The 72,089-nt window shown below is 40.1% G+C and overlaps 2 protein-coding genes across 4 annotated transcripts in view; both read right to left on the bottom strand.

The window, feature by feature from the left end:
* Window positions 1-2,820, bottom strand: part of ZNF875 (zinc finger protein 875) — a 24,565-nt gene extending 21,745 nt beyond the window's left edge. The window contains exons 1-2 of the mRNA XM_039217742.1: window positions 2,738-2,820; window positions 2,236-2,324 (exon numbers count right to left, since the gene is read on the bottom strand). Of these exons, the coding sequence (XP_039073673.1) occupies window positions 2,236-2,268 (33 nt within the window). The 5' untranslated portion in view covers window positions 2,269-2,324; window positions 2,738-2,820. The remainder of the gene's footprint in view (window positions 1-2,235; window positions 2,325-2,737) is intronic.
* A 41,308-nt stretch (window positions 2,821-44,128) lies between these two features.
* Window positions 44,129-67,849, bottom strand: LOC120220620 (zinc finger protein 383). Of its 3 annotated transcripts, none has more exons than XM_039217746.1 (5): window positions 67,783-67,849; window positions 54,916-54,976; window positions 50,966-51,092; window positions 50,562-50,657; window positions 44,129-46,129 (listed from the first exon to the last, which is right to left on the bottom strand). In XM_039217746.1, exons 2-5 carry the CDS (start codon window positions 54,922-54,924, stop codon window positions 44,934-44,936), a joined length of 1,428 nt encoding a protein of 475 aa, XP_039073677.1. In that variant the 5' UTR covers window positions 54,925-54,976; window positions 67,783-67,849; the 3' UTR covers window positions 44,129-44,933. The 3 variants fall into 3 exon arrangements, with proteins under 3 accessions (XP_039073677.1, XP_039073678.1, XP_039073679.1); XM_039217747.1 differs by having other exon boundaries at window positions 67,741-67,843; XM_039217748.1 differs by lacking the exons at window positions 50,966-51,092; window positions 54,916-54,976 and having other exon boundaries at window positions 50,562-50,907; window positions 67,783-67,843.
* Between the last annotated feature and the right edge of the window lie 4,240 nt (window positions 67,850-72,089).

Below are 72,089 nucleotides of genomic sequence, written 5' to 3'. Positions count from 1 at the left end.
CGCCGGCTTTGGCTCAGGTCATGATCTCATGGTTCGTGGGTTTGAGCCCCACGTCGGGCTCTGTGCTGACAGCTAGCTCAGAGCCTGGAGCCTGTTTCAGATTCTGTATCTCCCTCTCTCTCTGACCCTCCCCTGCTCACGCTGTCTCTCTCTCTCTCTCTCTCTCTCTCAGAAATAAAAACATTTAAACAAAATCCCAATGGTAACAGAATCCCAAAACAAAATGGAAGACTCATAAGTGTGCAGGTTGTGTCTTTCCACATTACTGAATGTTGTCCACCCAGTATTCTGCACACAGCAGACATTCAGGTAATTTGTTTAACGAAATCAAAAAATGCTGAGTATTAGTAACACTCTGTGCCTGCCAGCCCATCTCATTTGTTACATATTCTCATTTGTTCTCTCAGGCAAAGGTCCTTGGCAGTCATAGCTAATATCCTACTGTACATTTGTTTAACTTGGTTTTCATAATTCAGTTGTCATGCATATCAGAGTACCTGATGATCTACCCAAACCCCCTGAAACACGTGGTTAATTCTGCACCCCAAATAACATACTAACACAAACAACAGAAACTCCTTTGTTACTTGGTTCTTTCAAATAAATTTATTTAAAGTTGTGGTTCCTCTATGCACCAAACATTTCATATGCGTCAGGTACTCCTCTAAGCCCAGAGGTTTCATCTTATACAACTTAGCCATTCAAATGCTTGTACCCTTTAATCGATTTTTCCTAATACTTTTTTTTTTTAAGTGTTAGGGGCAGGAAAAATCAGCTCACACAAAGTCCAGCTTTTCCCAGAAATTAGAACGCTTTCCTATTAACATTACGAGAGGTGAAGAAAATACACACAAAAGATTCAATGTTACATTAGGCAACGTCCTCAGATTTATTATGCATTCTTAGTACTAACACTTTCAAGTGAATGAAATATTTTACAAATGAGAAACACAGAACTCTCAAAGTTGTTCTGGTAACATACAGGAAATCATAAATCTCTACCACAGAAGACCAGGATTAAGAATAAATCAAAGTCTCATTTTCTGTTTAAATTTTCCTGATGTTTTTTTATAAGGATAGTCAAGGCAGATCTGAAATAACCATGTTAATGCATATCAAAAATCATAGAAAACCAGCCTGGTAACTGTGTTGGTGCTCGATAAATGCTAATCACATTCAATTAAGGGAAGGTCATCGTGGCTACCACGGACAGGAGTTAGAAAGTTTCCCCTTAAGTCCCTATACATCATGCCATGGATTTCCTTATGTCAAATTCCTTCTCAACATCCTTCAAAACGTAGCTTACTCAAAGGCAGAGTCTACATTCCTCCGTCTAGCACTCAACCTAGCCACCCAGACTCAGAGGTGCAAAATGAAAATCCTCCAGGGGCTAGGTAGGTTATATACATGAGAGAAGCAGGTAAAATGTTAGCTGGTCAATGGTTTCAACCCCAGTTTGGGAGATACTGTAGAAAGTGCAGCAAATAAACTCACCAGGAAAAACAAACAAACAAACAAACAAAAAAAACTCAGCAGGACCTGTCCAAACTATGAAGACCACTGTTCCGTGTGAATTCCCTGACACAAGAGTAAGTGCAGTTTATTTTAAGAGAAGCAGACAATCTAGAATTTTGGGTGAAATCTCCCCTTTGCCAGATTGCTGAAAATGCTCACAATGTAAAATTCAGGTCAGACCATCAAACTCCTCTCTGTGTTCCATGCGTTTGTATCGTCACGACCACATAAAAATCAACCTTAAATCATTCCATTAGCCACTACAACCTTCCCACACTGTGGCCGGGGCAGTGTGCCCAGCCTCAGACTAATCATGCTTGCCGCTCTCCTCCCTGCTCTGCCAACTCTCCAACTTGCCAAACCCTCAGGGGCGCTTCTGACAGCCCTCCTTCTTCCGGAAGCCCTCCCTGACCGCCTCAGGTCACAAGCATCTCTGCAGTACCTGCCCTTCATCCTCATCACTGGACAATTATGCGTGGACGTTTCTGTATTTTTATTTAAACTGTTCTACGTGTGTTGCTCAAAACTGACCACTTCGAGGATGACTGAGGTATGGAAGGAACAGAAAGGAATGCTGAAGGGGGACTCCATGTAAGATGAGCCACCCTGCCTCCAGGAACAGGAGTGAACTTTGCCCAATATAAGGCGGCCTGCAGTGCAAGAGAAAGGGCCAGAGCCATGCTGTTGGCAGCCAACACAGAATTTGATGAAAATTCTCACCTCTTTTTTGGCTTTCAGGAGCCCCGTGGCCATTTTCCTGATCTCCTGAATGCTCTCCCTGGAGAAGGGCAAAGTCACAGAAGACAGATCTGGGGAGGTGAAGAGAAATGACCCTATGGAGAAGCTCCTCCCCAGGAGTCAATGGGGGGTTGGGGAGTCGACTCCGTTGACCACATTGACCACAACTGCGGGTTAAGAGGGTCACAGAAATCACCAGCACAACCCAATTCCCATCCAGAGCCCTGGGAAAAGGCTCTAGGGTGACCGAGCACCCCCTCAAGTTCAGCCCCAAGCTCTGGCCAGGGAGTGGAGCCCATGTCCCCCTGCAGCAGAGGGGGGGGGGGTCCGTCTCTAACCTTACGGGCTGGAATGAAAATATAATGGCCTGGAGGTGCCTACAGAAGAGCGCCCGAATACGAGGCAACCTGTGACCCCAAGAGTAAAAGAGGGACAAGCAGAGGGATGTGCTGACTGGACGAGGCAGTGATTATAGGGCACTCACAGAACGCGGGGTGCACGTTGCCGATCCTGAGGCTGAGGCTCGGGAACGAAGTGCAGAAGTGTGGGAAAATCTCGAAAGGGGTGGCCGACGCCACCTCCAACCAGCAAGCGGCGGATCCCACAGACCGGAAATGCTCCTGCTACGTCAACTCAACAACAGGAGGAGCGGAAGGGACGGCGGAAGTGGCCGCACGGGCTTCTGGGCGGTGTAGTCTTTGAGACAGACAGGTGGTGGGTGAGTCGGCAGGCTAACAGCAGGGTGACTGACTTTCGCACGTCTCTTGCAACGAAGTTTAGGAGCCCACTGTTAAGATGTCCAGACCGCAAGGTGCACACGTTTCTTCTCCGAAGGGCAGTGAGATATTGCAGACCACAAGAGAGTCGCAGAAGTGCCCGAGGATGTTGGGAAATGTGGTCCTGGCTTCCCGCAAGTTGTTACGGAGGCGGGTGACCAGACTGCGCGCTGACAGCGGCGCGGGTGAACTGGGGTCACCCTTCCAAGGCTCTGCCCCGTGGGCCCTTCCCGTAGCGGAAACCAGGGTCCGGATTGGCGCAGGTGGGCGCCGGTCACGGCAGAGCACTTGAAGCAGTGGAGTGATACTTTGTTGGGACTCGGGGATAAGAGCGACAACTGGCGTTGGTCCCCGGAGGTAGGAGTGTGCGCCAGTACGGACAGGAAACGCCAAGGCTATTTTTTAGGAGAGCAGGATTGGCTGGGCTAACTCCGAGCTCTGGTCTTGTGTCCCCTGGATTTTAGTGGGTAGGGAGGCTGGGACTTGAGGCCAAGAGCAAAATACCCCCTGGTGGTAGAAGTAGTAGTGTGGTAAGGAACTGCAGCTTGATCCAGAAATCCCTGGGGTTTTTTTGTTTTGTGGGTTGTTTTTTTTAAATTGGAAGCTAGGTGACAGGTGCCACTTAGAATAAATTTACCGGGGTTGTGGTTGGGAGGTGGGGTATGAGGGGTGAAGAGGAAGCATAATTTGACAGTTTTGTTCATCATGTTTTTTTGCATTAATTTTGATTTTCAAAGATACCACCTTAAAATATTTATCTTGATGACTGAGCTTTTCTGGTGCCCCTTATATTTTGTCCCCAAAGTCTTAGCTGTAGGGATAGGCATGAATAGGTCTGACACTATATGAATCTCGTTGGCATCTGCCTTGTAGCCTGATAGGAGGTGAAGGCCTGGCTTCAGGGTATTAAGTAGCCAGAAAGAGCCCTCTGGGAGCTTACCCTGAATTGTTGAATTGTATTATCTTTCTTTCCTGATTTCCTTAATATCCACAATTTCCTGATAACTGAACCTTCCAAAGCCCCACCCATAGGACACCTCCAAGACCTATCACAGTGCACATATTCCAAAACTACTCTTGAATCTTCACACCCCTACTCCAGAATATCTTCCAATATCTCTTTACCTGGAGGAGTGAAAAAACAAAGTTTGCATGTTAGTATTCACCTTCCCCACTGGATGGTGTTCAGGAAGGAGGATTGGCCCAGTGCTCTATTCCAGTCCTGGTGGCATACCTCACCAAGAGTATCATATCCATGAATGTGGAATGCTTGTTAACAACTCATTACGAACCAAAGTCAGGCATCGGGCTGGGAAGAGCACACATGAAATGGAGGGAATGAAAGCTTGAGAGAAAGGATTGGGGTGTTGGTGGGGGGAGGTGGTTGGAGGTAAGATCCTGATTCCTATGTGTAGACATATGTGTACACAGTCAGTGAAAAGAGACCCAGGCTGATAGGTTACCTATAATAATTCAAACATAATATAACAGCAGGTCAGGTGAGGGGCACCTGGGTGACTCAGTAGGTTAAACATCCAACTCTTGATTTCACTCAGGTCATGATCTCACTGTGCATGAGTTAAAAATCCCCTGCTTGGGATTATCTCTTCCTCTCTCTGCCCCTCCCCTGCTCACACGAGCGCTTTCCTTCTCTCCCTCCCTCTCTCTCTCTCTCTCTCTCTCTCTCTCTCTCTCTCTCTCTCTCTCTCCTCTTTCTGTCAAAATAAATAAACAGTAAAAAAAAAAAAAAAAACAAAAAACCAGCAGGTCAGATGATGATGTGACTCTGTGAACTTACTTATATCCTCGTACCCAAAGGGGTTGGAGGTTGAAACAATCGACAGTGGCCAATGACTTAATCAATCATGCCTGTGTAAATAGCCTCCATAAAACCCTAAAAAGACGGAGTCCAGAGAGCTTCCAGGTTGGTAGAGATTCGGGAAGAGTGGTGCACTCAGAGAATGAAAGCTCTGTGACCTTCCCCATACCTTGCCCTATGCATCTCTTCCATCTGGCTGTTCTTGAGCTATATCCTTCTATAATGAACTGGTAATCCAGTAAGTAAAATATTTATTTGAATTCTGTGAGCCTTTCTATCAAATTAAATGAACCTGAGGGGAGGATTGTTGGAGCCTCCAATCTATAGCCAGTTGGTCAAAGCCCAGGTGACAACCTGGACTTATAATTGGCATCTTAAATGAGGGGATGGGAGGGAGTCTTGTAGGACTGATCCCTTAACCTGTGATGCTGTCTCCAGGAAGGCATTGTTAGAATGGAGCTGAAATGTAGGACACCCAGCTGATGTCTGAGAATTGCTTGGATGTGTGGGGGAGGAAAACCCACAATTGGAATTAGGTTGCAGAACCCCTTTACCCTGAACCTGAGTTTGCTTAATAAATCTTAGAGCTTTGAGATTTAATCTCTGTGCTTTGAGGAGTCCTCTCTATCATACTCCTATTTGCACTCTGAGGCCCAGAGCTGTGAAACTCCATTTAAATTATAAACACAGTGGGTAAAACAACTAGTCATGTCCCTCTAGGAAAATCAATTAAGAAGAAAAAAATTGAAGAAACATTTTTTGAAATTAAAACCCAGACAAAATACTATGTTACTGATGACAAAGAAGAAATTGGCCTGCAATCTATTAAATCGTTAGAAGAAACAATGAGGGAAATACTATAGAATAAGTCTACTTTGGTATCCAGAGATCTTAAAAATAGTGCCTCCCTGAAAAGCACTATAGAAGGAATTTCTAGTGTGAATAAACCCAAAATGTTTAAGTACAACTGATCACAAAAAGGGAAGGACAAAACTCCATAACTGGACGGTGGCGGGGGGTGGGGGTGGTGGTGAGTCTAAATACCAGTGAGTCAAATCCTTAAAAATTAATTTCCAGTGAATGATGATGAGTAGAAATGGATAGAGGGAGGCTTTCAGCCTGAAAGTAATCTATGACTTAGAAATTAAGGCAGAGGCAGAAAACTAAGGAGCTAGCAATCACCTCTTAGGTCAGAAAATGAACAGAAAAAGTGAATACGAGAAAGGGAAGAAGTAATCAGATGAGGGTGGGTGGGGGCGCTTATGGGAATGCAGGAGGCAGAAGTGCAGTTGTGCATTAAGTCATTACAGAGACAGCCCTTAGAGAGGGGGATACACAAAAGATCATACTAGACGTGGAAGATGACAGATACCCCTGGAAGGTACATTCAAGGGTTGGCATCAGATTATTAAAATCAAAACAAAAAACCCACAAGAGAGTCAAGTGTAGAGCCTTTCCCATCCTATGCACAGATGGGAGGGTGGCATGCGTGGCATCAGCACATGATGGGCAAATGGGGTAAATAATAAGCACAGGTAACAGCCCTTCAAAAGTGCCTGGCCTGGGTGGCTCAGTCAGTTAAACATCTGATGCTCGGTTTCAGCTCAGATCATGATCTCACGGCTTCTTCGTGGGTTCAAGCCATGTCAGGCTCTGCACTGACAGTGCGGAGTCTGCTTGGGATTCTCTCTGTCTGTCCCTCCCCCATTTTCACTGTCTCTATCTCTCTCAAATAAATAAATAAATAAACTCAAAAAAAGGAGACGAGGAAAATGAGCACAATCCTGTCCTTAGAAAGACACAGCAGTAAAATACTCACATGGGAACTCTGGAGTTCGAGGGTAAGAGATGGTCGTCCACCCCTCTGCTTTGTCCCTGCAGCCACAGGCTAGCGGGCAACACCTTCTGTTCCAACAGAGTTGGCCAGAGAAGGCAGTTAGAGCAGAGGTCAGAGAGAAGCCCGGGCCTTCCAAAGGGCCCGGAGACCTGCTGGTCCCACACTGAAACCCCAGAGGGGAGAAGGCTCCCCAGTGAGAGGAAAAAACACAAAGTAAACACAGTATTTGTATATTTTTATAATAAAATATTTAATATACATTCAAGTAGAGATGGGTACAGCGGCAGAAAATAAGACATAGGAATCAGCTAGACACCACAGGTGTGTAATGATGGATAAATAAATTATATGTAAGGAGAGTTTATCCACATATGCAGACATTATATGTTCACGTAAATACTTATATTTATGCATCCGTAGAGATGCATAAAATAGTAGAGAGGTTCACACAAATTGACCCACATTGTGAAGTCAACAGGAGATGAGATAAAAACAAAGCAGTTAGAGAGCATCAGTCTATTTTGTGAGATGCACACAGACACAGCTTCTCGCCTCCCTTCTGAACAACACTACTGCCTGCATCAGTAGAGGGCAATTCCGGCCCAGGCTGTTTCTAGAATGTCCTAAACATGGACATACATACCACAGAACTCACTAGAAACTAAAGCCAGGAAATGCAGAGGCTGTGGAAGACAGACTTCAAGTAAGAGGGACTACAAAGTCCAGGAGAGGGCACTGGGGAATAGTGATTCCCAGAGATTCCTGTGCAAGGGCGTGGCAGTGAGCAGACACATGTGACTGTTACTAAGTTAGCACGAACTCAAATATCATCTAATTATAGTGCTTCTCTAATGTTGGCGCAACAGATCTACCTGGAGGGCTTGTTAAACACAGACTGCTGGGCCTCACCTGGAGTTTCTAATTCAGTGGTCTGCGTGGGGCCTAAAAATCTGCTTTGCTAATAGGTTTCCAAGTGACACTGATGCTGCTGGTCCAAGGACCCCGTTCAGATCTAGTCTAACACTAGGGGCACCTGGATGCCTCAGTTGGTCGGTTAAGCGTCCGACTTCGGCTCAAGTCATGATCTCAGGGTTTGTGTTTGAGCCCCACATCGAGCTCTGTGCTGACAGCTCAGAACCTGGAGCCTGCTTCAGAGTCTGTGTCTCCCCCACTCTGTGCCCCGTCCCCACTCATGCTCTGTCTCTCTCTTTCAAAAATAAATGAACATTAAAAAAAAAAAAAGATCTAGTCTAACACCAGGTCAGGGGGAGGTACTAAAGAGCAAAGCAGGAGCAGAAGGGACTTGAAACCTGTGTGTGGGGGCTTCTCTGTAAACTCCTCAAACATAAAAACCTTCAAGATGCTGAAAGAGCATTTATAGCATCATGTCTAGATAAAAGGTACCACTGAAGGAGTGCTCTGTCAGGTAGAGTGACAGGCCCAAGCAGTGTATCCATGTAAACCTTCCTGAAAACCTGTGACCCTGGCGCTCTGAGAACTCCTGCTTTCCTCCCTCCCTCATTGGGATTGACACCCTGTACCTGATAACATTCCATCACAGCACAGGAATGAACATCATTGATATGCCCATTCTATGGTATTTATGGACTTTCCTAGGTAAAAATAACTACCACTCATGTAGAATTTTTTAAAATAAATTTTTCTTTTTTATATAAAAGAACACAAAATTTTATATCAGTTTAGTGGAAATCCTAAAATGGATAGAAAAGATATAAAAATGATTATCAAAAATATTCAACAAGGCAAAGCAGTACTTAACAGTGAGGTCTTGGGGCACTTGGGTGGCTCAGCAGGTTGGGCATCTGACTTCGGCTCAGGTTATGATCTCACAGTTTGTGGGTTTGAGCCCCACGTCGGGCTCTGTGCTGACGGCTCAGAGCCTGGAACCTGCTTCTGATTCTGTGTCTCCTTCTCTCTCTGCCCCTCCTCTGCTCGTGTTCTCTCTGTCTCTCAAAAATACATAAATGTTTAAAAAAATTATAAAAGGAGTGAGGTCTTATACATCCTAAATTATATACAGCTACATATGCTATAGCTTTGTGGCCCTCAAAGGAAAGCAAGACAGAAGAAATCAGGCCAAAATGTTCAGGAACTGGAAATGAGTCTCCAGATCAGAAAAGGAACATGAGAAATGAAAAGAGAGGAAAGAGGGAGCAACAGTCACAGACTCCAGGGGTGTGGAGGTCCATGAGAATAAAGGACACTGCAAGAAAGTACATACATTCTCCAGAGCTGTGCTGTCCAATAATGTAGCCACTCATCACATGTGGCCACTGAGAACTTGAACAATGCGAGGCCATTGAGAAATGGTATAGGTACAAAGTACACTCCAGATGTTGAAGACACAAAAGAATGCCAATTAAGGGGCACATGGCTGGCTCAGTCCGTGGAGTATGCAACTCTTGATCTTGGGGTTGTAAGTTTGAGCCCCATGTTGTGTGTTACTTAAAAATAAAATCTTAAAAAAAGAATGTCAGTTAACTCATTAATAAGTTTTATATCGATTAAATGTTGAGACTGGACTATTTTGGAAATATTGGGTTATTCAAATGTTAAAGATTATTTCACCTGTTTCTTATTAACCTCTCAAAAGCAGCTATTAGAAAATTTAAAAATACATATGCAGCTTACATTATATTTCTATTTAAAAGCACTGTTCTGGAGAGAAATGGTCTCCAGCAGGGTAGGGGCATGGGGCATAGGAGAGGTGGGTGGAGGGAAGTGACAGAGACACCCCTGGTAAATACCTTCACTTGCTGGCACTGGAGGGCACTGGTGATCCAGGTGTGGACATGCCTCATTTATGGACAGCAGCAGAGTTAGCATGGGTGACACCTATGGGTGCTAGGCTGACATACAAAACTACCTAGTTTTACAAAACTTTTTAAAAAATACTGTTGTATCAATGAGAGCTCACAGAACAAATTATAATTGAAACAAGAACTACTTAGGACAAATGATATACACATACACAGCATCGAAACTGGCTGGCTTAAAAGAGAGTCCCACTTCTCTACACACACACACACACACACACACACACACACGCACACACACACGCCCCATTCCATTAAAGTACAGATTATAAGAGAATTGAAGCTCCAGACCAATAAGCTGAGATTGTGAGAATGTTTCTGTCTGGAGCAGGAATCTCACTTCCCCAATAGAGCTGAAGTTGCCTTCCACTATCATCTCTGTGCTGTTCCCTTTTGACTAACTTACTGCTAATGTTGAGTTAGAAGTCAGTAACAGAAAAACTAAGAGAAAATCTAATTTGGATGTATAAGAAAACAAAGTTCAAAGTTCACTGCCAAGGAGAATGTATCTTCATGGGAAATATGAAATACTTTTTCATGAAAATTTGAGAAAATTCTAACAACCAAAACTCTTGGAATTAGGGTAATCCAAATGAGATTTTAATCCCCCTGAAGGACTTTTAATTTCTCATCCACCAAGAGGACTTTACAGCTAGGTGTAGAAAATTACCTTTATAACTGCTCACAGAAGACTGAAACTAAATATCCAAGATCAGGTTTTCCTACTCTGATAGAACTACTCCTGAGAACAGAAGAGGCCTACAGATCTGGAAACTACTCAAGGAATCTGGATTGTTCCTTCATGGAATACCCACAATTGGAACCTAGCAATAGCAATAAAACAAAACAAAACAACTCTTGTGATATGGTCAGAATCTGAGGTCTTCAGAGGCTCCTGGATGGCTCAGTCATTTTGAGCACTTGACTCTTGATTTTGGCTCAGGTCATGAATCTCAGTTCATGAGTTAGAGCCCCCTAATGGATCTGCACTATCAATGCTTGGGATTTTCCCTCTCCCTATCTCTCTGGCCCTCCCCTGTTCTCCTTCTTTCAAAACAAATAAACTTAAAAAAAAATTTAGGTCTTAGCTGGGACATTTTCTATCCAGGAGTCTAAGCAAGCCAAATATAATCCCCTAAAATGATGTGAATAAAATTAAAGAAGACATTGGGAGAGAAGACAAATGAGAGGTTTACAGGAATACTTGCTTTTTTTTACTCCAGCCTTTAGGGCTCCTCACTGATGGGAGGTCCAGTCCCAGCTCTGGACCAAAAAATGGGAGGATTTTAGCATGATTAGTAGTTTCTCTATTATCTATAGTTATAAAAACATTCTCAACAGTTTGTGTAAAAAAATAAAACCATCACAGGTGACTAAAACATAAAAACTATCTCCCAATCACCCACCTGCAAGCTGAAGAATTTTAAACTGTTAAGGTCATTGTCTCAACTATCACTATGACATCATGCGTGTGCATCTGGGTGTGCATTTGAACAGAGGGATCAAACTCTCACCCCACAGTGAACTATCACTATGACATCATACGTGTGCATCTGGGTGTGTTTGAACAGAGGGATCAAACTCTCACCCCACAGCTCCACCGTCCCTCACTGGCACTGCAAGGGTGGAGCTGGGAGGGGAACCCACATCCCAGTGATACTATTGGGATTTTGCCCTGATTTCTGAAAGGTATTTTCTCTTCTCCCTCTGGGTTATATTTGGATTTTCCTGCTGTCTACCTGTCTACTATTTTGCCACCCCAAACTACAACTCAAGTCATCTCCTGGGCCTTCCTCAGTTTAACTATTAAAAGCTTACCCTTACCTCTTCAATCTCTACAAGATTTGCCCAAAATTCAGATCTGAAAGAATAAAAACAAGATTTGTCTAAGAAGGTTCACTCTCTTATTTAAAAAAAAAATAGAAGAAGTTTCACTTTCTTCCTTCTTAGGGGAGCCCTTTAAAACTATCAGCCCAAGGAGTTAAGATGGTGGAGAAGTAGAGACACCCTGGGCTTTCCTTGTCCCTCAGACACAGCTCTACTGAGGTCAGATCACTTGGAACACCCAGGAAATTTAACTGAGAGTGGCAGAACGATCTCCACAGTTGGAGGGAGACTGCTTGGCAGAAGTGAGGTGCATGGATGTGAATTGGAGAGAAAAACAGCAGTGCTGCAGATGGAGAGGGAACCCTTTCTGTGGAGAGATAAAAGGGAGAAGAGAGGTGAGACAGTGCGGCATCAAGTTAGCATAAAAGGAAAGCCTTTCTGGACCACAGACTCGTGAGAGAGAAGTACTGAGTGTCCCAGATCTTTTTTGCAAACAGCTTTTGGAGCTCAAACTCTGAAGTTTTGAAAGTACATGACTTTCTCCACAGCAGAACTGTGGTGGGTGCTCCTGAGGAGGAGGGAGCTGGTCCTGGAGTGTATATCATGGTGTAGAGATCTCGGGGGTGCACTGGGAGAGAACAGTCCCCTTCCTGGAGTCCTTTTGGAAAAGGATACATTGCCTTCCCAAGGAAAACAGACCCTGCAGGTAACAGCCAAAGGCCTTTCATCAGCAGGGTGGAGAGGCTCTGCTTCAGAGGAGAGGAGCGGATCCGTGCCATGCCAGGTCCTTTTAGATTTTGGGTTTTGGCAGTGCCTGGGTGGCTCGATCAGTTAAGCATCCAACTCTTGGTCTCGGCTCAGGTCATGATTGCATGGTTCATGGGATCAAACCCCGTGTTGGGTTCTGCACAATAGCAGAAAGCTTGCTTGTGATTCTCTCTTTCTCTCTCTCTCTCAAAATAAATAAATAAACATTACAAATTTTTTAAAAAACACCTTAGGTCTTGAATCCCAGTCACACACCAAAGGAAAAAATGCAGCAGAACTGTGGTGCAGGGCAAGCTAAATGCCCTGTGAGGGCTGTCTGGACAGCAGGGGTTGAGATCCCTGGGTGGGGACAAGAGATTGTGATGGTGCTTTCCTCCCCCCAAATCAATATGGTGGGACTTCAGAGAGCAACACAGCAGCCCCCAGTGGAGGTGGGATCCGCTTAACCAAACCCTGCCACTCCATTTCTGACAACTGTTTATTTACTGGGACAAGACTGACCCTGGGCCAATGCAGCCGGCCTCTTCTCCAGACCAGCACAGCCAGCAACAACCCCCATGCACTAACAGACAACTATTTTTTTCTTTTGGTTTCAGGCTCATAGTTTCTTATCTGTCTTTTTTTCTTTTGTTCATTTCCTTTTCTCTTTTTGGGGGAGAATCAGCCTTCTTTATTCTTTCCTTTTTCCTTCTTTTTCTTTTTCTTTCTTTCTTTCTTTTTTTTCTTTCTTTTTTTTTTTTTTTTTTTTTTTTTTTTTTTTTTTTTTTTTTTTTTTTTTTTTTTTTTTTTTTTTTTTTTTGCAATCTCCTTTATGTATTCTTTTATTCTCTCTTTGGTCTTCTTTTCTTCCCTTACACTTTTCTCTTTTTATGGGATCAGGCTTCCCACCCCACTTTTTCCTTTGTTTCCAGGGTTACCTCAACAAACAAGTCAAAGCACACCTGGTTGGAGGTCTAAACACTCCACCACTGCAAGCAAGGAGAAGCTCTGCAGAAGACTAACCAGTGGGAAAGAGAAGCCAAAACGCAACAGCAGAGTACAGGCAACATACACCAGAAACCCTTCCTGAAGTGTATGACCCCTGGACAGTGTATGACCCCTTTATAATATGATAGTACTCTCAAGTGCAAGACACATAACAAGCTTTTAAAATATGCAAAAGACAGAAATGTAGCCAAAATGACAAGATGGAGGAATTCTCCCCAAAAGAAAAGTCAAGAAGAAATCACAGCCAGGGACTTGCTCAAAACAGATATAAGCAATATATCTGAACAAGAATTTACAACAACAGTCATAACACTACTAGCTGGGCTTGGAAAAAGCATAGAAGACATCAGAGAAACCCCTGCTGCAGAGACCAAAGGCCTAAAAACTAGTCAGAACAAATTTAAAAATGCTATAACTGAGATGCAAAATAAACTGGATACAGTGACAATGAAGACTGTAGAAGCAGATGAAAGACTATGTGAAATAAGATAAAATTAGGTTAAATAATAAATCTGAAAAAAGAGGGAAAGTAGAATACTAGATCACAAGGGGAGACTTAGAGAACTAAGTGATTCTATGAAACAAAAAAATTTCCATATCATAGGAATTCCAGAAGAAGAGCAGGAAAAAGAGGTAGAGGTTTATTGGAACAAATTATAGCTGACTAGTTCCCTAATCTGGGGATGGAAACCAGCATTCAGTTCCAACAGGCACAGAGAACTCCCTTCAAAATCAACAAAAACAAGTCAACACCATGATAGATCATACTGAAACTTGGAAAATACAAGATAAAGAGAGAATTCTGAAAGCAGGTAGGCACAAAAGGTCCTTAAACTACAAAGGTAGACACATAAGGGTAGCAGCAGACTTGTCCAGTGAAACTTCACAGACCGGAAGAGATTGGCAGGAAATATTTAATGTGCTGAATAGGAAAAATATGCAGCCAAGACCACTTTATCCAGCAAGGTTGTCATTCAGAATAAGAGAGATAAAGACTTTCCCAGACAAAAACTAAAGGAGTTTGTGACCACTAAACTAGCCCTGTAAGAAATTTTAAGGAGGACTCTCTGAGTGGAGGAATAAAAAGAAGATCGAGGCAACAAAAACTACAAAGGATCAGGGAACATCACCAGAAACATCAACTCTACAGGTAACACCATGGCACTAATTCTTATCTATCAATAATCACTCTGAATGTAAATGGACTCAATGCTCCAATTGAAAGACATGTGGTATCAGAATGGATAAAAAAAAAATCAGATCCATTTACATACTGCCTACAAGAGACTCATTTTAGACCTAAGGTCACCTGCAGATTGAAAGTGAGGAGATGGAGAACCATCTATCGTGTTAATGGAGCTCAAAAGACGGCTGGAGTAGCTATATTTATATCAGACAAACTAGATTTTAAAACAAAGGCTGTGACAAAAGATGAAGAAGGGCATTTTATTATAATTAAGGGGTATATCCATCAAGAAGAGCTAACAATTGTAAATATTTATGCTCCCCACTTGGAAGAACCCAATATATAAGTCAATTAATCACAAAGAAACTCATTGATAATAAATCCATAATAGTAGAAGACTTTAATACCCCACTTACAGCAACGGACAGATCATCTAAGCAGAAAATAAATGAGGAAACAATGGCTTTGAATGACACACTGGACCAGATGGACTTAACAGATATATTCAGAATATTTCATCCTAAAGCAGCAGCATACACATTCTTCTCAAGTGTACCTGGAACACTCTTCAAAGCATAACACATATCGGGTCACAAATCAGCTCTCAACAGGCACAAAAAGATTGAGATCATATCATGCACATATTCAGATCACAATGCTATGAAACTTGAAATCCATCACACACAAAAAATTGGAAAGCCCTCAAATACACTGAGGTTAAAGAACATTCTATGTAATAATGAATGGGTTAACCAGGAAATTGAAGAAGAAATTTAAAAATACATGGAATCAAATGAAGATGAAAACATGACAGTCCAAACCCTTTGGGATGCAGGAAAGACAGTCCTAAGAGGAAAGTACATTGAAACTCGGGCCCATCTCAAGAAGCAAGAAAGATCCCAAATACACAACCTAACCTTACACCTAAAGGAGCTTGACAAGGAGCAGCAAATAAAGCCCAAGGCCAGCAAAATAAGGGAAATAATAAAGATTAGATCAAAAATAAACAATACAGAAACAAACAAAAATGCAGCAGAACAGATCAATGAAACTAAAAGGTGGTTTTTTGAAAGAATAAATAAAATTAATAAACCCCTAGCCAGACTTCTCAAAAAGACAAGAGAGGACCCAAATTGATAAAATCACAATGAGAGAGAAGAGATCACTACCAACACCACAAAAATACAAACAAGTGTATGAAAAATTATATGCCAACAAACTGGACAATCTAGAAGAAATGGACAATTCCTAGAAATTCACACACTACCAAACACAAACAGGAAGAAATAGAAAATTTGAACAGGCCCATAACGAACATAGAAATTGAATCAGTTATCAAAAATCTCCCAGCAAACAGGAGTCCTGGGCCAGATGGCTTCCCAGGGGGATTCTACCAGATATTTCTCTCTTCTTTAGAAGAAGAAACTGTTACAAAAAATAAAAATGGATAGAAAGCTTCCAAACTCATTCATGAAGCTAGAATTACCTTGATTCCAAAATCAAAGACCCCACCAAAAAAGGGAATTACAGGTCAATATCCCTGATGAACCTGGATGCAAAATTCTCAACAAGATACTAGCCAATTGAATTCAACAGCACATTCAAAGAATTATTCACCATGATTAAGTGGGATCTTTATCATGCCCTGGGGTGCAGGGCTAGTTCAATATTCACAAATCAATCAAAGTGATAAACCACATTAATCAAAGAAAGGATAAGAACCATACTACCCTTTCAATATATGCAGAAAAAGCATTTGACAAAATACAGCATCTTTCTTGATAAAAAGCCTCAAGAAAGTAGGGATAGAAGAAACATACTAAAAGCCATACATGAAAGGCCCACAACTAATATCATTCTCAATTGGGAAAACCGAGAGCTTTCACCCTAAGGCCAGGAATGGACAGGGCTGATTTGTGTCCCAGTAAGTGATCTATTCTCAAGAATGTTCCATGTGCGGGGCGCCTGGGTGGCTTAGTTGGTTAAGCGTCCGACTTTCGCTTAGGTCATGATCTCGCGATTCGTGGGTTCGAGCCCCGCGTCGGGCTCTGTGCTGACTGCCAGCTCAGAGCCTGGAGCCTATTTCAGAGTCTGTGACTCCCTCTCTCTCTGACCCTCCCCTGCTCATGCTGTCTCTCTCTCTCTCTCCTAAAAATAAATAAAAATATTAAAAAAAAAAAAAAGAATGTTCCATGTGCATTGGAGAAGATTGTATATTCCACTCCTTTAGGATGAAGTGTTCTGAATATATCTGTTAAGTCCATCTGGTCCAGTGTGTCATTCAAAGCCATTGTTTCCTCATTTATTTTCTACTTAGATGATCTGTCCGTTGCTGTAAGTGGGGTATTAAAGTCTTCTACTATTATGGTATGATTATCAATGAGTTTCTTCGTGATTAATTGATTTATATATTGGGTTCTCCCAAGTTGTAAGCATAAATATTTACAATTGTTAGCTCTTGATGGATAGACCCCTTAATTATAATAAAATGCCCTTCTTCATCTCTTGTCACAGCCTTTGTTTTAATATCTAGTTTGTCTGATATAAATATAGCTACTCCAGCCGTCTTTTGAGCTCCATTAACATGATAGCAATCAGACAACAAAAAGAAATAAAAGGTATACAGATTGACACAGAAGTCAAACTTTCACTCTTTGCAGGTCACATGATACTCTACATGGAAAACCTGAAAGACTCCACCAAAAACCTGCTGGAACTGATTCGTGAATTCAGCAAAGTTGCAGGATATAATATCAATGTATAGAAATCAGATTCATTTCTATACACCAATAATGAAGTAACAGGAAGACAAATTGAGGAATCAGTCCCATTTATAATTGTACCAAAAACTATAAGATACCTAGGAATAACCCTAACCAAAGAGATAAAAGATCTGTACACTAAAAACTATAGAAAGCATATGAAAGAAGACACAAAGAAATGGAAAAACGTTCCATGCTCATGGATTGGAAGAACAAATATTGTTAAAATGTCTACATTATCCAAAGCAATCTACACATTTAATGTAATCCCTATCAAAATAACACCAGCATTCTTCACAGAGCTAGGAAAAAACAATCCTAAAATTATTATGGAACCAGAAGAGACCTCGAATAGCCAAAGTAATGTTGAAAAAGAAAACCAATGCTGGAGGCATCACATTCTGGACTGTAAAGCTGTACTACAAAGCTGTAATCATCAAAACAGGATGGTACCGGCACAAAAACAGACACTCAGATCAATGGAGCAGAATAGAGAACTCAGAAATAGACCCACAAATGTATAGCCAAGTAATCTTTGACAAAGCAGAAAAAGAGTATCCAATGGAAAAAAAAAGACAATCTCTTCAGCAAATGGTGCTAGGAAAACTGGACAGTGACACAGAGAAGAATGAAAGTGGACCACTTTCTTACACCACACACAAAAATAAATTCAAAATGAATGAAAAACCTAAATGTGAGACAGGAAACCATCAAAATCCTAGAGGAGAAAACAACCTCTTCGATTTTGGTCAGAGCAATTTTCTACAAGACATGTCTCCAGAGGCAAGGGAAACAAGAGCAAAGATAAACTACTGGGACCTCATCAAGATAAAAAGCTTCTACACAGTGAAGAAAACAACAAAACTAAAGGCAACCAACAGAATGGGAAAAGATATTAGCAAATGACATATTGGATAAAGTTAGTTAGTATCCAAAATCTATAAAGAACTTACCGAAGTCAACCCCCCAAAAACAAAGAATCCAGTAAAGAAATAAGCAGAAGACACAATAAACACTTTTCTAAAGAAGACTACAAGATGGCTAATAGACACATGAAAAGATGCTCCACATAGCTCATCATCAGAGAAACACAAATCAAAACCATAATGGGATACCACCTCACACTTGTCAGAAAGGCTAAAGTTAACAACTCAGGAAGCAACAGATGTTGGCAAGGATGCAGAGAAAGAGGAACCCTTTTCACTACTGGTAGGACTGCTAACTGGTGCAGCCACTCTGGAAAACAGTATGGAGGTTCCTTAAAAAATTAAAAATAGAATTACTCTACAACCTAGCAATTGCACTACCAGGTATTTATCCAAAGGATACAAGAATGCTGATTCGAAGGGACACATTCACCCCAATGTTTATAGCAGTACCATCAAAAATAGTGAAACTATGGAAAGAGCCCAAACGTCCATCGACTGATGAATGGATAAAGAAAATGTATATATAGAGAGTGGAATACTACTCAGTGATAAAAAGGAATGAAATCTTGCCATTTGCAGCAATGTAGATGGAACGAGAGTTCCATCTGCTAAGTGAAATAAGTCAGGCAGAGAAAGACAAATATCAGATGATTTCACTCATATGTGGAATTTAAGAAACACAACAGATGAACAGAGGGGAGGGAAAGGAAAAATAAGTTAAAAACAGAGAGGACGATAAACCATAAGAGATTCTTAAGTACAGAGAACAAACTGAGGGTTGTTGGAGGGGAGGTTGATGGGGGAATGGGCTAAATGGGTGATGGGCATTAAGGAGGGCACTTTTGGGATGAGCACTGGGTATTATATGTAAGTGATGAGTCACTGGGTTCTACTCCTAAAACTAATACTACACTGTATGTTAACTAATTTGAGTTAAAAGAAAGTAATATCAGTCAAGTGTCTCCCCATCTATCTCAACAACTCCTTGTGACCCTCCTTCAGGAGCAGAAGGCAAAATCTTACCCAGTGTAACACAGCACAGAAACACAGAGAACAATAACTCAATATAATTTAACATAATATAAAGTCAGGAAGGGATGCCCACCATGAAATGTTTAATCAATAAAGTTGCAGTGATGGGGTGGGAGGAGGAGTGATACAAGCCTCCAGGGGTGGGCTGGGAGTGGGTCCTGAGAAATTCCACAACCTGGCTGAGGTAGGAAGTGGGCAATCAGACTTTGAAGAGAAAAGTAAGCCGAAATTCTGAGTGCAAACACACACAACTAAGATCACACCAGATCTGGTGAGATGGGTTAGGAATGACAAAAAGCAGAGGCAGCAACTGAAAATGTGAAGGGATTTCTCCATAGGCCATTAGGAGAGTAAACGCACCTCCAGGAAGTGTTTATAGGAGTATTTCTTCAATTAACAGGACAAAGGTTGGGGCAGCAAGGAGCAGATGGAGGCCAGGCACTTCCCCTGGATCATCAATGTGGACCCAGCAGCCAGCCACTCTGAATGCTACCATTTTCTCCATGACAAATCAAAGCCGCAGAGAGATTCCTTGGTGGGTTCAAGATCAGACAGCTAATAAAGGCTGGACCTGTGATCTGAATGAGGCTGTTGGCCTTCCAGGCCTGTGCCTGATGCTCCATGACTAAAAGTCAACCTCACATAGTGACAAGTAATATCAAAATATGTCTCCAAATCCCTCAAGTTATTCTTTCTGGTTAGTATTTGCTCTGTGAGCTAGACAAGACGGAAGAAAAAGGAGAAGATGAAAAGTCAGGACAGTAAACACATTTCTAAACTGAGGCATGGTCAAAGAAGAAAATGCAATATTCCCAAGGAAAAAATTTCATTTGGCATAGGGACCTAAGCCTATACAGGAGGTCTCTCATCCAAAGCTATGAAATAAATCCTACCCAAATAAGAGATCCACTGAGTAATATTTTAAAGGGAAGGTCAATTTGGGAAGGTAGTGCTATTACCTATTACTAAGAGAGTCAACCCAGGGTTGTTGTTTTTAGCAAAACAAAAATGCCTAAACCTCCTTAACTGTCTGTTCCTTTTACAAAAACCACTGTCTCTATATGTCCTCTCAAAAAGTAAGATTTTTTTTTAATTTTTTTTAATGTTTTATTTATTTCTAGGAGAGAGAGAGAGAGAGACAGCGTGAGCAGGGGAGGGTCAGAGAGAGAGAGAGTCACAGACTGAAACAGGCTCCAGGCTCCGAGCTGGCAGTCAGCACAGAGCCCGACGCGGGGCTCGAACCCACAAACCGCGAGATCATGACCCAAGCGAAAGTCGGACGCTTAACCGACTAAGCCACCCAGGCGCCCCTCAAAAAGTAAGATTTTAAAGAAGTTGGGGAATTATTACTAACACATCAAAATCAGGAATTTATTTTCCCGTAAAACAAACAAAATTCAAAGTAACTTGCTGTGTCTTTCACAGCAATTTCTCAAAATAAATATTATAAAGCCTAAGACAATCAAAACTAAGAGTTGGTTTTATTAACATAAAATCCCCAAAGCCACTGTATCTGGCTGTCCTTTTCTCAGACATTCCACTAAATAACAGAGCTAAGGAGAATGGGATTTTATAAAGGTTGGGGCGCTCTAACCAGGAATTTATTTAATAAACTTGAACCCATCGGCCAACCATTCCCGAAGGGCGTCCTGCACAAAACACCTGCCGAAAAAAATAACGCAAAAATGTGGAACAACATTCAGCGCCAGCTGCCAGGACTGTTTCTTCCAGCCCCGCGCTCGCCTGTGCCTAACGCTTGTGGACGGGCTTTCGGAAACGTTGGTCTTAGGGAAACCCAATTATAAAGGTTAACACACAGTACTCGGTTTCAAGGCAACACCGAAGAAGGGAAGAATGAAGGTATCTCAAATATAGACAGAGTTCTTAGCCAATGGACGTGCAAGGGAGGAAGGGATCGCCTCTTCTTGACAAATAAAAAGAGTTTGCGGCCACCCACCTACAAAAAATAACAAAAATTTCTTGCGGGAGCCTATGCAGGACCGCTTGCCTGGGCGCAGCAGCTCAACTTGGCAATCATGTTTCGCGCTTTCTGCTTCATCTTCTCGGAGATTTGCGGTTGGTGCAGGAGACCCTCTATCCTTGTTTCGACCCGTAAACTCCGAGACCCGACTTGGTACACGCAGGTCACATTACCAGTGGGCTAAAATATCATAAATAATAAAGGAAATGGACAGAGAAGACATTAATGAATAATATCAAACAGACGCTTGCGGTGAAGGATCCCTTCTTTGCAAATACCAAACCCAGGGGCAAGTTGCACGTTTCTAACCAGCGATCAGAGTACAGAGGGGGCGGGTAGCAGGGCTTTGCGTTCGATTCAAATAACTTGTCAGTTAAGTCCCAAGGTTTGCAGCCATTTTAATGCTCTACTGTTTACCTCGGCTCTGGGCGCAGCGCTTCTCTTATAGGCAACCGCGACGAACGGGTTTAATTTTAGCAAACTCCTCTTTATGTGGAATCTGAAACTCTGTTTGGAAGGAACGGTTTATTTTTTTTTCCCATAGTAACATTTTTATTTATTTTAAAAAACATTTTTTTTACAAATAGTTTATTGTCAAATTGGTTTCCATATAACACCCAGTGCTCATCCCCACAAGTGCCCTCCTCCATGCCCATCTCCCCTCTCCCTCCCCACATCAGTCCTCAGTTTGTTTCTCGGCATTCAAGAGTCTCTCTTGGGGCGCCTGGGTGGCTTAGTCGGTTAAGTGTCCGACTTTCGCTTAGGTCATGATCTCGCGGTTCGTGGGTTCGGGCCCCGCGTCGGGCTCGGTGCTGACTGCCAGCTCAGAGCCTGGAGCCTGTTTCAGTCTGTGAGTCCCTCTCTCTCTGACCCTCCCCTGCTCACGCTGTCTCTCTCTCTCTCTCTCTCCCTATAAATAAAAAAAAAAAAAAAAATTAAAAAAAAAAAAAGAGTCTCTCATGGTTTGCCTCTCTCCCTTTCCCCCACCATTTCCCCCCTTCTTCTCCCCCTTGTTCCTCCGTCAAGTTCCTCCTAATCCCCCTATACGTGCAAACATGATATTTGTCCTTCTCTGCCTGACTTATTTCGCTCAGCATAACACCCTCAAGGTCCATCCATGTTGCTACACATGGCCAGATTTCATTGTTTCTCATTGCCATGTAGTATTTCATGGTATAGATAAATCACATCTTCTTGATCCATTCGTCCATTGATGGACACTTAGGCTCTTTCCATGTTTTAGCTATTGTTGAGAGTGCTGCTATGAACCCATCATTTTTCTTAAACTTTTCTCAGGCTTTATTCCGAGACCTATTTTTAGACCCAAGGTTTTATTTATTTCTATGATAGCTTATATTGTGATTATATAATACCTTTTAAAGTCATTGTTACTAGTGTATACATTTTAAAGAGTTTATTTTATTTATATTAAGTATAAAATATGTAGGAATAGGGAGTTTTGGGGATGGCCTGGGTGGCTCAGTCAGTTGAGCACCCGACTCTTGATTTCGGCTCAGGTCATCATCCCGCAGTCATGGATTGAGCTCTACGTCAGGCTCTGCACTGAGTGTGCAGCCTGCTTAAGATTCTCACTCTCTCTCTCTGCCCCTCTCCCCTGCTCTCACACTCTCTCTCTAAAATAAATAAATGAATAAAAAATAAATAAAAGAAATAGGTGGTTTTTCTTTGCTTACATAAATTACACATATGTTTTGTACTTGTTTTGCTTAGTTAATATTATTTCTTGGGAATTTTTCCATCTCAGTACATACATGTATTCCAGTTTTTCTTTTAAATTGGTTAGTTTTGGGGCACCTGTGTGGTTCAGTCAGTTAAGCATCCAACTTTGGCTCAGGTCATGATCTAGCAGTTTGTGAATTCGAGCCCGCATCGGGCTCTGTGCTGACAGCTCAGAGTCTGGAGCCTGTTTTGGATTGTGTCTCCCTCTCTCTCTGCCCCTCCTCCACTTGCTCCTCTCTCTCTAAAAAATAAACATTAAAAAATTTTTTTTAACTAGTTAGTTTCACAGTAAAGATGAACCATGGTTATTCATATTCCCCTACTGGTGGATATTTAAATTATTTTCAATGTTTTTATTTCATTGCAACACTGTAATGAGTATTTTTAAAGTGTTACCTTTTTTCATTTATCTGTTGTGACTTTTGCTTTAGGTTGGAATTGCTCACCAAAGAGTGTACGTTTTGACTTTTAATAGGCACTGTGAGACTGTCTGGTCAACTATTCTTTCCCAGAAGCCACCTGTGAGGGTGTCTGTTTCAACACATGACCACTCAGGGCCATTGTGGCCACTTGGACTAGTGGACTCCCATTTGTCTGTAGCTGGGGACAGGGGGAGGGGTAGAGGAGGATGAAGAATGGGCTTCTGGTTTACTCCTCTTGTCTTGGCTGTTCTTTCCTTCTGGAATTTCTGTAAGATGAGATCATAGTAGACCTTCGGAATCCTCCATGCCCTTCATTGGTTCCTTCATAGTTGTCATCTGCACTGCAGTCAGACAAATTCCTCAGCTCTATCTTCCCGTTCATTCAACACATGCATTTAAACTGTTTTCATTTTGTGGAGCCTGGGTGACTCAGTGCATTAAGCATCCGATTTTGACTCAGGTCATGATCTCAGCTCAGGTCATGATCCCCTGGTCTATGGGTATGAGCCCCGTGTGGGGCTCTGTGTTGACAACAGCTCAGAGACTGGATCCTGCTTTGGATTTTGTGTCTCCCTCTCTCTCTGCCCCTCCCTCGCTCTCTCGCTCTCTCTAAAAAATAAACATTAAAAGATTTTAAATAAATGAAATGCATTCATTCTTCCATCCAGCCCATTTATTACATTTTTTATTTCAATGATTTCATTTTTATTTTCCAAGTTATTTTAAAGTAATAACTTCTCTCATTTCACTGAGCAGAGTAATTAGACTCATTCCAATATTCTGCCCTGTTTCCTTTATTAACCCTCTGCCTTGGTTCTGTAGGTGCTTAACTTTTTAACTATAATCTACCATGGAAGACACAAAAATAGTATAGAGACCTTCTGTGTGTTAACATCATCCCCTAAATGTTAATATCCTATAGAACCTTGGTACAATGATCAAAACCAAAAAATTAACATTATACAATACTAAGTGGTTTTTTCCTTTTAGGATACTTATGTTTAACATATTTTTATGCTTATTATTTAAATTCACAGCTCCCTTTATATTAGAGAAATCCTATTTATTTTGCTTTCTTATTCTTTTATTCCTGACTTTTGTCCCGCTCATTTTAGTTTTTTTCCATATAGTGATATAGAATTTTACTCCCTGTGCCTTATTTAATAGTATTCCTTGCTTCCTATTTGTCTGATATTATTGCTATACCTGAAACTATTTTGTTAACACTTTCCTGTGATACCATTTTAAAATGTCTTTGTATTTTTAGTGTGTATGAATCTGTTTCAGCTGTCTCTTATAAACACCATGTAGCTGGAAATTTCTTTTCCAATGCTAGAGTCTTTCTCTTTTCATCCAATAACTCAACATTCTTCTATTGAATCAAGAGTAATAGTTTTTTAAAAGCAATGTAAGTGATTATTACACATCAGGTTCATGTACAAATTTTACATGGATTACAAAAAGGACTATGCCATTCCATGCTAAAATAAAATATAAATATAGGGGCACCTGGCTGGCTCAGTTGGAAGGGTGTGTGACTCCCGCTCTTGGGGTCGTGAGTTTGAGCCTCATGTTGGGTGTAGAGATTACTTAAATAAATAATAAGCAAACAAACATATATATATGGAAAGAGAGAGAGATACAATTACACCTATTATTTAAATGTAGAAAATAAGACCAGAAAAGGCATTAGAAGGCTTTGCCAATGTAACACAATGGAAAGACTGGCTTCTGAGTCCACAGCTTGGTCACCATGATATACTGCTATATTTTTTAAGTTTATTTATTTATTTTGAGAGAGAGACAGAGACAGAGCAGGAGGAGCAGCAGAGAGAGAGGAGAGAGAATTCCAAGCAGGCTCAGAACTGTCAGCGCAGAGTCTGATGTGAGGCTCCAGCTCATGAACCATGAGATCATGACCTGAGCTGAAATAGAGTCAGGTGTTTAAATCACTGAGCCACCCAAGTCCCCCTATACTGCTACTTTTAAACTCTTTCTAAAAATTTTGCTATATTTTCCCCTCTCCCTTTGGACATTTTTTAATCAGTTTTCTTCATCTTTCCCTGTTTAATTATTTAGGGGAAAGTCAGTATTTTCCTTCCACTTTATCCTCTAGCTCAATTCCAGTGTTAACAAGATGATAAACGTCTTTCCACAATGTTCTCCAGAATTCATAAAAGTATTTGCAAACATGCAAACATGCAAAAGTATACATAAAGTTTTGTGTTTTCATTATTTTATTATAAACCACTTTAGTTTTTTCATATAATAATTTACTGTGGATATCACTTCAGAACAGTAGATAAAACAAACAAAAAGAACAGTAGATAATGAGCAAACTAATTCCTTGTAAGAGTTAAAGTATCCTCCATTATATGAGGTTGTAATAGAATAATAATAAGATATTGAAATACTTTTGTCGCCAAAACCAAAGTTTCAATAAATTACTTTCACTTGTATCTTTATGAGTTTGTACTAGAGAAAGTCCTAATATTCACCTCTGATTTACCTTCAGGCTCTATCTAACCAGGAAGTGAAAAAAAAGCATAGTTACCAAATGCCTAAGTGTTGAAAGTGTGCCACAACACACACACACACACACACACACACACACCATCTGCACAAAGACTAGGGCATTATTTTTGGTTCTAGGTAAAGAAAATTTCTATTGAATCAGCACAAGCCAGTAGAACAGAGACTTCCATGGCCACATAAAACAATGAATTTAGACTTCACAAAATTAGTTCAGAAAAGCCAGTAAATGAAGAAATATCAACAAATGTAACAAGCAACCAAAGTAAACCCTGGGGAACAGGGTAAATATAATCTCTAGAGTTGCCATATTATAATATTCAGGAGTTCTGGTTTTCAACAAAAAATGATAAGGGGAGAAGTCCTTTAGGCTTAAATGAAATGTCACTACACAATAACTCAATCCATATGAAGAAATAAAGAACACCTCGGGACCTGGCTGGCTCAGTCAGTGGGGGGGGGGTGTCCAACTCTGACTCTTGATTTCAGCTCAGGTCATGACCCCATGGTTCATGAGATCAAGCCCTTGTTGGGCTCTGTGCTGACAGCTCAGAGCCTGGAGCCTGCTTTGGATTCTTTCTCCCTCTCTCTCTGTCCCTCCCTCTTCCCCCACTTGCAGACACACATGCTCTCTCTCTCTCTGTCTCTCTCTCTCAAAGTAAATAAACTTAAAAAAAATGGGCAAAGGACTTGAATAAACATTTCTCTCAAGAAGATATATAAGTGGACAATAAACACATGAAATGACCAAAGTTAGTATCACTAGTAATGAAACAAATCAATATTATGTACCATCTGATATGACACACTGAGAACACATCACTTCTGTGTTATTCCTGTCAAAAGTGTAAAACTTTAATCATGAAGAACTATCAAATAAATCTTAAATGAGGAACATTTTACAAAGTAGCTGAGCCTGTACTGATAAAAATCAAGATCTGGGCACCTGGGTGGCTCAGTCAGTTAAGCGTCTGACTTCAGCTCAGCTCATGATCTTCCTGCTGGTGGTTTCGAGTCCCACATCGGTCTCTGTGCTCCATAGCCTGGAGCCTGCTTTGGATTCTGTGTCTCCCTCTCTCTCTGCCCCTCCCCTACTTGTGCGCTCTCTCTGTCTCTCAAAAATGAATAAATGTTTAAAAAAATTTTTTTAAATCAAGATCCATAAAAACAGAAAAACATTAAGGAAAGTGTTCCTTAGGGGCATCTGGGGCTCAGGGGCACCTGGGTGTCTGACCTCGGCTCAGGTCATGATTTCATGGTTCATGAATTTGAGCCCTGTGTGGGGCTTGTGCTGACAACTCAGAACCTGGAGCCTGCTTCAGATTCTGTGTCTCCCTCTCTCTCTGCTCCTCCCCCACTCATATGCTGTCTCTCTCTGTCTCTCAAAAATTAATAAGCATTTAAACATTTTTTAAAAATCAAGATAATAAGGACAGAAAAACATTAGGGAAAATGTTCCAGATTAAAGAAAACTAAAGACAAGTAACAAAGGAATAAAAGCCATGAAGAAAGTTATTAAGACAATTGGCAATTAATTATGGGTTGGAGATTAAATGATAGTATTACACCAATGTTAAATTTCCTGAATTATACTACCGTCATCTACGGGACTGTCCTTGTGTTTAGAAGATGCATCCCAAGGGAGGAGTTAAGATGGCAGAGAAGTAAGGGGACCGGGATTTCCCTCGCCCCTCAAACACAGCAATATTGAGGTCAGATCACTTGGAACACCCACGAAATCAGTCTGCAGAGTGACAGAAAAATCTCCACAAGTTGACAGAGACAGTCTGGTGGGACAGAGGTACATGTACGCGAACTGAGAGAGATAAAACAGCAGCACCTCTTCTGTGGAGAGATAAAAAGGAGAGAAAGAGAGGATGTGGAAGCATGGTATTGTGTTAGGACAAGAGATAAACCTCTCCAGACCATGGACTAGGGAACGAGAAATATGGAGAGTGCCAGTTTCTACTTTGCAAACAGTAGGAACTGAAGATCAACGTTTTCAAGGGTGCGTGGCTTCCTCCAGACCAGAGCCACTGCCATGTGTGTGCACCTGGTGGAGCAAGGAGCCAGCCCTGGGGTGCGGGAGAAATCTGAAGGCCACACTGGGAGAGAACAGTCCCCTCCCTCAAGTACTGTGGGAAGAGGGGTTATTGCTCCCACAAGGGCAAAAGATCCTGCCAAAAGCAATAGCTAGAGGCTGTTTGTCAGCTGGGTGGAGTGACACTCCCCCAAAACTGGGGGGTCTGAGCAGTATGGGACCCTTTAAGACTTCGGGCTTTGAATCCTAGCTGAACACCTAGGAGGTGTGGGACAAGTTGGCCACTTGCGTTGCTCTGTGAGGGTGGCCTGAACAACGTGGTTTGAGACACCCAGTCCAAGGAGAAGAGATTGGGGTGTCACCATTTTTCTCCCCATCACCAACATAGTGTGGCTTCAGGGAACAGGACAGCAGCCCCCTGTGGAGGCAGACGCTTACCCCAAACCCTGCCCCTCTGTACCTGGTAACTGCTTATCTACTGGACTGGGACTGACAATGACCGATCCAGGTGGCCTCTCCTCCAGACCAGCACAGCCTCCAGGCCCAGGTACCAACAGACAACTGTCCTGCAGCTTTTAATGTTAGTCTGTCCCTTCCCTTCCTTTCCTTTCCCTTCCCTTCCCTTCTCTTCTCTCATCTTTTTCTTTCTACCCTCCCCTTTTTTCCCTTTGGAGTCAGGCTAATAGCTTCTGATTTGATTTTTGCTCAGTTCTTATTTTTTGTATCTATATATATGTCTGTCTATCTATCTTTCTTTCTTTTTCTGTTTTAGTTGTTTTTTTAATCAGGCATTTTTTACTCTATTCTTTTTACACCTTTTCTGTATCTCCTTCTTCTTTGGCTGGTCCTTACTTTTTCACCTCTTTCATTTTCCTCTTTCTATGGGATAAGGTTCCCCCACTCCTGCTTTCCCTTTTTTCCAGGGTTACTTCAATGAACAAATCAAAGCACAGCTGGTGGAAGGTCCAAACAATCCACTACTATGAGCACTACAATAGAGCAGCCAACACACAGAGGGCATGCAACACACTCCAAAAACACTTCCTGAAGTGCCAGGCCCTGAACAGTATATGACCTCCTTTTAATATAGTAGTACTCACAGGTACAGGGCACATAAAAAGCTATTGAAACACGTAAAAGACAGAAATCTAGTCAAAATGATGAAAAAGAATTCCCCTCAAAAGAAATTCCAGGAAAAACTGACAAAAGAGAATTGCTCAAAACAGATATAAATGATATATCTGGACAAGAATTTAGAATAACAGTTATTATAAGACTATTAGCTGGGCTTGAAAAAAACATAGAAGGCAGCAGAGAATCTATGGCTGCAGAGATCAAAGACCTAAGAAACAGTGACGATGAATTAAATGCTATAAATGAGAAGAAATATAAATTAGATGCAGTGACAGCAAGGATGGAAGAAGCAGAGGATAGAATAGGTGAAATAGAAGGTAAAATTATGGAAAATAAGGAAGCTGAAAAATAGAGGGAAAGAAAATTACTAGACCACGAGGGGAGAATTAGAGACCTAAGCGATTTCATGAAGTGAAATAATATCTAGAAGAAGAAGATAGAAAGGGGCAGAAAGTTTATTGGAACAAATTATAGCTGAGAACTTTCCTAATCTAGGGAAGGAAACAGGCCTCCAAGTTCAAGAGGCACAGACAACTCCCTTCATAATCAACAAAAACAGGCCAACACTATGGCATATCACAGTGAAACTGGGAAAATACAAAGATAAAGAGAGAATTCTGAAAGCAGCTAGGGACAAATGGCCATTAACCTGCAAGGGTAGACACATAAGGGTAGCAGCAGACCTGTCCACTGACACTTGGCAGGCCAGAACAGGGTGGCAGGAAACATTCAATGTGCTGAATAGGAAAAATATGCAGCCAAGACTGCTTTATCCAGCAAGGCTGTCATTCAGAATAAAAGGAGAGATAAAGCTGTTCCCAAACAAACAAAAATTAAAGGAGCTCATGACCACTAAACCAGCCCTGCAGGAGATCCTAAAGGGGACTCTTTGAGTGGAAAGCTCAAAGACTAAAAAGGACCAGAGATATCACCACAAGCATGAAACCTACAGATTATACAATGACACTAAATCTGTATCTTTCAATGATCACTCTGAATGTAAATTGACTAAATGCCCCAATCAAAAGACATAGGGTACCAGAATGGATAAAAAATCAAGATCTGGGGCACCTGGCTGGCTTGGTCAGTTAAGCGGCTCAGGTCATGGTATCGTGGTTCGTGAGTTCAAGCCCCGCATCAGGCTTGTGATGACAGCTCAGAGCCTAGAGCCTACTTCAGATTCTGTGTGTGTCTCTCTCTGCCTCTCCCCTGCTTGTGCTCTGTCTCTCTCTCTCAAAAATAAATAAACATTAAAAAAACAACCACCAAAATCCATCTATATGCTGCCTACAAGAGACTCATTTTAGGCCTGACAACACCTGCAGATTGAAAGTGAGGGATGGAGAACCACCTATTATGCTACAGGATGTAAAAAGGAAGCCAGAGTAGCCATACTTATATCAGAGAAACTAGATTTTAAAACAAAGACTAACAAGAGATGAAGAAGGTCATTATATCATAATTAGGGGGTCTATCCATCAAGAAGAGTTAACAGTTGTAAATGTTTATGCCCCCAATGTGAGAGTACCCAAATATATAAATTAATCACAAACATAAAACAAATGTATAGATAATAATACCATGATTGTAGGGGACTTCAATACTCCATTTACAGCAATGGATAGATCACCTAGACAGAAAATCAATAAGGAAACAATGGCTCTGAATGACATACTGGACCAGATGGACTTAGCAGATATATTCAGAACTTTTCATCCAAAAGCAGTAGAATACACATTCTTCTCAAGTACACATGGAACATTCTCCAGAAAAGATCTCATACTGGGTCACAAAACAGCCCTCAACAAATATAGAAGAAATGAGATCATATCATGTAGATTTTCAGAACACAACACTATGAAACTTGAAATCAACCACAAGAAAAAAATTTGAAAAGCCCCCCAAATACATGGAAGTTGAAAAACATCCTACTAAAGAATGAAAGGGTCAACCAGGAAATTAAAGAAGAAATTTAAAAATACATGCAAGTAAATGAAAATGAAAACACAACAGTCCAAATCCTCTGGCATGCAGCAAAGGCAGTCTTAAGAGGAAAATATATTGCAGTTCAGGACTATCACAAGAAGCAAGAAGGGTCCAAACACATAACCTAACCTCACATCTAAAGGAACTAGAAAAGGCAGCAGCAAAGAAAGCTCAAAGCCAGAAGAAGAAGAGAAATAATAAAGATTAGAGCAGAAATAAACAATATAGAAACCCCCCAAAAAACAGTAGAACAGATCAATGAATCTAAGAGCTGGTTTTTTGGAAGAATAAACAAAATTGACAACCCCCTAGCCAGATTTATTAAAAAAGAGAGAGAGAGAGAGAGACAGAGAGGGCCCAAATAGATATAAATCACGAATGAAAGAGGAGAGATCAGAAGATGTATGCCAAAGTAATTAGGGATAAAAGACATGCTGATATCTGCAACTTACTCTCAAATGATTCAGAAAATTATAAACATATAAAGATGCAAAGATAAAGTAACTGGGCAAAAAGTTGGCAATTGATGAATGTGAGTAAAGGGAATATTGGTGTTCTTGTACTATTATTGCAATTCATCTATAAATTTGATGCCATTTAGGGATGCCTGGATGGCTCAGTCAGTTAAGCGTCAAGCTTCGGCTCAGGTCATGATCTCGCGGTTCCTGGGTTCGAGACCTGCGTTGGGCCCTGTGCTGCTGACAGCTCAGATCCTGGAGCCTGTTTCAGATTCTGTGTCTCCCTCTCTCTCTGACCCTCTCCTGCTCATGTTCTCTCTCTCTCTCTCTCTCTCTCTCTCTCTCTCTCAGAAATAAATACAACATTAAAAAATGTTTGATGCTATTTAAATTTTAAAATCCTCTGAAGTAAAAAACAAAAACAAAAACCTCAACAAGGCCTACAAGCCCTCAAGAAAAGACAGCACTTCTCAATGTACACAGCAGACACTGGGGCTTGTGGAAGAGATACTGAATCATTTGTGAACTATTTTAATGGAAAGTAGAGGCAAAGGTTAAGGTGTGCCAGGACTCTGATATGGTGGTGGGGTAGGGAGGGTACACTGAAGAGGGAGTGTGGCTTTCTAAAAGCTGTGCCATGTTTCATGTTTGTCTTAGCACCTTGGTGGGCTCTGCAAAGCAGTGAACAAACGTGTCATCTAACTAGGGGTAGAGATTACTGCATAAAAGAGGTTAAATCCCACTCACTGGGGATCTTGCTGCTAGGAACCTGGGGGCCATTTTCTCCTCTCTTCACAGATCTCCCAGGGCCAGCAGCTTCCAACAAGGGAAGAATAGGGAGCTGGGAGCAGTGAGAATTGAGTCAAATGCCAGAAATCCTCATACCCAGTGTCTGAAGATGCACTCTACTTAAAAGGAAAATAAAAGTATTAATATAAAGTCCAGAAATAAGCCCACAAGCATACGGTCAATTAATCTTTGACAAAGCAGTAAAGAATATCCAATGGGAAAAGGGCAGTCTCTTCAACACATGGTGTTGGGAAAACTGGATAACTACACGCACAATAATGAAACTGGACCACTTTCTTTCATCACACACAAAATTCAAAATGGATTAAATGCAAGATCTGAAAACATAAAAATCCTAGAAGAGAACACAGGGAGTAACTTCTTTGACATCGGCCAAAGCAACTTCTTTCTAGATATGCTCCCTGAGGCAAGGGAAACAAAAGCAAAAATAAATAATTGGAACTACAACAAAATAAAAAACTTCTGCAAGCAAAGGAAACAATCAACAAAACTAAAAGGCAACCTACAGAATGAGAGAATATATTTGCAAATGACCAATAAAGGGTTAGTATCCAACATATATAAAGAACTGATACAACTCAACACCTCACACATAAATAATCCAATTGAAAAGTGGGCAGAAGACATGGACAGATATTTCTCCAAAGAAGACATACAGATGGCCATCATGAAAAGATGCTCATCATCACTTATCATCAGAGAAATGTAAATCAAAACTACAAAACGACAATGAGGTATCACCTCATACCTGTCATAATGGCTAAAATCAACAACTCAACAACAGGTGTTAGAGAGGATGTGGAGAAAAAGGGACCGTCTTGCACTGTTGGTGGGAACGTAAACTGGTGCAGCCATTGTGGAAAAGGGTATAGAGGTTCCTCAAAAAGTTAAAAATAGAACTACCTTATGCAATCACACTATTGAATATTTACGCAAAGAATACAAGAACACTAACTCAAGGAGATACATGTACCCCATGTTTATAGCAGCATTATTTACAATAGCTAAGATATGGAAGCAGCCCAGTGTCCATCAATTGATGGATAAAAAATATGTGGGATACATATTTATATTGGAATATTATTCAGCCATAAAAAGAATGAAATCTTTTTTTTTTAGTTTATTGTCAAGTTGGTTTCCATATAACACCCAGTGCTCATCCCCACAAGTGCCCTCCTCCATGCTCATCACACACAAAAGGCCCCTTCCCCTCATCCCACCCAATCTGCCCTCAGTTTGTTCTCGGCATTCAAAAGTCTCTCATGGTTTGCCTCCCTCCCTCTCCCCAACTATTTTTCCCCTTCTTCTCCCCCACGGTCCTCTGTTAAGTTCCTCCTAATTCCCCTTTACATGCAAACATATGGTATCTGTCCTTCTCTGCCTGACTTACTTCACTCAGCATAACACCCTCAAGTTCCATCCATGTTGCTACACATGGCCAGATTTCATTGTTTCTCATTGCCATGTAGTATTCTATCATATAGATAAACCACATCTTCTTGATCCATTCGTCAGTTGATGGACACTTAGGCTAAAAAGAACGAAATCTTGCCATTTGTAATTATATGGGTGGAACTAGATAGTTTAATGCTAAGCAAAATAAATCAGAGAAAGACAAATACCACATGATTTCACTCATATGTGGAATTACGAAACAAAACAAACAAAGGGAAAATAAGACACAGAGAGAGAGAGAGACATCAAGAAACAGACTCTTAATTATAGAGAACTGATGGTTACCAGAGGGGAGGGGGTCGGGGGATAGGTTAAATAGGTGATGAGGATTAAGGAGTGCACTTGTAATGAGCACAGGGTGATGTATGGAAGTGTTGAATCACTACATTGTACATCTGGAACTAATATAATATTGTATGTTAACTAACTGGAATTAAAATAAAAACTTAAAAACAAAAACAACTTCCACCTGCCAGACCATAAGGAATGTAAAGAATCTCTGCACTCAGAGGGGCTTTGCAGAGATACAGCCAGGCTGTGATGCAGGGCTCATCTATGTTACTAAACTCACACCTGGGACACCTCCACCTTTAACATCTGGGGCTGTAACTTCCACTGGGACAACAAAGTTAAAACAACATCCCTACAGCCTTTGTGGCCAAGAGTATAGGGAATTCTCTTTTGCAGAGATCTGTGCAGGTGATTGCTAAGGTGTGATACTCCAGGCTTCACCACCTCCAGAGACAAGTCCCCAGGATTAGGTCTTTTAACTCCACAGCACCTGGGTGCTTAGGGAAGCTGCTGACCTCTTTGACCTCTGGGGTTTCTCAGATGCAAAACAGGGGCAAGTCTTTTGGCAATCCACAGGGGGCCTGGCTGAAGGAATAGCGTACCCTGGTGTCCAGGACAGGGTATCCCTCTGATAACATGTCCCCTGGCCCAATTTTGGAAAACCCCTTTAAGTCAGAGGTGAAGGTGGTCTCATAGGAAGGAATATCTGCAAGGAAGGTGGGGACTGTGAACCCCCCTCCTCAAAGTCCAAGCCACATCTCCAAATCCAGGGATGCCAGAACACTTCTCACCCTAAAGACTCACATTCCCCACCACATCCCGAACCCAGGGGCATTCACTTCCTAACTCCTCCCTCATCTCCCAAACCAGAGAATGCACAGATCTATTCACTTCCACAAACACCTCAGAACAAACAACCCCAGACAGTCCCCCAAACGCCCTGTTCTACCTACCTCACTGTCCTCTCCCCTAACCTGGGGTTGCCTTATCTCAGCAGCCCCCAAACCAAAATACCCAGCGAGATGTGTAAATCCAAGAGCCCCTGGCTTCTGCCCCCCAACCCAAGTGTGCATGACATCCCACCAACCTGAGAACACAGAGTCGCAGCCATCCGCCACATCTTCAATAGAACCAAGAAGGCCCTATGTCACCCCTCAGACCTCGGGGGCCCCAATCTTTCGGTTTTCTTCGTTCCTCCTTCGCACGACCTGGGTACTCCCGGCTATTCCTGCCACACTCAGCCCGTCAGATTGGCGGACTCGCCTCTCCAGGCATCCGCCTGGAGGTCTTGGGCACGGAGACCGCCACTAGAGTTTCACAGGGCGCGCCCCGCGCGGAACCAGCCCTGCTCAGCCGCACCGCGGAGTAAGAAGAACCAGCGGCTGGTGCCACGCCGCACGGAGGCGCAGGCGCGCGAGCCTGGCAGGTGGACCACATCTCCCAGAAGCCCCCGCGCAGGCCGGGGGCGCGCCGGGAGGCCCTCCCGGAGACCCGTGCAGACCCGTGCAGGTGAACCCAGAGTCTCAGCCGGGGACATCCCCTTTGGCAGAGCCGGACCAGCAAACACAGAAACAGACACGTGCCTCTGCCGTCTACAATCAGGTATCAAAAATACCTGTAATTACTCTATTCAGACATAGCTGTACGTAAGGCTTATATCCTTTATATGAATATGTCATCTTAAGCTGCTTTTTAAATCAAAAATATACTGAACATTAAGTGTTCTTCCACAAAATTTTGTAAATTCGACATGCCACTTATATAATTGTCTTATCTTGTTATCATTAGATTGTGTCAAATTACCGGTATTACAGCCACCGTCACATGTGTTTGGCAGAGCTCAAAAGCAGGCAGGGGAGTGGGAAGACTTTATAGTGAAAAAGAGAAGCCTTCAGGAATACATTGATTGGAGGTAGTTGGCATAGAAAAGCTGGATGTGGGCTAATGAGAAGCGGTGCATATTATATGACTGGTTTGGAGACTGAATTTGGCTTTCTGTGGTTGGTCCTAAACCGAATGCAGAGGTGGTACAGGGGATAGGGAAGCTGGCAGTCAAATCCTGGATGTTGTGGGCTCATTGCTGCCGAGGTCATAGTTTGGTTTCCTGATTGGAAACTAGTTGGTTGCTGCAGTTTGTAGGTCAGAATTCTATTTTATACATGATCTGTCTGTTTGTATATATCCAGTCTGTCAAGTTTAATGGTTTCAAACAATAGCAGTAATTTATTATCTTTCATGTTTTCTCTCTATCAGGAATTCTAGAACAATCTGGGTGGGCAGTTTGGCTCAAATATTTCATGATCTCTGAATCTGGAACTGTGCGGATTCAGTTCAGAACTGTCCCTGAAGTCACTGGAACTGTCCCAGGAGGCACTGGGAGCTGGCTGGGCATCTCTCTTATTTCATGTAATCTCAGGGTTTCTATGTGGTCTTTCTGTGTGGGCCTCTTTGGGCTTCTTAACAGCATGGTAGCCTTAGACATTTTACATTGCAGCTCAACGTTCTAAAGGCAAGAGTCCCAAGAAAGATCCAGATGGAAGCTATATCACCATTTATGCCTAGCCTCAGAATCACATAGCATCATTAACACTGTGCTCACAGTTTGAAAGGCCCATCCAGATTCAGTGGAAAGGGAAAATGTCAACATTTCCTGATGAGAAAGTGGCAAAGGTTCTGGAAGACCAGCCAAGACCAAAAATGTATTTGCGGTCATTTTTGGAAAATGCGATTTGCCACAAACTACAAACAGATAGAAGTAGAGGAATAAGTCTTAATTTTCACTGAAGACTAGACATTTATATTACTGAGCTGAAACTGTTTGTGGTAGGTAGGAGTGATCAAAAAATCATGACCTCTAACTAAAATTTGCAGCAGGATTAGGGAAAATCCACCTAACAAATTTAAAGTGACAATGAGAGATAAAAATGAAGCTGTTTTCTGACTACTCTCCTTGAGTATTGCTTGATCAACTTGATGATTACATAAAAATAGATCCATTGACACAAAAGATAGAAAAAGAAATGACAAACAGCATGTAAAATTGTAATCAAGTATTACCAGGTGATTTGGGTTTTTTTCCCTTTTGCCTAAGCATGCATTGCTTAAGCGTGCTTCTTACTACTTCTGGCACCATCCATATAAAAGATGATTTTGCTTTGTTTTCATTGTTAATAGCTCTTCCCAAATTCATCTAAAGAGGTGGAGAGGTGGCTCATTCTTTTTTTTTTAATATTTATTTATTTGTTTTGAGAGGGGAGGAAGGGTAGAGAGTGAGTGACAGAGAGAATCCCAAGCAGGCTCTGTGCTGTCAACTTGGAGCCTGACATGGGGTTAGATCCCATGAACCGTAAGATCATGACCTGAGCTGAAGTCAAGAGTCAGATACTTAACTGACTGAGCCACCCAGGCTCCCTGAAGTAGCCCATTCTTAAAAAGTATTTTTCCTTGGACAAAAGGAAAAGCTTGCTATTCTTAAAAACAGCTTTCATCTCACAGTCGTGGGTTCAAGCCCTGCTTCAGTTTCTGTGCTGACAGCTTAGAGCCTGGAGCCTGTTTTGAATTCTGTGTCTCCCACTCTGTCCCTCCCCAACTCATGCTCGCTTGCTGTCTCTCTCTCTCTCAAAAATAAATAAACATTAAAACATTTTAAAAAAATAAATTAAAAACATTTTGTAATTTGAATGGTTTTTCACTGTGCTCATTAGTTCTCAATATTTGAAAAAGAACTGTGTTTCTAAGCATTTGGGTATGTGTTCCCATTCTGTCTAAAAATTAACACCCATATCCTTCAAACTGTGTCATGGGTGTGCTGGGTGTTCATGTTGTCACTTTCTCTCATCTCTTTTTCATGACGGTCTTCTTTTTTCTTTTGACTGAGCCCAGTTAGCCATAATAACCTAATTATGAAGAATAATCTTTGTTGATAATTATCACTTTGGACCTAATATAATCAGAAATATGAAAATATCAATATCAATAGTTTTTTTTTCACAAATTCCAATACTCTCTGCAGAGTCCCCAGGAATTATAATATTGTCTTTTTTTTTTTTTAATGTATTTATTTTGAGAGAGAGAGAAAGAGAGAGAATGAGTGGAGGAGGGGCAGAGAGGGAGGGAGACAGAGGATCTGAAGCAGGCTCTGTGCTGACAGCAGAATCCTTATGCAGGGATCAAACTCACAACCCATGAGATCATGACCTGATCTGAATTCACATGCTTAACTGACCGAGCCACCCAGGTGCCCAGGGTTGTAGTTTTTCTTGCAAGCAAAATGAGGTTTTCTTTTCAGAATTCTCACAAGCCACCACTACCCTATTCTAGTGACATTTTCCATATAGTACATTAGATACAGTTGTCTCTGCATATCATTGGTTGCACTATAAGGAACTTAATGGCATCATTTTCATGTATAATCTCCCCAAGTACTTAAAGCAGATTGTTGCATGTTTCATGTAGTACTTATATATGTCCGATCATTGACCAATAATTGGAAACCCATAGTTTATTTGTTTTAGCTTCAGTTTAATATTCTATGTAAAAATCTATGTAACCATACATTTGATGTTAACCACACATAAACTTCCTTTAGACCGTTCCACCAAATAGTACAGAGTGATTCAAACTCACCCCATTCTGTCATGTCTCCTAAATAAGGAAGGAACAAAAAGTCAGGTCTTTGCCTTGTCCACCAGAGAGACAAATACAAGAACTATGAGTAGTGGTAGTTTGCCCAAAGCAGAGGACTCTATGGAGCTCAGAGGGAGAAAAGTATACTTAGATTAGGGCAAACAACTATCCTGGTTTATCTGAAAGTCTTGTGTCCCATGAAATCTCTCATCCTGGGAAAACCAGCATGGTTGATCATTATAGACTAATCCTTGGCTTGATAGGAAACCCTCCCAGGAAGAACTGTCTTTGAGATAAAGCTGGTTAAAGTAGTCAGTTCAATTCAGAGATGCATTGATAATACTGACTTGTACCAACAGTTATCATAATCAATGTGGGGGGATTCATTTTAATTGGAGTAAGAGATACTCTCAATATGCTGTAATAAAGAGCCACCTCCTTGGTAGAGAGGACAGCTTTGGAAAGGGAAATGAATAACCATTAACACATAGTGAGGGATAAATACATGTGCTAGTGATGATGTCCAAGGGAGGCATGAGCAGTTGAACACTGGAGAATGTGAAGGACTACTGTAACAAAATGAGCTTAGTAACCAGTAGAATTGGAAGTGTTTTGTAGCTGACTGAAAAAATAAAAATTGGCTGTGTTTATTCTGTGCTTAGGAAATGAGTGCTTGGATTCTTGATATAGAAAATAGTCTTACAAATGTAGACTTTTCTTTGTCCCTATTTTGGGTACTTCACCAATAAATTTTCTGCAATTTTATTATGCCTTCAATGCAAATTTTGTCTGATTCATAACAAAATATATCCCTTTGCCATTTGCTCAGTCTTTTTAGTTAACATTGATTCATCCATCTTCATGACCACTCTATGAGGCAGAAGGGATGGTTATGTTATATACATTTTAAGCCAGGATACACAAAAGCCCAAAGAAGTTTAATTTTGCCATTACAAACTGTTAATAAGTTAGCTACTTAGTACCTGGAACCTCCTAGAAAACATTATTTTGAGGAACTTGCAGAACTGAGAACTAGACAAGAATTTAGACTGGTAATATAGGGCCTGATTATCCTATCCTTGTTTAAATCAACCTCTGTGGATGTAACCCTGAGGAATAAATTATTTTATTATTTTATTTTGTTTTATTATTTTTTTAGTTTTTTATTTCATTAATCTCTATTCTCAATGTGGGGTGTGAGCAGGGGAGAGAGAGAATCTTAAGCAGGCTCCACGCTCAGCACAGAGCCCAACATGGGGCTTGATCCCAGGACCCTGTTTCTTAGGAGATTATTAAACAGAATTTCAACTTTCATTGCTATTAGAATGTAGAGGGGTATGAAAGACCTTCACTTCCATGACAGCAAGAAAAACCTTGACAAGATAGAAAGTAATAGTTTCCTATGGGACTGTTCTAGAGTGGTGGAGGCAAGGAAGCACTGAATTGAATTTCTGATAAGTTTCCCTTTCGCAGGCTTCAGTTACCCTATTATGGTCAACCACAGTCCAAAAATATTAAATGTAAAATCCAAGGAGTTAACAATTCATGTTTAAACTGTGCATCATTCTGGGTCATGTGATGAAATCTCTTGCTATTCCACTCCATCCCACCCAGGACGTCTCCCTTTGTCCAGTGTATCCACACTGTCTATACTACCTGCCTATCAGTCACTTAGCTGTCTAGGTTATCAGATCAACTGTTGTGGTATCACAGTGCTTGTACTCAAGTAACCCTTGTTTGACTTAATGGCCCCAAAGCACAAGAGTAGTGTGCTGGCAATTTGAAAATGTCAAAGAGAAGCTCTGAAGTACTTCCTTTAAGGGAAAAGATGCAAGTTTTTGACTTCATAAGGAAAGACAAAAATCAGATTCTGCACTAGCTGCAGTTTCAGGCATTCACTGTGGGTCTTGGTACATATTCCTCATGGATAAGAAAGGGGAACAACTGTACACTTTTTAGAATAATTTTGCAAATTAAAATTTAAAAAGCTTGCGGTATTTTGACTGGGATGGCATTGTATCTACAGATAAATTTGGGGAAATTTGATTAAAGATACGGAGTTTTCCAGGCCATAGTCCTAACATCTCCATTTATTTAGACCTTGCCTTACTTCTTTCAGCAATGTTTTATAGTTTTCTATATAAAGGTCTCTCATATATTTTATTACACTTATTCAATTAAGTATCCATGTTCTTCCATAAACTACTGGTTGTTTTTTGTTGTTGTTCCATTTACAATTGTACATTGCTCATGTAAAGGCATACATTTATGATCAATTGATTTTTGATAACAGTGCCAAAGTACCTCAGTGGAGATGAAAGTCTTTTTTTAACAAAAAGTACTGGTACAACTGAGTGTCTATGTGAGGGAGAAGACTGAACCTCAACATGTACTTTATCCCATACACAAATATTAATTCTAAATGAATCACACGCCTAAGTTAAAAGCTAAGACTATCGAGCATCTGGAAGAAAACGGATTTTCTATATAATCTTTAATCACTGAGCCCTGTTTAGTTCTGCACTAAAGAACATAGTCTGTATGATGTCAGTCTGTTGACAGTTATTGAATCTGTTTTATGGCCCAACGTGTGGTCTTAGTGTTTCCTGTACAATTGAAAAGCAGGTATATTCTGTAGTAGAAAGTATATATAGTATCATTAAGTAAATGTCAGTTAGATAAAGTTCGTTGATAGTATTGTTTATTCTGGATTTTAATCCATCCAGAGAGTCCTAAGTATCATTGTAGACTCTAATTTCTCTTTATCTCTGCAGTCTCTTCATCTGTACTCCCTTCATCCACCCACATGCACTCCCATCCCCAGCCCATGCACTCCACCGAGGTATGGAAAGTCACATAGCAATCTGGCCACCTAAAAAGGGCTTAATCTATCAGAAATTCAATTCAGTGCTTCCTTGCCTCCGCCACTCTAGGACAGTGCCATAGGAAACTATTACTTTCTATCTTGTCAAGGTTTTTCTTGCTGTCGTGGAAGTGAAGGTCTTTTGTACCCCTCTACATTCTAATAGCAATGAAAGTTGAAATTTTGTTTAATAATCTCTTTCCTGCCTCCCACTACACCCATGTACTAACATACATGCCAATGATTGCATTCATTGGCTGTTTTAAAGACTCTTCAAGTGAGAAGTAGAGTATAAATGGATGAATGCTGTGTTTTTGCAGCAAGTAGGATAACTCCTTATTTATAAAATAATCCCATTCTGTCAAATACTGCTAAGAAAGAAACAAGAAGAGTGCACCTAGAAGGTATTGGGGCTTGATAGTGTAGTTTCATTTAAAGTGCTTTAGTTATCTGAACTCTAGAAATTCCAAGTTAGTTACCTTTTATTGTATTCAGGGAATTCCTTCTCCCCCAATCCATTTGGCTCCTGAGTTTCTGATGTGAAGGGATACGATGTTATGTAAATCAATTTGTTTTTCAAGTTTCAGAAAGCAAGTAGAAAGTTTGGATGAGGGTTTATCAGAAACATTGTGTTCCTAAATCCAGATTATGACAAATATTTGTTTTCTTTCAATAGATTACTAGATTTGATTTGCTAATTTATAACACTGCATATTTTGATAACCAATTCTGGACATATTATCTTAATTTATTTTCTTCTAGCAAGTTTTTACATTAGGATTATAAATTTATAATAATAGATAACTTGCTATCTCAGTCTGTGTCCTAAAAAATTTCCTAAAACATTTCATAGATTTCATCTATTAAATACATCTAATTTGGTGTCTTCCTTAGTAATAGCTGTGTGACATCTGAAGTAGTTTGGTCTAATTTTAAAATGTTCCTTTTGGGGCTCCTGGGTAGCTCAGTTAGTTAACCTTCTGACTTCAGCTCAGGTCATGATCTCATGGCTAATGGGTTCGAGCCCCATGTTGGGCTTTGTGCTGACAGCGTAGAGGCTGAAGCCTGTTTGGGATTGTGTCTCCCTCTCTCTCTGCCCCTCCCCTGCTCATGCTCTGTCTCTGTCTCTCAAAAATAAATAAATGTTAAAAAAATATTTTTAAAATAAAATGTTCCTTTTGGAGGAGAATCTATTAAGATTTTATATTTTCTCTAGTCAATTCTGATGTCAGTTCAATTTCTTCATAAAAATCACATGCTTCATCTAGATTTTCAGATACGGTATAAAAATATCTATAGTACTTTTAAGTTTTTAAATTGAGATAAAACTCATATGCTATTATATTCACCCTTTAAAAGTATATTGTTCAGTGGTTTTAGTGTACACACAAAGTTATGCAACCTAATCTCAGAACATTGTCATTAACCAAAAACATATAGTCCTTTCAAAATTAAATATGTAGTCATTTCAATTTCTAATTCACACTGCTATTCATTTATCATCCCTGCTTCCCCACACAAATGACTAAAGTATGTCTACCTTTTTTCTGTCAAATAATCAAAACTTCTATTTCAGATCTTTTACTTCTTTCTTTCATTTATTTTTGCATAACTAATAATGCCTTTCTCTCCCCATGTTTTAGATTTATTTTTGCTTAAGCTCCTTGGGTTCTATATTGAGTTTATTAACGATCTCTCTATAGAGAGATATACATGCATATTGTTTTATAAAACGTCCAATACAACCGGCCATTCACAGGTTTTTCATTTGTGTTCTCATTTTCATTCACATTTAAATAATACGTACATTAAGGACTTAGTTCCTTAGCCCATGTTAATCAATAGGATTAATCACTAAGTTAAAATTCAGATATTTGATGGTTTTCCTATTGTTACTGTTTCTTCCTCCAACTCCGATAAAAAAAAAATGTGGCTTGTATGTTTTCTGTTCTAAGTTATTAACTAGTTATTAAGAAAAATATACTCATCTCTTCCTGTTTTTTGGCAGCTGTCTTTTAACTACTCATCATTATATCTGCAGGGTTTCAGACTGGCATTAATCTTTGTGCAGCATAGAAGATGAAGTCTGAAGGAAGCCTATTCACACATTCTTTTTCTTTTCCTTTTAAATTCCATGCGGAATAATGAGTGATGAGAAAAACTTTCCAATACTTACCTCATTAATTTCTCTTTTTTCATTATGAGTTCTTTGATTAAGACAAAGGTAAAGAACATGGTTAAAATCCTTTCCACAAATAATAATGAAGAAAACTATGAAAATGAGTATATCACTGATGATAGTGGGCTTTTACTAAACATTTACTTTTTGATAGGAATAGTTCTAAGCACTTTACATTTATTAATTCATTGAAGCCTCACAACAAACCAATACGTATAACATGATTATTTTTACTAATACATAAGAAATAAAATGCCACTAACATATATAATTAAAAAGTAAAAACAAAATAAATGAAACTAAAACTAGAAGGATAAACACTTTGATAACAGTGGTTAATTACCTTTCTAGTATGAAATTGGAGTTAGAGTTAATGAAAGGGAACAAAACAGCTTATGGGGAGAAATTCTGGATAATTTCAATAATTAAAACAGATGTTTTAGGGCACCTGGGTGGCTCACTCAGTTAAATGGCCAACTTCCACCCAGGTCATAATCTCATAGTTCATGAGTTTGAGTCAGCTGTGCTGACAGTTCAGAGCCTGGAGCCTGCTTCAGATCCTTGTCTCCTTTTCTCTCTGCCCCTCCCCCACTCTCTTTCTCAAAAATAAATAAACATTAAAAATTTAAAAAAAAAACAAATATTTTAAAAGAAATATCCAAAGATAAAATTTTGGCCATATGAATCATGGCATATTTAATAACTGCAAATGTTTAGATGCAAATAAAACATGAGTAATAAAGTCATTTTAAAGCCACATTTAAAAAAATACTATATTTACTAAAATGGCAACCATATTTTTTGGCATGATCAAAACAGGTAAAGGGATAACATGTATACCATGATTTCTTTAAAAACAAAATCTGGTAGGATTTGCTCTACCAACTTAAAAGTAGTCATCTATAGTTGGTATGATTATAATTAATCTTGGCTTTTTAGTTTCTGGTTTTCTGATTTTCTGTTTTATGTAAGAAAATATAAATTTGTGACATGAAATAAACAATACTGACTTCAAAACCACAGCTGTAATGCCACAATTAAACAATACAAGGTCACACAGTTTTAAATAGTGTGATATTGGTGTGAGCACAAATATATAGATCAGAGAAGAAAAAATGCAAGCAAATATAAATAAGAGTATAATGTGTCACCAAGAAGATAGAACAAAATAATGGGGAAAGAAAGAATTATTGAAAAACTGCCCTTCGTACAAGATTGGGGGACAGGGAATATGCAAATGTCACTTTAGAATCTTAGTTAATAATTTAGAGTGAAATATATTTGGATTAAAAAGAAATATAAAATAAAATTTAAAAACAAAAAACAGTGAAAGGGTAACTGTCAAACATGAATTTCTTTTTGTTTAAAAATGTTAGGAAAGTGACAAGAGCTTTAACTTTTATTATTCATCAGTATGAATTCCCTGATGACGAATGAGATCTGAGCCACTACTAAATGCCTTCCCACATTCCTTACAGTTATAAGGCTTTTCACCACTGTGAATTCTCAGATGTCGTGTAAGGTTGGAGCATTTATTAAAGGCCTTTCCACATTCATTACATTCATACGGTTTTTCATCTGTATGAATTCTCTGATGTTGAAAAAGTTGTGAGTTCTGAGTAAAGGCCTTCCCACATTCAAGACATTCAAAGGGTTTCTCACCAGCATGGATTCTCTGATGTTGACGAAGTTGTGAGCTCTGAGTAAAAGCTTTCCCACATTCCTTACAATCATAGGGTTTCTCCCCAGTGTGAATTCTCTGATGATTAGTAAGTGCTGAGCCACTACTAAAGGCTTTGCCACATTCCTTGCACTCATAGGGTTTTTCACCAGTATGAATTCTCTGATGCTGAACAAGCTTTGAGCTCTGAGTAAAAGCTTTGCCACATTCTTTACATTCATAGGGTTTCTCACCTGTATGAATTCTCACGTGTTGAAAAAGTTGTGAGCTCTTAGTAAAGGCTTTCCCACATACTTTACATTCATAGGGTTTTTCACCAGTGTGAATTCTCTGATGGTCAATAAGATTTGAACAATAGCTAAAGGCCTTCCCACATTCCTTGCATTCATAGGGTTTCTTACCAGTATGAATTCTCTGATGTTGAGAAAGGTATGAGCTACAACTGAATGCCTTTCCACATTCCTTACATTCAAAGGGTTTTTCGCCAGTGTGAATTTTCAGGTGTCGAGTAACATGTGAGCCACAACTAAAGAATTTCCCACACTCCTTACATTCATAAGATTTTTCACCAATATGAATTCTCTGATGTTGAATAAATTGTGAATTCTGACTAAAGACCTTTCCACATTTCTTACATTCATAGGGCTTCTCTTCATTATTAAGTATGTGATGTAGAGTAAAGAACGTCTGTTGAATAAATGTGGGCATGTATTCATGGGTGAATACTTCTTGGCTTAAATGCCCACTTTGATATCCCAATTGTTTTTCAAAGTGGCTTCTATATTCCAAAACGTCTCTAAAACTGGAGTACTCAAGGCCATGCTTTGTAAGTCCCATTATCTCCCTCTGGCATGATTCTATTTCATAAACTTCTTTCTTCAGAGATAATAACTTGTTTTCACACATTGATTCCAGATCTGAAAGAAAATGAAATTATAAATATTCTTCTTCCCCTCCCCCTCATTTTTGAAAAGTTAAATTTTTATAATAGAAATGGAAAAATTAAAGTGAAAATAATATCTGACAGTAAATGACATACAGTTCTCAAATATATGTGCTTAATCTGAAAATGGACCAAAAGAATGCACTGAAATTAATGAGATACAATGCAGAATGTGGAGAGAGGAGACTATAGAAATAGGAAACCACAATGATTCCCAGATATTGATATGGATTAGAATTATAAGGAAAGGATGATAAATATACAATACTTGGGCACAGGAAAAGATTACAAATTATATATACATCTATATAAGCATGGATGTATGTGTATGTAAGAAACCACAGTGTGCCATCACACTATCTGTATTACAAAAGGTGGATCATTTTCTGACCTCCATTAAAGGTTTCCTAAGAGGCATAAATACATATAGGGAAAGATTCTTGGGCTCTGTGGTATCATACAGAATAAATTTGGTCTTTGCCCCTGGTTTATAACAGAGAGCTTCAAAAACTGTTGGAATTTCCTGAGTGATAGGAGTGGTTTTTGCTATGCTAATGAGGTGATTCATGGCAGATCTGAGACAGCTGCAGGTTGCAGACTGGTCACCAGAAAGATCAAGCATGATCCATACTAGATGGTAGGGACTTTCAGCTACTGGACCTCTGGGGATGAGAGAGGAGCCAGAGATTGAGTGGCCAGTGACTCAATCAATCATGCCAAAGTAATTCAACTCTAGAAAAAACTCTGGACACCAAAGCTCAGCGGAGCTTTCTGGTTGGTGAACACACCTGAGATGCTGGGAAGGTGACACACTTGGATTCCACAGGGAGAGGGCGTGGAACCTCTGCATCTGGAAGCCCACTAGACCCTGCCCTAATAGGTGTTCTTCAGAGTAAAACTGCAGTTGTAAGTATAGAGCCTGCCTGAGTTCTGTGAATCATTATACAAAATTATTAAATTTGCAGGGACTGTGGAAATCCCCAAATTTATAGCCCATTGCTCAGAAGTGTAGGTCTCTAAGAACCCCAGGACTGGCAGCTGGCATCTAAAGTGAGAGGAGTCTTGGGGTGCCTGGGTGGCTCAGCTGGTTGAGCATCCGACTCTTGACTTTGGCTCAGGTCATGATCCTGAGGTCATGGGATCAAGCCCTGCGTCAGGCTCTGCACTCTGTGAAGCTTGAGATTCTCTCTCTCTCTCCCTCCCCTGCTCACATTGTCTCTCACTCTCTCTACATAATAATAAAAAAAAGTTTTAAATAAATTAATTAAAAAAGAAGTGGGGCACCTGGGTGACTCAATTGGCTAAGCGTCCAACTCTTGCTTTTGGCTCAGGTCATGATCTCACAGTTCATGAGTTCGAGCCCTGCAATGGGCTCTGTACTGGCAGTGTGGAGCCTACTTGGGATTCTTTCTCTCTCCCTCTCCTTCTTTGCCCCTCCCCTGCTCTAGCTCTTTTTCTCTCTCAAGATAAATAAATAAATATTTTTTAAAAACTTAAAAAAAAAAAGAAAAGTGAGGGCAGTCTTGTGTACAACCCTACTGTGAAATCTGTGGGGTCTTGCTAACCCTGGGTAGTGTGTGTCAGAACTGTAGCACTCCCAGCTGGGCTGGAAACAGAACAGGTTCCAAAGTAAGGATATATTGGCTGCAGTTTGAAAGAGAGAAGGCTAGCCACAAGGGGGAAAAACTTAAAGTTTAAGAACTTAAGTTTAAGGTACTGAGTGGCCTATAGGGAAGACTCAGAATATGTTATGTTCTGGTGATTCAGTAAAAATACTGCTTGCTTTGGAATTTTATGGTGTTGATCTTGGGAGGAGAGAGAGACTTGCTCATGTACCACTGAAGTGACTGACAGAGGAGGCAGCTAAAGTTTGAGGCAGACAGAAAGAAAGGCAGACACAGTACAAAATACTGTCATGGAAAGATGAAAGGAACTAGAAGCAAACTGACTGGAGTGGAATTCCAATTCTGACAGTCACTCCCTGTATGTTCCTGGGCAATTATTTCAACTTTCTAAGTCCCCATTTCCTAATATACAAAAGGAGATAATCCTTACCTCACAATTACCAAGGCCCCACCAGACCCCAAATCATCTGCAGGTACACCCACCTCCCACCTGCACCTAGCACACAAACACATCCTGCTACTTTGCCGATCTCCTTTCATACAAGTCCCTCTTTGCTTATTTATTCTGCTCCAACCACAATGGTAATAGCCAAAAAGCTCTAATTCAAGGACTGTTCTTCCTTTTCCTTTTGCCTAAATCTCTTCTACCAAATATTTACACTACTTGTTCCCTCACTTCCTTCAGGTCTTAAAATATTACCTCATCAAAAAAGCCTTCTCTACCCTCCCTTCATACACTTACCACCATCTGACATAAATATATCTATTTTTTCTCTCTCACCCTGTAGGACATAGGCTCCAGAAGAGCAAAACTCTGAACTTTTTGTTCAATGCTATAATCTGAGCACCAGGACCAATGCTTGCTATATAGTAATGCTCTCTGGGGCCTTTAGGATAAGGGAACACTTTATCCTAAATCTGTCCTCCTCTGCCACCTCTCCCTTTCCATTAAAGGCACAGACCCTTCTGTTTTTCCCAATACTGTCCTTCATAGATGGTGACTACAATCATATGCAAGACTCTCAACTACTATTTCAGTATGGATTTTCTTTTTTTCTTTTTCCTTATGTTTATTTTTGAGAGAGAGAGAGACAGAGCAAGAGTGGGGAAGAGATAGAGAGAAAGGAGATCTGAAGCAGGTTTCAGGCTCCAAGCTGTCAGCACAGAGCCTGACATGGGGCTCAAACCCAGCAACCGTGACCTGAGCTGAATCATGACCCGAGCTGAAGTTGGATGCTTAACCGAGTGAGCCACCCAGGCGTCCCTCAGGATGGATTTTCTACGTCTGCCTATTTAGCCCCTGATTTTCCACTAAGCTTTCTGATTCTCTTTACTGAATTCTATTCTGTGTAAATTTTTTATGAATATATTTTAGCCCTACTTTTTGACTCCAAGTTCTTAATAACATATATGATTAGCAAACTGCAGCACCTGGCAGACCCCCTTGCACAAATTAGTAAATGAAAAACACTGGGTAAAGGAAGAACAAACAACAAACTGATAAAACAAGTCACTGGCAAGTAATATTAATGAAGACGAGTACCTGGGAGGAGGAGCAGTGCACATACACACATGTTATTTTGGGGGTGGTAACAGAAAACATTTAGAGGAGCTGAAGAGGAAGAAAAGCTAGCAAGGAACTGAATTTAAAAATACAGGTAAGACGAAAAACAAATAATCCAGTGAAGAACTGGGCATAAGACATGAACAGACACTTCTCCAAAGAGGACATCCAGATGGCCAACAGACACATGAAACGATGCCCAGCATCCCTCCTCATCAGGGAAATACAAATCAAAACCACACTGAGATACCACCTCATGCCAGTCAGAGTGGCTAAAATGAGCAAATCAGGAGACTCAAGATGCTGGCGAGGATGTGGAGAAACGGGCACCCTCCTGCACTGTTGGTAGGAATGTAAGCTGGTACAGCCCCTCTGGAAAACAGTGTGGAGGTTCCTCAAAAAATTAACAATAGAACTCCCCTAGGACCCAGCAATAGCACTGCTAGGAACTTAACAACGGATACAGGAGTGCTGATGCATAGGAGCACATGTACCCCGATGTTCATAGCAGCACTCTCCACAATAACTAAAACATGGAAAGAGCCTACGTGTCCATCAACGGACGAATGGATCAAGAAGATGTGGTTTACCTATACCATGGAATACTACATGGCAATGAGAAAGAATGAAATCTGGCCATTTGTAGCAATGTGGATGGAACTCGAGGGTGTTAATGCTGAGCTAAATAAGTCAGGCAGAGAAGGACAGATATCATATGATTGCACATATAGGTAGATTAGGAGGAACTTAACGAAGGACCATGGGGGAGAAGAAGGGGAAAAATAGTTGGGGAGAGGGAGGGAGACGAACCATGAGAGACTCTTGAATGCTGAGAATAAACTGAGAGCTGATGGGGGTGGGGGAGAGGGGAAGGGGGGTGATGGGCATGGAGGAGGGCACTTGTGGGGATGAGCACTGGGTGCTATATGGAAACCAACTTGATAATAAAATAAAATATTTAAGAAAAAATAAAAATAAATACGGGTAAGAGTTTTATTGGAGGGGACGTGAAGGGCACCTTCTACTTGAAATGATGAGGCGTGCTGGAGACAAGAAGTAGAAAGAGTAGTAAGTGAGAGAAGGAATGAAACAGGTCATTTGTAAACTCATGCTAAAAGGACTCAGCTTTTCCCACAAGTCTAGAAATACCGCAAAGGTGCTGTTCCTGTATGGGTCAGCTGTAGTGGCTTGCTCCTGCCCAACCATTTCTCACTCACCTGAACACAGGCCCTTTGTCAGCTCTCTGCCAACCATCCAGGGCTCTTTCCCTTGTTCCAATAAGGAGATGACTTGAGGCTTAGGAATGTAAAGTCCTGCTCACAAGAAAAGATATGGAACATGGTTACGCAGTGGGCAAACCAGATCCAGAAATCAGATCCAGTCCCTTGATGACCAAAGAAGAGACGCCACTATAGGAACAGCCAGAGAAAGAGGATGAAGCTTCAGCCACGGTCATTGCTGTTGCCCATTTCCAACTTTTCCTTTTCATTGCAGCTCAAACCACTTACATGGGATAGGGAGCAGAAATTCGGCTGGTAACTCGAAAAGCAGCTGGGAAATTCACTGTGGAAAAGAAACATTCCAGAGGAGAACTCTAAATTACTGGTATAGAAGCCCTTACCCATTGAGAGCAGATTGCTATAGTTCTCCAACATCACATCTCTGTACAAGTCCCTCTGACCAGGGTCCAGGCGCTCCCATTCCTCCTGTGAGAAGTCTACAGACACATCACTGAACACCACTGAGCCCTGAAACAATAAACATATGTATTGTGTAATAAAAGAAACAATTCAGAGGCTATTACATTTGTATTTTGGGGTAAAACAAATAAGCAAATTATACTGGTATCACTCAGAATCAGTATCTTTTAGGACCTTAAACATAGATGCAAGAGTAATCAGTTTATTTTATAATAAAATATCTAGGGGGCGGCTGGCTGGCTCAGTTGGTAGAGCATGTGACTCTTGATGTCGGGGTTATAAGACTGAGCCCCAAGATGGATGTAGAGATTACTTAAAAAAAAACAAAATCTTTAAAAAAAAAATCCAAGAATAAACAAAAGAGGTGAAAGACCCATACTCTAAAACTATAAAACACTGATGAAAGAAATTGAAGACAACATAAACAAATGGAAAGACATTCCATGGATTGGAGGAACAAATAATGTTAAAATGTCTATAGTATCCAAAGCAATCTACAGATTTAATGCAATCCTTAACAAAATATTAACAGCATTTTTCACAGAACTAAAACAAACACTCCTAAAATGTGTATGGAACCACAAAAGACCCTAAATAGCTAGCCAAAACAATCTCAAAAAGGAAAAAAATATTCAGGTATCACAATTCTAGACTTCAAGTTATATGACAGAGCTGTAGTAATCAAAACAGTATAGTACTGATACAAAAATAGACACACAGATTAAGGGAACAGAACAGAAAGCCAGGAAATAAACCCACAATTGTACAGTCAATTAATCTATGACAAAGGAGGCATGAACATCTAATGGGAAAAAGAAAATCTTTTCAACAAATAGTGTTAGGAAAACTGTACAGCAACATGCAAAAAAATGAAACTGGACTTTCTTACTCCATGCATAAAAATAAACTCAAGATGGATTAAGGACTTAAATGTGAGATCTGAAACCATAAAATTCCTAGAAAAGAGTACAGGCAATAATTTCTCTAACATCAGCTGAAACAACATCTTTTTTTAGATATGCCTCCTGAGGCAAGGGAAACAAAAGCAAAAATGAACTATTGGGATCTCATCAAAATAAAAATCATCTGCACAGTGAAGGAAACAATTAGCAAAACTAAAAGGCAACTGATGGAATGTGAAAAGATATCTGCAAATGGCATATCCGAATAAGGGTTAGTATCCAAAATATATAAAGAACTGTTACAACTCAAAACCCAAAAAACAGGGGTGCCTGGGTGGCTCAGTTGGTTGAGTGTCCAACTTCGGCTGAGGTCACGATCTTGCGGTTCGTGGGTTCGAGCCCGGTGTTGGGCTCTGTGCCGACAGCTAGCTCAGAGCTTGGAGCCTGCTTCAGATTCTGTATCTCCCTCTCTCTCTGACCCTCCCCTGCTTGCTCTGTCTCTCTCTGTCTCTCAAAGATTAAAATAATAATAATAATAATCCAATTAAAAAGCGGGCAGAAGATATGAACAGACATTTCTCCAAAGACAACATACAAATGGGCAATAGATACATTGAAAAGATGCTCAACATCACTCATCATCAGGGAAATGCAAAGTAAAACTACCATGAGATATCACCTCACACCTGTCAGAATGGCTAAAATAAAAAACACAAAAAAATCACAAGTGTTGACAAGGATTGAGGGAACAAGGAACTCTCTTGCACTGTTGGTAGAAATGCAAACTGGTGCAGCCACTGTGGAAAACAGTATGGCAGTTCCTCACAAAAATTAAAAATAGAACTACCTTATGATCTAGTAATCGCATAACTGGTTATTTACCAAAAGAGTAGCAAAACACTAATTCAAAGGGATAGACGCACCTCTGTGTTTACTGCAGCATTATTTATAATAGCCAAATTATGGAAAACTAAGTGTCTGTGAATAGATGAATGGATAAAGATGTGGTATATATATACAATGGAATATTATTCAGCCATAAAAAAGAATGAAATCTTGGATCATTTTAGATGGATCTAAAAAGTATAATGCTAAGCAATAAGTCAGAGAAAGACAAATACCATATACTTTCACTCACATGTGGAATTTAAGAAAGAAAACAAACCAACAAAAGGAGGGGGAAATAAAGAGACAAACCAAAAAAACAACTCTTAACTACAGAGCAAAAAACAGATGGTTACCAGAGCAGAGATGGGCAAGGGAGGAGTGTGTGGAGATGGGTGAAATAGGTAAAGGGGATTAAGAGTACATTTATCTTGACGAGCACTGAGTAATATATGGAATTGTTGAATCTGAAATGAATATAACATTCATGTTAACTAATAAAAAAAAGGGTAGTCAGTTAATTTTATATTAAAGACAAGTTCCTGACTCTTTTTTAAAAATTTTAAAAAATGTTTTATTTATTTTTGAGAGCAAGAGAGACAGAACACAAATGGGGGAGGGGCATAAAGAGAGGGGAAGACACAGAATCTGAAGCAGGCTCCAGACTCTGAGCTCTTAGCACAGAGCCCGATGCCTGGCTCAAACTCACAGACTGCGAGATCATGACCTGAACAGAAGTCAGACGCTTAACTGACTGAGACTCCCAAGCGCCCCACCTGACTGTCTCATGAAAAGACTTAGAAACAGGGGCACCTGGGTGGCTCAGTCGGTTAAGCATCCAACTTCGGCTCAGGTCATGATCTCACGGTTGGTGGGTTCGAGCCCTGCGTCGGGCTCTGTGCTGACAGCTAGCTCAGAGCCTGGAACCTGTTTCGGATTCTGTGTCTCTCCCTCTCTCTGACCCTCCCCTGCTCACACCGTCTCTATCTCTCCTTCAAAAATAAATAAAACATTAAAAAATTTTTAAAAAAGACTTAGAAACAATAATTAATCTAGTATCAATAAGCACCCTTAGTGTTTAGACTATGGTCCCTAGGTATCATATTCAAATAAAAGGAACTAATAAAAATAGTGAATAAAAAATACTGGTCACCTTTGTAGGATTCTAAGAAACCATCTCATTTATTATTCAAATAGTCTTTCCTAGACAGACTATCGTTCAGGGTAACCAAACAGTTGACAAAAAATTTTATGTTATAAAGAGTATGCCATCTAATCTATGAAGAAGGAACGACAGACTTAAACTATCATTCTGCAACCTCTAATCTAAACAGTAATCATCAGCAGTGGATAACATTACAAAACGAGAGACCCAGATATAATGTGCCTCTTGATAGAATCACATATCACCACTTGTGACACATCATGACAAAAAATATCCACCTAAATCTGCTCAAGCATCTAGACTGAACTACCAGTTTTCAGGAAACACTTAAATGATGCCACAGAGATGCAATCAGCAAAATCCACACAGCGGACAAATGAACCAATTTTTTTCTTTTCTAAGAAAAATAGAGAAAGAGATGGAAGGGGTACCAACAAAATAAGAGACTCAAAAGACATCAACCATTTGCAGTGCACAGTCCTTATTTGGATTCTAATTCAAATAAACAATTAAAAAATTAGACAATTATGGGGGTGCATGGGTGGCTCAGTCAGTTAAGTATCCAACTTTAGCCCAGGTCATGATCTCATGGTTCACGGGTTCGAGGCCCATGTTAGGCTCTCTGCTGACAGCTTAGAGCCTGGAGCCTGCTTCAGATTCTCTGTCTCCCTGCTCACACGCTATGTCTGTCTCTTAAAAATAAACAAATGTTAAAAAAATTATCAAAAAAAAAAAAAAAAGAAGAATGTTAAAGGATTGTCTGGTTAGATTGAGGGGAAAAGGGGACCAAAGACTCTGAAGGGCAAACCTGATAGCCAGAAATGTAAGGAGTAGGAAAACAAATTCTCACATGACCATTAAAACATTTTTTTTTTTTAATTTGAAACTAAATGTCAGGAAAGAAAAAGCATCAACTTACCTGAGCCATGGCTTTCTTTCAGTATCGCGGGAGAGGATCAGTCCTCCTTGGGGCTGTTTTCCTGAGAAAGGACAGTGTTTTGAAAAACCAGAACCAGGAAAGCAAAGATATGCTCTAGAAACCACACTGGCTTCCCAGCTTTCAGCTGACTACTCTGGGTCTTAGAACTGTGGTTAGTGTGAGAATGGGATAAATCCAACTCCTTCAACCCCAGAAGTCCCAGGCTTTAGCTACAGTAACATGGATCCTGGCTAGTGGATTCAAAGGAATATAGACTGAGATTTCCAGTCCTTCATCCGATTAACCCAGGTTCTTGCCTTAGCCACGTGATTCAGGCCAGACTTTGTCCCACATCAGTGATGTTGTTCTGAACCCAAGATGGAGCTGCTGTGACCTGCCTGAGCAGATCCCTCCTCTGCAGCCGTCACTCAGGTCCCCAAGCAGATTCACACAAATGGTACCGTGTGGCCAAGGATGCCATGGATGCTCCGATCAGAAGGACTAAGACTTCCCTAATCAAATCTTCACATTTTCCAAGCCCAAGGCAGTCTGTCAACCCCCACCTCCCCAAGACAACCCCCCACACCCACCATACACAGAAGCACTCCTCATTCTTCCCCTATAGCTGTTAAAAAAAATTAATTTTGCCTATATATTTTTACCATGCAAAACAGTCAAAGTGTCAACTTTCATAGCTTTTGGGTGAGAAAATTTTTCTGACCTATGCATATTTATATAAATTTCTCTTTCTGGGGGACACCTGGTGGCTCAGTCACTTAAGCGTCCAGCTTCGGCTCAGGTCATGATCTCACAGTTCACGAGTTTGAGCCCCGCATCAGGCTCTGTGCTGATAGCTCAGGGCCTGGAGACTGCTTCAGATTCTGTGTCTCCCTCTCTCTCTGCCTCCGCTTGTGCTGTGTCTCTGTCTCTCAAATATAAACATTAAAAAAATTGTTTTAATTTCTCTTTTTTAATGCTTTGTCACACTTAGGTCTTTAATCAACTATATTTTATTTTGGTATTATATTATTTAATAAAACACTAAATTTATGCTATATCAGTTAGGAATCCTACTTAATTTCTCTCACAGAAGAGGCTGGCTACCTAAGTGTACCAAAGTCACATGTGAATAATATATCTGACTTAAAAGGCACTATTATTTTCTATGCCACTAAGAAAGAAAAAAACTGTTTAAGATATATCCTGACTTCAGATATGTTGAAACAAGGAGGGGAAAAAATGAGCCTTACAGCAGGTGACTATAGCATTGATTTAAATGCCATGCCATTATCACAGATGATACATGTTTGGATTTATTTATGGTTCTATTTTGATTCCATCTTTATTCTTTGGCCAGCATCACACTCTCTATTCATTATAATTTTTAAACTATGTCTTGTAATTTAAAAATATGTCTTAATAAGAGGCTGCTTCCATTGCACACCTATTAGAATAGCGAAAATACAGAACACTGACAACACCAATTGCTGCCAAGGAGCAAGAGGAACTCTCATTCGTTGCTGGTGGGAATGCAAAATGGTACAGCCACTTTGTAAGACAGTTTGGTAGTTTCTAACAAAACTAAACATCCTCTTACCACATGATCCAGCAATCATGCTTCGTAGTATTTACCCAAAGGAGCTTAAAACTTATGTCCACACAGAGATTTGCGCACAGGTATTTATAGCAGCTTGATTACGAATTCCCAAAACTTGGAACCTTTAGTAGGTGACTGGTTAAATAAACTGTGGTATATCCAGACAATAGAATATCATTCAGTTATAAAAGGAAGTGAGCTATAGAGCCATGAAAAGATATAAAGGCAGCTTAGATGGCAATATGAAAAATGGCTACATACTGTATGACTCAAACTATGTAACAATCTGGAAAAAAAACTATGGAGACAGTAAAAAGAATAGTGGCTTCCAGGGATTGGGGGAGGGATGAGTAAGTACAGCACAGAGGACTTGGGGGGCACTGAACTACTCTGTACGATGTATAATGATGGATACATGTCATTATGCATTTGTCCTAACCCACAGAATATACAAGAATGCACCATAATCTGAACTATGAACGTTGGATAATCATGAGGTGTCAGTGTAGGTTCATCAATTGTACTAAATGTACCTGGTGGGGGATGTTGATAATCAATGAGGCGGCTTTGGGTGTGTGTGGGAAATCTCTATACCTTCCTCTTGATTTTATTGTAAACCTAAAACTACTCTAAAAAAAATAAAGTCTTAAAACAACAACAACAACAACAACAAAAACTCGGACACTCTGAAGCCAGACTGTCTAGATTAAAAATAGATAGGGGCAGGGCGCTTAGGTGGCTCAGTCGATTAAGCATCCGACTTTGGTTCAGGTCATGATCTCACCGTTCGTGGGTTCCACGAACAGCTCTGTGCTGACAGCTCAGAGCCTGGAGCCTGTCTTCGGATTCTGTGTCTCCCTCTCTCTCTGACCCTCCCCTGATCATGCTGTCTCTCTCTGACTCTCAAAAATAAATTAAAAACATAAAAATAAAAATAATAAAAATAGGGGCACCTGCGTGGCTCCAACTCTTGATTTCAGCTCAGGTCATGATCTCACAATTGGTGAAATTGAGCCCCGCGTTGAGCTCTGCACTGACAGCATGGAGCCTGCTTGTGATTTTTTCTCCCTCTGCCATCCTCCAGCTCATGGTCTCTCTCTCTCTGTCTCTCTCTCAAAATAAATAAACTTTAAAAAAAAACCCATAGAAGAAAGATTCTATGGGGCACTTGGGTGGCTCAGTTAGTTAAGCATCAGGTCAGGTCATAATCTCATGGTTGATGGGTTTGCTTTCTGCATGGGGCTCTGTGCTGACAGCACAGAGCCTGAAGCCTGCTTCAAATTCTGTGTCTCCCTCTCTCTCTGCCCCTCCCCTGCTTGTTCTCTCTCTCTCTCAAAAATAAACTTAAAAAATAATAAAAGATTCTCCCTCTGCCCCTCTCCCCCACCTGCATGTGCTCTCTCTAAAAAATTTAAAAATACAAATAAAAATTTAAAAATAACCCCTCATTACTCATCTCTTTCAAAAGTTTTGTGATATTCTGACTTACTCTCCCATATGAGCATAAATCATTTTTTTAAAAAGGTACTGGTATTTTTCTTGGGGCTGCATAAGATGAATATGTCAACTTTAAGGAGTTTTGACACCTTTACAATGTTGAGTTTTGCTTTCCTAGAACACAGAATAATTTTCAATTTATTCAAGTCAATGTTTGTGTCCTTTAGGAACAATGAAGTTTTCTCCATATGTATCATGCTCACTTCTTTTTCAGATATTCCTAGGTATCTTATACTAGTTTTGTGGCTGCTATTAATTGTATTTATACATTGTAAGTATAATAATTAATATGCATGTAATATAATTATAAATATACAAAATTAATGAACATAATATTTATCTATAATAAGTATATAATAAGTATATAAGTGCCACCAAGGTTCCAAGTGGGATGGGACAGGAGTTCTTGGGAAAACTTTCCTTATGTTCCAGAGTTTAGAAGGCACAAAGACTGGGGCCTAACACCCTCTTGGGACTACATATGGGCCCCACAGTAGGAGCTGGCAAGGGTCTAGGTTTATTCTAAACCTACCAAAATGATTTCCAGCTCTAGAAAAGAGCTCCGTGGAGGACTGATGCCCAAAGCCTAAATGTAGGAAGTGTAAGCAGCTACCTGGAGTAGAGCCATTGCCCTCTCCTTAGAAGTAGGCAGATATGGGGTGCTTGGGTGGCTCAGTTGAGCGTCTAACTTTGGCTCAAGTCATGATCTCATGGTTTGAGGGTTCAAGCCCTGCATCAGACTTGCTGCTATCACCCTGTCAGCACAGAGCCTGCTTTGGATCTTCTGTCTCCTTGCTCTCTGCCCCTCTGCCGCTCATGCCTCTCTCTCTCTCTCTTTCTCAAAACATAAATAAAACATTAAAAAAAAAAAAAAAGGAGTAGGCAGATCTGAACACGCCCCAAAGCAACAGAGAAAAAGCATCTATACAATTAAGATTTTTCTTTCCATCTCTTTTTGCTGCTCCCTACTTCAAGGAGTTGTGTAGTGGGACAGCAGAAAAAGAGAAGTAATCATCAAGCTTTTTCATTGGAAGCTTCTAGCTCAAGGAGCAGGAGGTTAAACCTTTATTTTTATTTTATTTTATTTTATTTTTTGAGATAGAGTGAGAGCTCATGCACTAGTGGGGGAGGGGAAGAGAGGGAGAAAGAGAATCTTTTTTTTTTTAATATTTTTATTTATTTCTAGGAGAGAGAGAGACAGACAGCGTGAGCCGGAAAGGGTCAGAGAGAGAGGGAGATACAGACTCTGAAATAGGCTCCAGGCTCTGAGCTGGCAGTCAGCACAGAGCCCGACGCGGGGCTCAAACCCACGAACCGCGAGATCATGACCTAAGCGAAAGTTGGACGCTTAACCGACTAAGCCACCCAGGCGCCCCGGGACAAAGAGAATCTTAATTAGGCTCTATGTGGAGTATCGTGAGGAGCCCTAGGAGGTAGGGCTCAATCTCATGAACTGTGTGAGATCTTGACCTGAGCCAAAATCAAGAGTCATACTTAACCAAGCCCCAGGAGGTTAAACTTTTAAAAAAGTTTATAGCATCGATTAGTACAGTGAAATGGACACTCTAATTACTAATATTAGACCCCTTTTTAGACTGAAAGAAACCAGAGGACTATTTATTATCCAACCATAACTGAATCACTTATCCACAGGCAGTAAATGAACTGGCCCAGAGAAGCATGATACTAGAAGTTATGGGGGGTGGGGGGGAAGCGACTGTTTTCTAGTTATTTCCTATGGAGTACTGGTTTTCTAAGGATTTTAGAAAAAAAAAGTTAAATAATACTGCTGAAAGTGCCTTCTGCCTGATTTTACTGTGAATATTTCTGGTATTTCACCATTAGGCATTAAGTTAGTTTTGCTTTTTTTTTTAATTTTTAAATTTAATCCATGTTAGCATATAGTGCAATAATGATTTCTGGAGGTCTTGTGTGTGGTTTTGTGTGTGTGTGTGTGTGTGTGTGTGTGTGTGTGTGTTTTAAACTCTTCAATACAGAAGTCTCCAACATACACAAAAGTAGAGTTTAAATAGTATGAAAACCCTCCATATACCCATTAGCTTCAATAATTATCAGGTCATAGCCAATCTAGACTCTCCTCTACTACTTTTAGGTTAGCTCTGATTTTTGTTTTAATAGTTTTATTGAAATAAACTTCAATATACCACATTGTCAATCATTTAAAAATGTAAATTCTATGTCTTTTAGTATATCACCACAATCTAATTTTAGTTCTAATACTAGAACATCTTCATTTCCCCTAAAAGAAATCCCATTAACAGTCAATCTCCATTTTCCCCTCCTTCATCAACCCTGAGCAAACACTAATCTACTTTCTGCCTCAATGGACTTGCCTATTCTAGACATTTCATATAAATGGAATCATATGATATGTGGCCCCTTGTGACCAGATTCTTTCAGTTAGCATGTTTTCAAGGTATTTCCATGTTATAGCATGTTATCAGAACTTCAGTCCTTTTATTGCTGAATAATATTCCATTGTATGGATATATCACATTTTGCTTACGAATTCATCAATTGATGGACATTTGGATTATTTCCACTTTTTGGCTACAGTGAGTAACACTGCTATGAACATTCATAGGCAAGTTTTTATGTGAATAAATGTTTTTAGTTCTCTTGAGTTTATACCTAGAAATGAGACTGCTAAGTCCTATGGCAACTTTTTGAAGAACTGTCAAACTGTTTTCTCAAGAAGTTGAACCATGTTGCATCCCACCAGCAATTTCTCCCAAAATCTTCATCTCGTTATTATCTCTTTTTTTATCACAGGCATCCTTGTAGATATGAAGTGGTATCTCGCTGTGGTTTTAATTTACATTTTCCTTATGACTAATGATGCCGAGTGAAAGTTAGCTTTTTAAAAACCCAGTTCTGGGGCGCCTGGGTGGCTTAGTCGGTTAAGCGTCCGACTTTCGCTTAGGTCATGATCTCGCGGTTCGTGGGTTCGAGCCCCGCGTCGGGCTATGTGCTGACTGCCAGCTCAGAGCCTGGAGCCTGTTTCGGTCTGTGACTCCCTCTCTCTCTGACCCTCCCCTGTTCACGCTGTCTCTCTCTCTCTCCTAGAAATAAATAAAAATATTTAAAAATAAATAAATAAATAAATAAAAAATAAAAACCCAGTTCTTTAGAATGCTTTCCTAATGTGATTTCCACTATAGCCCATTACTTTCCCTAAGGCATTCCCATTCATGTTGGAAGGGGCAATAACTCTATTTCCTATTAAGGGCAAGAATGCTGATGATGGGATGAATATTTTGAATGACTAATGGGAGAGGGGAGCCAGCACATTTTTGCATGGTTTTGGCTAGAAGAAGGGATGATGGAGGTAATTAAGACAGAAAGGGCATAGGCCCAGTAAAACTGGGGAGACTGATGCTCATCCTGATTCTCTTTAGTAAACTCCAGGCATTCCATTCATTTTTTCATCTGCACCACCCATATTACTTAATTAATCCAGAGTAAACGTGCTCAAAATACTGAGTGCTACTCTTGAAAAAATACTATCTTTATTCTAACTCTCCTACTCTTGTGACTGCTGATTTTTAAGTAACAGAGTCATAAGGAAAGTTAATAGCCTTATGAAGTCACAGTCACCACTGAGTGTTCAGTCACTGTATAATGAAGCTAATATTTAACAGCTACACATACCTGTCATGCCCACAGCTCCTTTCCTGAGGAAGAAGGTGCCCACCCAAATGTAAAATTTAAGTCTTGTTTGATCACTTTCAAAAAGGAAATTTTGCTTATTATTCCATAATGGATGTTTCTTGGGGAAATGTCTCAGATTTAATTACTTCATCAATTAACTGCTAACCCCTTTGCCCCAACAGTCTAGAAAAATATGAGAAAGTTTTGAAGGTTGAAAAAATGACTCACCATAAGAAAACAAACAAACAAAAATCAATGTGAACACTAACTAAACCTTTTTTTCTTTTTAGAAAACTTTTAAGCTCTGGCACCACTTAAAGTAGTCCAACAATAGCAGCATTTTTGCTCAACATAAACTCTCAGATATAATAGTCTTCTGTATTTGGTCTTCTATTCAATCCCAAGTAGGACAGGTGAAAAGTGAAGAAAAGATAACAGAAAAGAGAGTTCCTGATTAATAGCAGACTCCATGTCTTAGAACAGAAAAAAAATTTGGAATGTTCTGCTGCTGCTGTTGCTAGAAGATGATACTCTCAAAATATCAGGTGCTCTGCTGAAAGGATTCCCTTCCTTTTTTTTAATTTTTTTTTAGAAATTATATTTCTTTTACATTTTTTATTTTTGAGAGACAGAGAGAAGCAGAGCACAAGTGCAGAAGGGCAGAGAGAGAATGAGACACAGAATCTGAGGCAGGTTCCAGGCTCCGAGCTGTCAGCACAGAGCCCAATCCGGGGCTTGAACCTATGAACCGTGAGATCATCACCTGAGCCAAAATCGGACGCTTAACCAACTGAGCCACCAAAGTGCCCCGAAATGATTCCCTTTAAGAGTCTCCTAAGGGGCACCTGGATCAGTTGGTAGAACACACAACTCTTGATCTCAGGGTTTTGAGTTCAAACCCCACACTGCAGGTAGTGATTACTTAATAAATAAAAGTTAAAAAAAAAAAAGTCTCCTAAAGGTGGCCCTTCTTGGCCACCCAGTGAAAATTTATACGATATACCATGAATACCTCTCCTGCCACTCCTCCTTGTATTATGATGGAGTCTATAACAACCGTCAGTTAATTAAAACATTGAAAAATGCTTTAAGTCCATAATAATGTGTGAGAGAAAAATATAAACTGCACAAAGGAGGGTGAATAAAAAGTTTTTTTAACTAGCCATAATTAGTGAGTGATTACACTAGTATATTTTTTCCTCATCTTACTATTTATATTTCTGATATAAGTGCTTGTTTCCACCTATACAATCTGAAAACTATAGATTCAAGGAACTTTGAAAAAACCAGTTAGCCTTAGAAATAGGAAAAACGGGGTGCCTGGGTGACTCAGTCAGTTGAGAGCCTGTCTCTTAATTTTGGCTCAGGCCATGATTTCATGGTTGTGAGATGGAGCCCTGTATAGGACTCCATGCTGGGCACGTAGCCTGCTTAAGATTCTCTTTCTCTCTCTGCTCCTCCCACCTCCCAAAAAAAGAAATAGGAAAAACTGTACCAAAACCAGGACGGACCCATCACACCTGTGGCTTTACACAATAACCCTGAATAGAAGGTCCTCCACAGTTAGTAGGCACAAGTGGGCACATACAAATCCAAATAGAAATAAGCTGAATGTCCCACATGAGAGCTCACTGTAAACTCAATCTTTATTATCACCTATAAAATAAACACTAACAAATATTAAATCCCTAATAATTAAATAGTGATTATTAATTAGGAAGTTGTTTGTTTTGTTTTGTTCAAGGACACCTAGCCTAGCCCAGTACATTTTCATGACAGGACAATGAATTGTGATGACATTGCAGACCATGCAAAACTTTAAGCACACATCACGTCCAATAAGGAAACGGAGTTACAAAAATAAAAATCTATATTAAAAGCAGAAGTTTACATGTTTGATGAAGTATAAAAAGGGATTCAGCATAATGGTCACCAGGTTCAGGTTCTAATCATCTTATATTGTGCAACCAAGTCCCAGGTACCAACCAAGAATTAAGTGCGAACTCACCCTTTCTCCCATATGACTTGGTAATCTGTGTCTTCTTTCCTTTTTTTTTTTCTTTGCATTTTCTAGAGGTTTATCAGTTTTATTAATTCCAAAAACAAAAATTTTGGCTTTATTTTCTCTATTGCACATTCATTTTGTTTTCAATATACGTAAAGTTTTATTTGAGTCTAATTGTTATTATTTTCCGTTTTTTTGCTTTCTTTGGGTTTAATTTAGTATCCTTTTTTTTTTAACATCTTGAGATAGATCATTAATTTATCAACGTTCTTTACTAGCAAATCTATATATTTTCCTCAGGTTCAGCTTTAGCAACATCACACGCTGTGATATATTTTCATTGTCATACAGTTAAAAATATTTTTATTTTTATTTATTTATTTATTTTTAATGTTTTATTTATTTCTAGGAGAGAGAGAGAGACAGCGTGAGCAGGGGAGGGTCAGAGTGAGAGGGAGTTACAGACTCTGAAATTGGCTCTAGGCTCTGAGCTGGCAGTCAGCACAGAGCCCGACGTGGGGCTCGAACCCACGAACCGCGAGATCATGACCCAAGCGAAAGTCGGACACTTAACCGACTAAGCCACCCAGGCGCCCCAGTTAAAAATATTTTTAAATTTCCATTGCAATTCCTTCTTTGGGTCACCAGTTATTTATAAATACATTGCTTAAATCCCCAATATTGAGGATATTTCTAGGCACCTTTTTGTTATTGACTTCCAGCCAAATTCCACTGTGATCAGAAGACATACAGTATGGAGGTGCCTTGGGTAGCTCAGTTGGTTAAGTGTCCGACTCTTGGTTTCAGCTCAGGTCAAGTTCTCATGGTTTGTGGAACTGAGCCCTGTGTTGGGCTGTGTGGTGACAGAATGGAGCCTGCTTGGGATTTTCTGTTTCCCTCTCTATCTCTGCCCTTCCCCCACTCGCTCTATCTCTCTCAAAAAATAAGTAAATAAACTTTAAAAAAGAAAACATACAGTATTATTTCAGTCCTTTAAAATTTATTGAGATTCTCTTTATGGTCCAGCATATGATCTATTTAGATAAATGTCTCATATGCATCTGAAAATAATATATACTGCAGTTGTAAGGTATGTTTTTCCCCATATGTCAGGTCATTTGTCAATTACACTCTTCCAATATTATACAGCTTTACTGGTTTTATATTGATTGTTCTGTCAGTGAGAAGTGCTGTGAAAAGTGAGAAAAGTACTAAAAATCCCCTACTATGATTGTGATTTGTCCACTACATCTTTTAGTTCTCTCAAATATATCTGAAACATTTTACAATGGTATGTACATTTAGGAGTGTAATATCTTACTGGTGGCCTGACCTTTTTATTGTAAACTATTGTTCTTTATAGCAAAGTTTCTGTTCTAAAGTCTGTTGTCATACAATGAAGTGGGAGTGTAAATTGATAAAATCATTTAGGAAAACTATCAGTGTACATTAAAGCTGAACATATGCATAACCTACAACACAAATATTGCACTCCTGTGGATATACCCAACAGAGTGCATTCATATATGCACCAAAAGACATGTATAAGAATATTCAGAATAGCCTTGTTCATAACAGCTCCAATCTGAAATCTTGAAAATAACTCAAATGCCAATAATGCAATAACTCAATAATGGAATGGATAAATTGTGTTCTATTCATACAATGGAATTCTAACCAGCAATAATAATGAATGTCCTACAACTACATGAAGCAACATGGATGAATCTTGCATATTCACAATACATAATATTATTACATATTACATTCATATTACACATGAAATATAATGTTAAACCAAGAAAGCCAAATACAAATTGTGTGATACTACTTACATAAAATTCCAGAACTGGGAAAATTAATCTATGGCAGTAGAAGACAGAATAACAATTATCTTTGGGAGAGGTGAGTAGTGAATGGGTGGGACAAGAATCGGGCTTCTAAAATGCCGGTAATGTTCTGTTTCCTAATATGATTAGGGATCTGGTTAAATGAATATTCTTACTTAAAAAAAAATTCACCAAGTCATATATACTTTGATTTCTCTACTTTGTAATGTATGTTATACTTTAAAAACAATATCATATACCTTTATGTCAGCAGAGAAAAAAATTAAAATGCCAAGGTATTAGAATACAGAGGACTATGTTTATAAACTACTGGTAGGAATTTAACTGGTACACCGTATTGAAAACCAGCTCAGCATTATCTAGTAAATTTGAAAATACACACATATGCTTTGGCATGGAAATTCCATTTGTATGTTTATACCCTAGGAAAGCAAGCATGTGTGCACCAGAGTACTTATAACAATATGCTTAGAGCAGCCCTTTCAAATGAGCCAAAAACAGGAAACAACCAATATTTAAACATACAGCTGTGATATAACAATAAGGGTAAGTCTAAGAAATACAATATTATGAGAAAAACAAGACTCAAAACATTACCCAGAAGAATTTAATTTCTATAAAGTTAAAAAGGCAAAACTAGACTACATTGCTTAAGGATGTGTAGGTATGAGGTATTGTTTTTAGTTTCTAAACATCAACAAAAATATATTATCACCAAAGTCAGAGTAAGAGTTACCTAAAGAGGTGAAAAGAATAGTTCATTCTTAGGATTAATAGAGGCTTCTTGAGGGCTAACACAAGTTTCTGTTATATTAGAGGTGCCATATAATTACTTCTTAAACTGTCTATATTTTAAGCACTTTTGTATATGTATGTAATATTTAGGAATTTTTAACAAAGGAAAAATAAACTATATAACAGCTATAAATTTTTACTGAAAACACAAGATAGGAAATGATGAATGCTATGAGATTCTAATCTTGAAAATAATGTATACCGTATGTACATAGGAAATCTGTTAGAAGGAAATTGATTGAAATATTGACAATGGTTATATCTTGGTAGTAGGAGATTACTTTTGCTCTCTGTAACATCTCATTTTCCAAATTCTTTAATCATGGTGTGTGTGTCTAAAAGAAGCAAAAGCTTAATACATAGGAGAAATTGAGCTATTTTCTTAATTAATATGTGAACACTATGTAGAAGGAAATGATGGCGAATAATGGGATCCATGTGCCCACCCTACAGCTTCTCATGATTTTCTCTAATGGGAATTTGTAGGAACCAGGTCACTTGATGAGTTTATGTTAAACAAGGCCATCCAGAAGAAAAACAAAAAGTAAACCCCATCGCACCTTTTATTTGGCTTGGTCAACAGCCATTCCTCCTTCTTCCTCTGAGGACCTATCTAAGAAGTGCAGAGCGGAGGAAGGAGAAGGGAATATGAGATGCCAGACCTATCTTGTGGTGCAAACAACCAGAGCAGTAGCTGTGGACTCACACCTACCACTTATGGAGAGAGATTAGAGTCTATGCTGTTGGGAGCATTCCTGTCAGAGCATATCAGAAGGGGAGAAGCCTCTGCTGTCCAAGATCAAAATCTTGTCTTGACCTCACACAACCACTGGGACAACAGACACTGCCACCCTGCCTGGCAATAATTACAGGCACCCTCCAACTGCACACACGGTGCCACAAAAAGTTACATGGTCATACTTAACACGTCTTCACAGAGTCACAGACATGCAGTAGGGTTAGTGTTGCCAAAACTCATACAACCACAATTACACGCACACATAGACCCCTCAGGCAACAGTCATAGTCGCATAATCATAAATTCTGTACACGCTCCACCTCCTAGACACGATGTCACACAAAACGAACTCTCACAATCACAGACCCACCATGGGGACAGCCACACCTACACACACAGAGCCGCACAGTCAGAACCACACATTTACAACAGATCTCCAGTTACACCCGCAAACAGAGATCCGCGCATGGTCAGTCGCAATGACACACCCACCACAGAGACAATCACACCCCTACACAGCGCGCCGCACAGTCACATAAGGTCACATTCGCACACATGGAATCCTGTTCCTCTTGCCCCTTTCCCCAGTCCCAACAACTCACACATGCCTGAGACTACGGACCCGCCCCGACCGCCCCTTCAGACTGCCCCTTTCAACCTACGAACACACCGGCGGCGGCGTGGTGGAGCCCCCAAAACCTAGGCCGCTCACCTTGCAGTTACCCTTCTCGGGAGGCCGAGGGTCGGGCAAGCGAGTGAACAGCGGCCCTGTTCCTGCGGGGGCCTCTGGGAAATGTAGTCCGGAAGGAGTCGGCTCATACAAGATGGCGCCTGGTGATTCGACATCCTGCAAGCGCGGAAACCTGGGCTAAACCAATATCCTTGCTCCCCTCGCCATATCGCTGCAAGGGGCTGTCCAGATCCAAGCGCAGTCTCCAAGTTAGCCTCCCTCAGGAGACAACTTCCTTCATGGACCTTGCCAGCCCCTGAGAGCCACATATTTCCTAAAAATAGAAAAAGTTTGCTGGGTTCCCACGGAAGTCGTTTAGAGCCGAAAGAACTTCTGGGAAATGTAGTCTAGAGGTGGAAAGTGTGAGACTGGTCCCATGTAGATTGTCTTAGATGACTGAACTTCAGCACAGTGAAGAGTGGAGCCTCGCCCAAGGCTTTTTCAGGACTTGTATATGTTAACATTAAGAACAAAACTGTCAGGGGTACCTGGGTGGCTCAGTGGGTTAAGTCTCCAATTCTTGCTTTCAGCTCAGGTCATGATCTCTTGTTGGAGAGGTAGAGCCCAAGTGGTGGTCGAGGCCAAGAGCATGGAGCCAGCTTGGGATTCTCTCTTTCCCTCTCTCTCTCTGCCCCTCCCCCACCCTCTATAAATAAACATGTAAAAAAAAAAAAAAACCCTGTCAGTTATTTTACCACCAAAATGGGTTTGTTGGGAATAACAGAATTGCAATTCAGGGCAAGGAAGCTCTGCCAAAATGGTAGGCAAGCCCAGCAAACAAAGGAGAGCAGTAGCTATTTAATGGAAAAGAAGGAGGAAGTTGGGAGGGATTGTTCTGAAGGAAGTCCACTGGAGAAAACCAAGATAATGACAGTTTATTATTGGCTGAATTGCAGTGGTAGTCAATTTCTTATAGGTGATGCAATGTACATTTCCCCCTTTGGGGCCTGTAATTTACATCCTTTCCTGTTGAGAGTCCTTAATTGTCAATTCTTCTTAACTGACAGTGCCTCTTCTAGCCTCCTGACTCTAATTTAGTGAGGTCTCCCTGTATTAATAATCTCACTGAGACTACCTGGGGCTGACTGACTAAATCAACATTTTTTGCCTTTGTCAGTGGATGAGGGTGGAGCAAGACCCGGACCCTATTCAGGAATCACACAAGAAAACGGAGGTGAGTAATCAAACAACTTGGAAAGGGGCTGATGGCAGGTTGCCTGGAGTGTCAGGCTGTGTGTGTGTGTGTGTGTGTGTGTGTGCGTGTGTTGAAGATGATAGTGGTAACTCTGAGGATGGCCCCAATGTGTGTAAAGTGATATGTGAAACTGTATGAATTACCTCATTTACTTAATCTGGAAATGAATGGTTCTTGGTGCGCATGTTCTGGTACCATCAATTTTACTTGACTTTTGGAGAATCAAAAAGCAAACCAAGTGGTATAATATATAGTTTCAAACATGTTTTTTATAAAATCATATGTCTGTTCCTTGCATATAGCTGTGAATCCCATGCCTTCCAATGTCTTAGGGATCTTCTTTTCATGTGTACAATTTCTGCCTTCTTCTACAGCATTTGTTGTTGTATTTTATTCCTCTCCGGTCTTCCATGTTTTGATCCCTGATTCCCCCAACTGGGGGGACAACAACAAAAAAAAGAACTTATTAGTATGATCAGTACAACAACTTAGATATAAATCTTACCCCTTTAACCTCTTGGAAACCATTAAAGTCACAAATCGGGATCAAAATAGAAAAATCCAGTTTCAGTGAGGTTCAAAGAAAAGCCCACGAATTCCAAAATACATGTGAGCACTTCCTAATATAGTTGAGATTAGGTAAAAGAATTTCAAAGAATGAAAGCTGGTAAGCAGAGGTGAGAAGTGGTGCTTAGAAGCTGGTGAAGCCTATTACTAATGGTTCCAGAAATGGCAGGGGTGGGAGGTGGAGTGGAATCACTTCAAGAAGACTGGGAGCTTACTTTGCAGTATAAACTTTGGAAATGGAAATGCCATGAAGAGGGTGGAGGTCAAGCAAAGTGATATCAGGTGGAACCCATGTGCCAAGATCAGGACAGTCATGTTAAAGGAAAATTGATTTGAAAAATTAGAATATGTCTCAGTTTTTACCAAAGTTAAGATAAAAGAAGACTTGAGTGTCCAAAGAAAACCTCAAGTTGCTTAAAGGAGAGAAACATCAACTAGTGTCAGGTTTATACTCAATAATATTTAGCACCACAAATCAGAGGAACAAAGCTAAAAGATAATCAAGGACATGAAAGCCAAAAATTTTTGTCCACAGTCAAGCTGCAGTTTAAGTATAGGTATCATTTAGAGTCATCCTAAAATAAGGATGTGAACTAAGGTGACTTGAGAGCCAAGGGTAATAACATAAAGGTGAGTTTGTGCTAATTGAAAAAAAAGGATGGCTATTAAGATGTAAAAACAGCTAAAAACAAACCAAACCAAAAAAAAGGCACTAAAGTTTTAGCTAAGCCTGGTGTGATTGGAAGAGGATGGAGGAAATGAAATAGAATAAGTCAGACTTGATGGAACAGAGTTTTCATGAGAATTCTTTAAGACCAGAGAGTATGAATGCAGCTATTACAGAGATGAGGGTAGAAAAGAACTATGAGGAAGAAAGTAAAATGTGAAGTAAAATGGCTTGTTATGAATATTGTATGCTTCAGATTATGACAAACCTGAGATTCAAATCCTAGTCCTGGAAATTCCCATCTGTGACACTGAACTAATGATTTGTGATGTATGCACAATATATTCTACATCATCAAAAATCTTGAACACAGTATTTTTTTTCAGAAGTGTCATATGGATTAAGGAAGACATGTGTAAACCTTACACAAAGTAAGTTCTCAAAGGCTATTACATTAAACACTTTTCAACTCATTATTTGAGGCTAGTATTAAACATAGAGTTACTGTGTGACCCAGTAATTCCAGTCCTATACATACACCCAAGAGAATTGGAAATATACATTCATGCAAAAACCCGTACACAATTGTTAATTGCAGCATTATTCATAATAGCCAAAAGTGGTAACAACCCAAATGCCTATAAGCAGATGAATGGACAAAGAAAGTGTGTTATATCCATACACCAGAGTATTATATGGCAATAAAAAAAATGCCATAACACAGATGGCCCTTGAAAAAATTATTGTAGGGGCGACTGGGTGGCTTAGTCGGTTAAGTGTCCGACTTTCGCTTAGGTCATGTACTCGCGGTTCGTGGGTTCGAGCCCCGCGTCGGGCTCTGTGCTGACTGCCAGCTCAGAGCCTGGAGCCTGTTTCAGTCTGTGACTCCCTCTCTCTCTGACCCTCCCCTGCTCACGCTCTCTCTCTCTCTCTCCTAGAAATAAATAAAACATTAAAAAAAAAATTATTGTAGGTGAAGAAGCCAGTCACAGAAGACCACATTTCATTTATAAGAAATGTCCAGAATATGCAAATCGATAGATACAAAGAGGAAATTAAGAGTTATTTAGGGTTAGCAGGGTTCAGAGGAATTGAGAGTGATTGCTGATAGGTATAGGGTTTCTTTTTGTGGTGATAAAAATGTTCTTGGATTAGATGATGAAGATAGTCATACAACTCTATGGATGTGCTAAAAGTGACTAACTTGTACAATGTAAGAGTTAATTTTATGGCTTGTTAATTATATTTATGTCCATACTTTTAAAACGTTTATTTTTTAGTAATCTCTCCATGCAACCTGGGGCTCAAACTCATGACCCTGAGATCAAGAGTTGTATGCTCTTTGGAGTGCCTGGGTGGCTCAAATGGTTGAGCGTCCGACTTTGGCTCAGGTTATGATCTCATGGTTCGTGGGTTTGAGCCCCACATTCGGGCTCTGTGCTGACAGCCAGCTTAGAGCCTGGAACCTATGATGGTGCTTGCAAGTAAGAGGATGATCAGTGTATTGAAATGAACTAGAGCAGTAATTATTAAGCTTTAACGTAGTTTCTAGGGGATGAAAATGAAAATTCCCTTCAATTCAAACTGTAACCACAAATTTTGCAGCTACTTGATTATGTGCTCCCCCCCCCCCCACACACACACATTTTCCTAAGAATCACAAGGAGGGACATTTGTGGGGATGAGCACTGAGTGTTATGTGGAAACTAATTTGACAATAAACTATTTGTAAAAAAAAAAAAAAAACGGAGGGAGATGACCCCCATGACAAAATAATAATAAAACTTTTTTAATGTTTATTTATTTTTTGAGAGAAAGAAAAGAGCATGAGTGGGGGAGTGGCAGAGAGAGAGGGAGACA

The sequence above is a fragment of the Hyaena hyaena genome, unplaced genomic scaffold (genome assembly GCF_003009895.1).
Source record: "Hyaena hyaena isolate Hyena2069 unplaced genomic scaffold, ASM300989v1 scaffold_721, whole genome shotgun sequence".
Taxonomy (NCBI): domain Eukaryota; kingdom Metazoa; phylum Chordata; class Mammalia; order Carnivora; family Hyaenidae; genus Hyaena; species Hyaena hyaena.
Note: the sequence above shows the minus strand (reverse complement) of the source record. Positions and strands in the feature narration are given on the sequence as shown.

Coding starts and splice junctions, on each gene's coding strand:
- LOC120220620 (XM_039217746.1), bottom strand. Junction 50,658..50,965: donor TAGCAATCTGCTCTCAATGG/GTAAGGGCTTCT, acceptor TCTTGTGAGCAG/GACTTTACATTCCTAAGCCT. Junction 46,130..50,561: donor GACAAAGGGCCTGTGTTCAG/GTGAGTGAGAAA, acceptor ATTTTCTTTCAG/ATCTGGAATCAATGTGTGAA.